The following is a 72,089-nucleotide window of genomic DNA, read 5'->3' as shown; positions in this document are numbered from 1 at the left end:
CTGCAGGGAGACAGGTGAGTTAAAAAAATCTGAGTCTCCAGTCAGTGGCAGGGGATTCGGATTTTTTCACCCCCCTGCTCTGGCGCCCTAAAACGGCCGCATGTGCCGCCTTATGGATGCGCTGGCCTTGATCATGTTAATGATGTCAAGTCCCAATATTTCACTGCCAGGATGGAACTTAGTGAATAAGATTGGAGAAAGGAAATTGCCCACAAGTTCTTGAATTAGTGGAGAAGGATCATGTGACTTTTTGAAGGTGTTTAGATGGATGTCTAAAAGGACCAACAATAAGATGGCATGCCGATTAATAGGCCAAATTGGTGAAATAGGTCTTGGATGATTCCGCAGACTACATTTATTAATTGACTTTTATTTGTTGTTTTGTAAGTAATAAATTATTTTTCTTAACCATATTTGAAGGTGGAATCATTTTCTGCTTTAGAAGGGAGCCAGGGCCACCCTAAATTGGCACCACGTACATGTCTGCCTAAGATGGATTTTTTGAGGCTCTATAATAGGTGAGCAATGTATTTTGCATATTGCATTGGCATTCTATGTATTGAAAATGCTACATTATTTGAAGTTTCTCTTGTGTTCTCCTTTTGGGTGTACATATTGAATGCGCTGGGGTGCTACCTTAAAGGCACACAAACCCCTAAATTTGCTTTAGACTCCATCAAATGTGAGTGTGCAGTTCTCACATTACATGTGTTCTATACACATAGGTTAATTCTATTACACTGTTTTTCTTTTGCCTTTCCTGTTATTGTCATTATAGAGTTTGAACTGCTTACAGATAATTGTTATATTTAAGCACTTTACACAGTTTGGTGATTCACCATTTTGTTACCGGTATATTGTTTTTTGATTTTTTATTTTATTTTATTCTTTTTTTACAATAGCATAGTGTTAAATCCTTTTCATTAAAATACTACCTCTTCGGGGCTATACTGGATGAGAAAACACATTCTCTGTTGTCTGGGCATGGTTCTAAAGGCTCTGATTATCATATGTAATTGATATACACATTAGCTGCAGAAAAAGTTTGCCTACAATCAAACGAGCTACAGTGCATTGTGGGACTTCTATACAATGAACCAGATATTTGAAATGTTTTCCCTTTTGGGACACAAAACACAAGACAAGCTTGGCCTAGTTTCTTTGTAGTGCCATTTGAATATATAAATTAAAATGCTGTTTTAATAAATTCCCACAGATAATTTATGTGATAAAGTTTGACTTGAATTTAAATATTTGATGAAATATATAATTTTGAGTGATCCATTAACCTTTCTGAAGCATCATCAGTTTACCATGATCAGCTAAGTCTTTGTGTTTATTCATTTTCCTATTCTATGCACAAAATACTTGGTTTCTCTGATTACGTATAGTTCTAAATCTAATATTTATAGCCAGTTTTAGGCAGTTAAAATTTATATGAACCCCAGATAAAATGCAATTTAAACGGCCACATATATCGGTAGCCTTGCTCACTTGTAATATGGTCTTCTTTAACTGTGCTGTTATTTTTGTTGTTTAATGATTGAGCGCCAACTGTAGTTTGCTGTGATTTCAGCTCCTTTTATGACAATCAATCAACTATAACAAAAAAGATCACTTCACTACAAATGTCTATCAATTCTTCAGAAATGGTCTCAAGTCTGGATTCACAAATCATACATCTCTACACCATCTTTCATTTGATGTATACCTTCTAAAAAAATATATACGTGATCAAAGAGTCATTCTCCTCACTTGTTGTTCTGGTTTATCTTTCCTGAGCTGTCTAAATGTTCTTTGTAACTGGATTTCTATGATTCCATCCAGGGCCGGAGTGGGACAAGAAATAGGCCCTGGCGTTTCAAAGCACAGCAACTGACTTTTAAGCCTTAGGATCTGCAAATGCAACATATCTTTCTTCTTCTATTTGAAACATCTCAAAACATTCATTCGGGAAAAAAAAAAACATATATGTATTCATAGCCATTCAGCCAGCGATTTAATCCCTTCACCCTAAAATTGCAAGAATCAGCTCATTTTATGTAATTGTCCTTTCGCCTTGTGACTCTGGCCTTTTATAATTATCTGTTCATTCAGAAAGTCTTTTGGAGATTTGATTTATACCTGACACGATCAATCTTCCTGGTGACTTTAAAGGATATTTAGGCAAATAATAAAAAACAGGGATGTGATAAAGGGGTACATTTAAATATTATTTATTCCTGTTTATTCATTATTCAACATTCTACCTTCATCAGGCAAGTTAACAAATGTCATTTTATTCAGCAGCTGTAATATTCCTTTTGGTGTTTATTTTGGAGATTTTAATTCTGTTATATCCTCCTTAATAGCGTTCACAAAAGCAGTAAACTCTCCCATGACCATTTGTCTTTGATAAAAGATTGAGCACTCTCCTTGTTGAAGTTGGTATATTAATAGTGCTATGGAACTGTTAGTGTTCTCTACGGGTTGTCCGAAGTAGTGGGTTTTTTTCAGGGATAAATCCTGCTTGTGTCCTACATCTGTGAGCACGAGAGTCCCTGTTTCACAGCCCAAGTAATTGGCTGATCAATATGAAGGCAGCAAATAATCCAATGGTGAACTGGGCACTCCACTCTCCGCTTGAGCGTATTTCTTTGGTGCTCTACGGTCCGTACAACTTCTAAAAGTTTCCATTATCGAAGAACAGATAAAATAATTAATTAAGTGAATTGAAACAAGAGATGAGTGAACCATTTTGATGGTGGAATAGATTGGCATGTCTAAAGATTATAATAGTATTGCTTGGTCCTTTTATTTGTTTTTGAATATGGTGGCAATATTTTTTAACCAAGTTGTGCTGATGACCCTGTTTTACAAAGAGTATGCAAGTTGGAGAGATGAGACTGCAATTTATCAAGTTCTTCTTCTCACTACTTATTGAATAGGGAAGGAAGAGACGAGGCCCCAGTCAACAGCCCAGCCATATAAATGCCATGCAGAGTAGAGTTCTATTATGGTGGCCCACTGGAAATTTTCATGATGTCAAAATCTGGCATCCATCACCATCAAGACTATCCATTCCTGATGTTCTTATAATAATAATAAAAAAAAAGAAACTGCAACAACTATCTAGGGGCATTGCTATGTTCCAAGATATCTTTGGCTTCAACTCAATCGATTTCTCCTAAACTAACAGAGGGGTTGGAGATATGTTTCACCATATCTTTTCCATTCTACCCATGAATGTTGTGTGGCAGATGCTGTCCAGGATCTCAATAAAAGCATAGTCATAAACAAGTACATGCTACACACACAGATATTCAATGTAACCTATCTAACTATTGCTATCTATCTTGCTATCTAACTATTAGAGGGGTGTACAACAAAATTCTGTTTTCCAGCACTCCTATGTGACAGTAAACTGGGGGTCACCAACTCCCCCCACGTAGCCTGGAGGAGCACTATACTGATGATCTCTCTTTTCAAAATAGGTTGCTGCTTTGAAAAAAAAACACTAATATCCTCCTGCTCTCTCCAACAATTTTTGGTTGTAGATTGTGGATGTATTTAATTACTTAAGAGGACCTTATGGAAATGTTATGGTACGTTTATGCATGGTATAATTATGTAAATATTTCTCACCCTTAGTAGTCCAATCCATTCTCCACATATATACTATTTTATACAACAAAATAAACAAGAATTGTGAGTCCATTAGACTGCACATCCTAATCAGTGTTTTTTCTATTTTAACGTATGGCCAATCTTGATACTATGAAGCTACTTGTTGACTTCTAGCAATTAAGTTGATGTCCTAAGCACATATTCTTTTAAATATTCAAATAGCTCTGTGCAGAGGAATCCCCTTTGATCAGTTTTCGTGTCAGTTGGAATACGCAGAGATGGCTTTAGAATAAGGTACTTCTCATGTATGACTATTTACTTAACAAGTTAAGGAAAGAACTGATCTTGTCATGTAACTCGGTCTTAATCCATGAAATTCAAAATAAGAAAATGTAGAATGCTCTGCAAAACTATGCCATGAACACCAAACAATTAGGAGTTTACTTATTAAACACATTTTCAGAAACTTCACTTAAACTAAATTAGTTTTTACGATTACCCATGTAGAATATTTCTGACCATTCTTAGGTTTCTCTGTCCTGATTGGGTGGATGTGTAGACATACACCCTCGTAACACACTTGCATCAACAGAAGTTTTTTGTAGACTACTCTGTTAGCAAATGGGGTTAAGAGTTTATCTCCTTGTAAATAAGACTTCATACATTAATTTATTAAACTTGTTGTTTTATTACAGGATATGCTGTTTTCCTTTCATCAGGAAGTGTCCCCACAGTCCGACCAGGGGCTGTTTAGCCCATAATAATTGTAACCCTGTAAATTGACACCTTTGCATCAATTTAAAAGGCTTTGCCTTCAGGTGCAACATATGGTCTCTCTTAAAGCAAATTTGATTTTCTCGTAGTTCCACAAAAAGTATTTCTGAGAACCATTAAAAAAAATTGCTGTAAGTCCTGTTTTGCAAAGATGTTGCCTATTATAGTGAGAGAGGATTGAAATCTGGTCCTGAAAAAGGTCCAGTATTTTCAGCATTTTGTGTATTATTGAAAATATCAGACTTCATCAAACAATTTTCACATTTATCTCTAAAAAATATACTCGGCTGATTTTGACCATGGTTTGATCGACAGACATTCCCATTTTAAAAAAAGCGTCATCAAATGTTGTTCTTGTGCCAATTTGTACGCCATTGTCTACATATACTGTAAGACAAAGTTAATTCATCAGTGAAGTTAGCACAAACACAATTTGGTGTGTTTGATGTATGTAGCTGTCCAATGCTATTGGCCTCAGTATATATATTTTTTAAATTCTGTATTTTTATTGTGCTTTGAATGGCATAACATACAAGCTCTTGGTGCCCCAACAGCTTTCCTCGAGCACATTTTCAAGCGTAACAATTGAAGCAGTAGGATTGTCGGCACATTTTTATATGTTAAAATAATGTAGATTATGTCAGGTTGTTAATTAAAGCGATACACAATAGCAAAAATCATGAGTACAATGAGTGAATTGACATGACTGGTAACATGTTGGGTTGGTACGTCTTCCTATCAAATTAACAGGCTAGGAGGGTACATTTTTCATTATTTATATAGCAAACTATACCACTATGTATATATATATATATATATATATATATATATACTATGTTGTCAGGGTGCATTTATACAGTCGATGTCTAACCATGCTAAAATACTTTTGCTAGGGTATCTGTTATAAGAGGCAAGTGCTTATTTGCAAAGGCATAGTACTGTCGGCATAGTACTGTTAAACAGTGGGTCTAGACGTATATTCTGAGGCTGAAACAATACGTGGGAAGATGCCTAGGGTTGCAGTATGGCTGACTAACCGTTAATACACATGTAAGCAAGACAGTAAAGGGTTGTTGGCATACTGCACAGCACATAGGAGGCAAAAAAGGGGGGGGGGGACTCCTCTGACTCCTACCTTCTGACCTTTACTCTACTCATATAAGCGAGAATTTGATTTGTTACCAGCCTTCACAATATAAAACTGTGCATAGCTAGCTAATGACATGGCAATGAATGCAACCGTATACCAGTCTACCCTGAAGACGATGTTATGGCGCACCAGGGCTACTTGTTCTCTCTGATTTTGATAACTTTTGTTACTTACCCAAGCTTGTACCACTCTGTTTACTTGAATGTTTCAAAAAAAAAAAAAAACCATGGCAATCTTTCTTTGAGGTGCATTGCACACCATCTTGATATTACTACTTCATGTTATCCCACAATGCCTCCCTCTTTTTCTTATGTACCCCATGACGTATATGCCATAATAAAAGAAAGATTTACAAAAAAAAGGGGGGGGGGGCGATCACTGAGTTCTATAGGCGCTGTGTGGCTCTCAGTGTCCAGTCCAGCCGGCGGCCCCCAAGTAAGCAGTCCGGTGTTTGATTTAGCCGATGCCCATTTCAGGTATGCTTTTGCTGCAGGCTTTTGGCTTCTCCAGGGTCGAAGTGCGGTAGCTTTTGGCTTCTCCAGGGTCTTGTTGACTGCGGGCCGGGTAAAGGACTGGCGACTTCGGGCTCCAGGCCCTATGTCCGAGAAGGTCCGAGTCCTGTTTGCCACGTGGGTGGTGGAGGGATCTGTTGCATGTTCGTCGCTTGCTGCGGATTTTTTTACACCCTCTTGATGTTCGCTGCGGGGTATGCACCCCTGTGGTCCTCGGCTTGTGTGGGCCGGTCCTGGACTTGGTGGTTTGCGCCCGTTTGGGAGCCTTCAGTGTTAGTGCTTGGGCCCCTCTGGGTTCCCCCTTGACTTGGTCGCTGTGTGAGTTGTGCTCGCTTCTCCAGCTGGGCCCAAAATCGGGCAAATAGCTTGTCAATGTGTTGGAGTGTTCGCTCCACTTGGCTCGTTGCTGTGTGCGAGGCGTGTGTGTCCGCCATCTTGGGCCCCCCGTGGGATTCTGGCTGCTGGTGGTCTGAGTCAGCCTGTTGTCCATGCGGTAGGTGTCCGCCGCCTGCGTACTCTGCACTTGCCGGGTAGGACCGGGATGACCCCCACCAGTCCAAGTGTCACCTCCAGTTAGGGCTGTGGGAGAGCGGCCGTCTCTCCTTGGCCCAGGTACTGGTAGGCCGCAAAGCCTTGAGTTGGGTTTGCCAGCGGAGGAGAGGCCCGCGAGAGGTATCCCTGAGACCGCCAGCATGTCAGGAACAAGCTGGGTAAGGTTTTGCAGCTCTGCAGGTTTTTAAATCGGTTTTGCCGTCGAGTTTGGTGTGCCAGACACAGGAGCTCATGCAGCACACGTCTGGTCTGCTCTGTAGTCAGGCTCCGCCTCCCTGGCCTCAGTATATTTAATGCTATTGGCAGTACAATTCAATGAAAAAAAACTGACATTTTTAGAGATCCTGAGCCAGTCAGCAACAACTCCTGGTAACTGACTATTAGAATAAAAAAACGGGCTTGTATCTGCATGATTCAGTATAAAAGACACTGTTTTATACTTTGCCTATATATATACGTTTATATATTTTGTTGTAAATTTAGGTTGTGTTGAGAAAAACAAATCATAAAACAAAACTAACAAGGTGTCCCCATCTGCCCGCATTCCTGCCAGCCCAGCCAGCAGCAACCCCACTGGACCCCAGGGAAGAATCCAAGCAAGCAAAAAAAGAGAAAAAGGAAGACTTGAACGAGCACTCAATGGATAGGGGGTAACCCTCAAAAACTACCAGGGTAGTTGCAGACAAAAATAGAAACAGGATGAGTGCCCTGTGTTATTAATACGTAACCTTTACTAATATATATTAAAACGATAGGTGAAAAACCACCAAAAAAGGTATGAACAAATAGAATCTGTTATAATACCGATAGGGTACAGTATCCCACACTAAAAATGGGTAATGAATATGTGGGTCTTACCGGATTATATAACAGGTATTCCAACGTATGTGTGAGGGGTTAAAACCCAATTATGTAAACCCCCACCATGTTGGAAATAAAAACTGCTTCAAAAATCAAAAAAGAGAGAGAGAGAGGGCATGGACGAAGGTAACCAATATCCCCACGGATATGCCCCTGCACGCTAGGGTGAAAGTGGTGTTAACACTGATAACAAGTTCAATGATACCAGAAAAAGCAGGTATAGCCGTGAGAACAAAGACCTAATCAATAGATCCCTGAGGCCACAGGTAAGGCTTCAAATAGTAAATTGGCAATCATGGATTTATACTCTGGTACATCATAACCCTAGAGAGAGGTCCTGTTCAAAAGTTTTCAGTGTCCTCTCTTAAATACCTATGTGCAAAAGAGCAGTAATTTTGCACATAACAAATATACAAATATAAATGAATACAAAGGTCACATGGACATATGGTGTAGGCGTAATAGGTCATAAGCTGTATGCCTAGATAGAGGGAACAGCCTTAATGGTTGGTATAGCACAAATGTTAAACAGATTAACCCCCCTCTATCTCCTAGGTTATCCCAAATAGCCTAACATATACATGCCCAAGTAGCACACTCGATAATGTGCCCTATGTAACCAGACTCCTGATAAGTCAGAGGGAGACTTCAAAATGTACCCGGGAGAAACAGGGTACAGCCCGGCCAACACAATAGTTATTGATACAAAGGTTTGTGGACTGCTGCAGCATCACAGTAAACCTTGACCACCTCTCCGGGTTTCGCCTGATGGGAGTTTGAAGTCAGCTCTGGATCCATCATATCTCATATCTCAGTTGTCATGATGGACAAAAAAAGGGAGATACATCTGGAATGTCAGCCCCTGACGCGCGCGTTTCGCCCGCAGCTCACACATACGTTGGAATACCTGTTATATAATCCGGTAAGACCCACATATTCATTACCCATTTTTAGTGTGGGATACTGTACCCTATCGGTATTATAACAGATTCTATTTGTTCATACCTTTTTTGGTGGTTTTTCACCTATCGTTTTAATATATATTAGTAAAGGTTACGTATTAATAACACAGGGCACCCAGGGAAGAATCCACTCAATCACTACAAAAGGTAGGGAGGCTGGGTGGATTTAATAAAAAAAAAAAGTGTGCTAGTGTGTGTCTGTTAGTGAGTGTTAGTGTGTCTCTGTAAGTGAGTGTGTTAGTGTGTGTCTATTAGTGAATGCGTGTGTCTGTTAGCGAGTGTGTTAGCGTGCTTCTGTTAGTGAGAGTGTTAGCGTGTGTCTGTGAGTGTGTTAGTGTGTGTCAGTTAGTGTGTGTCAGTTAGTGTGTGTGTTAGTGTGTGTCTGTTAGTTAGAATTTGTGTGTGTTAGTAAGTGTATGTCTGTCACTGAGAGTGTATATGTTTCTTGTCAGTGAGTGTGTATGTGTGTTTGTCAGTGAAAGTGTATATGTCACTGAGTGTGTGTGTCTGTCAGTGTGTGTATGCATGCGTCAGTGTGTGTATGCGTGTTTCAGCAAGTGTATCCATGTCTGTCAGTGTGTGTATGTGTCTGTAAGTGAATGGGTATGTCTGTTAGTGTGTGTCTGTTAGCTAGTGTATGTGTGTCTGTCAGTCAATGTGTGTATATGTCTGTCAGTGAGTGTTGTATATGTGTGTTTGTCAGTGTGTATCTGTCAGTGAGTATATGTGTGTCCCAGTGTGTGTGTCTGACACTGAATGAGTGTGCGTCTGTCAGTGACTGTGTATGCATTTCTGTCAGTGAGTGTGCATGTGTGTCTTGTCAGTGAGTGAGTGTGTATGTGTCTGTCGGTGAGTGCGTGTCTGTCAGTAAATGTGAGTGAGTGTAACTGTCAGTGAGTGCATATGCCTGTGAATGTGTATGTTTCAGTGAAAGTGTTTGTTTTTTTAAACAGTTTGTGACAATAGCTGTGTATCTGTAAGTGAGTGTATGTCAGTACATGCATCAGTCAGGGTGTGTGTCACGTCACCACCCGTAGTCCACGCTCCGGCTGCGACACTGTCGCCCGAGACCCGAAGTCCTCTCCCAAGGACGGTGAGGAAGGCTTATGGACAGGGGGACCTGGGTCCTGACAACACCCAGGACTGTTGTGATGCTACACGGCGCAGCAACATGGTAGGTGAAAAGTCCCTGCTGCACATACCTGCATCCAGTCTGACCTTCATGGGCATAGGCTGAGAGGACTGTTTTCGCCTGGTCTGAGAATACACCCAGGCTATTCGCTTAAATTTAATTTTGTCATTTTTGTCCTTTTAACTTGATTCTAATTTTAATTTGTATTTTCTGCATCCCCTTTTACTGGCAACCAACATAGAATCGTACACCCAATCTCAGCATAGCTTTGTGGTCTTCTATTCTGTTCTTAATCTCAAGTTTCACCCTGTTAATCTTCTACAATCCAGCAGTTGCACTGTGTGAATAATTAACATAAAATGTGCAGCCTAAGCTCTATTGTTTTGTTCTTCTATGACATGTCTATAACGCTTTATCTTGCTTAACAAAATAACCAAAAATAAATAATAATTAAAAAAAAAAAAAAACAGGCTCTCTGGAGGCAGTGCTCACAAAAATCGACTAACAGGAAGCAGCTTCATTTTTGGAGCCCCTTACACAGATCACGGTCTGGGCCCCCAAGGCCTGATCGTGAGTATGCCTACAAGGCCCACCCATAAGCCTTATGCCTACAAGGCCCACCCATGAGTTCGCTCACAGGGAGTGGAGTGTATGTGTGTAGGGGATGTGTTATGTGTTATTGCAGAGTTTGTAATGTGTGTGTTCTTATGGAATGTAGTGTATAGGGATACCAGTTTGTGTAAGGGATGTAGTGTGTGTGTGTAAGGGATGCATTGTGTGTTTCTGTGTGTGTAAGGGAAGCATGGTGTGTTTCTGTGTGAGTGTAGGATGCATTGTATGTTTCGGTGTGTCTGTATGTGAGTAGAGATGTATTGTTTCTGTGCATGTGTGTGTAGGCATGCATTGTGTGTTTCTGTGTATGTGTAAGGGTGCATTGTGTATGTGTGTAGTGTGAAAGAGAGGGTTTGTGGGGTAGGATAGGGGCTGAGAGGGGAGCAGCTCTTTATTTTTATTATTTATTTTGTTTATATTGGCGTTTTTTTATATTTTTCTTTAAGTTTTGTGTCCCCCCCTTTAGTGTATCTTTAGAAGCCCCTTGTCTCTTATCCCCACTCTTTGTATGTCTCCTACATCCTCCAAACCTCTTTGCGTGTCTTACTTTTCCCAGTTCCTTGGTTTGTGTCTTTCCCCCCCCCCAGGCCCCTCTGTGTGTCTCCCTTACAGGCCTCTCTGTGTGTCTCTGTCACTCCTACCAGCCCTTCTGTGCTTCTCTTTCACCCCTTCCTCAGCCTCTCTGTGTGTCTTACACCTCCCCCCCACCCCCATTCCTTAATGATCTCTACCACTTCCCCCATCCCTTAGTGGTCTCATCTCCACCTCTCCCCCAGGTCTCCCCTCCTGTCCCTTAGAACTCTCCCCTCCCCTCATGTCCCTTTCTGTTCTCCCCTTCCCTCCTGTCTCTTAATGTTGTCCCCTTCCCTCCTGTCCCTTAGTGTTCTCCTAACCCTTAGTGCTCTCCCATCCCCTAGTTATCTCCCTTCCCCACCTGTCCCTTAGTGATCTCTCCTGTCCCTTAGTGCTCTCCCCTCCTGCCCCTTAGTGTTCTCCCATCTCCTCCTGTCCCTTAGTGCTCTCCTATCCCATAGTGCTCTCCCATCCCTTGGTGATCTCCTATCCCCACCTGTCCCTTAGTGATCTACCCCATCCCTTAGTGCTCTCCACTGCCCTCCTGTCCCTTATTACTCTCCTCTGCCCCCCTATCCCTTAATGCACCCTTAGTGCTCTCCCTTGCATCCTGCCCCTATTCACATAGTATTCTCCCTCCCCCATCTTTCCCTTATTGGTCTCCCCCCCCATCTTTCCCTTAATGGTCTCCCCCCATCTTTTCCTTAGTGGTCTCCTCCCCCCCCCCCCCGTCTTTCCCTTATCTTTCCCCCCATCTTTCCCTTAGTAGTCTCCCCCCCATCTTTCTCCTCCTCCCATCTTTCCCTTAGTGGTCTCTCCCCCCCATCTTTCCCTTAGGGGTCTCTACTCCCCCCATCTTCCTATTAGTGGTCTTTCCTCCCCCTCCTTCCCCCCTTTCTCTTAGTGGTCTCTCCCTCCCCCATCTTTCCCTTAGTGGTTTCCCCCCCATCTTTCCCTTAGTGATGTCCCCCTCCCAGTGTCCCTTAGTGCTGTCTGCCCCCAGTGTCCCTTAGTGATGTCTCTCCCCCTCCCTTTTTCCCTTAGTGCCATCCCACCTCTCTTCCCTTTTGTGCCTCCTACCTCTTTGTAGCGTATCAGGGCGGCGCGGACCACGGTACATGAGCTTCAGTTTCCTGTACCCGGTCGGACTGACAGGAAGTGCTCACTGAGAGAGCATTTTTTTTCAGTCCGGCTGGGTACAGGAAGCTCCTGTACCACAGTCCTCGCCGCCTGGCCACGCTACACTGAGCTGTGTGCTTCCCTCCTACCGGGTCACTCAAATCTGGCGCCCCCAAGCCGGTGCACCCTAGGCAACTGCCCAAGTCGCCTATAGGACGCGCCAGCCCTAAGTGGGTATCGCTAAAGGACCAGGTCATAGTTAACCCACTTAACTCCTGCTAATAAGAATTGAAGTTTTGCTGTGGTCAAGGGCACCCACTGGGCCACAAACTTAGTTTTCTGCCAATAAACTTGAGGCTATCTAGTCTAAGAACTCATGGCCCACAGAGAGATGATAAATTCCATCCAATGAAACCAGCACTGAATATAGAATTCCTTTTCAGTATGTATGGACGAGGCCAGGTTTTTACAGCTGAAATTCTTCCTCAGCCTTCAACTTATCTAAAAGTGGTGGGTGTCTTTTTGCCTCATTAGAGGTATCAATGCCTTTTCTGTATTTAGTCATCTCAAAACCACACACAGATGCAAATCTTATCCTCATAAAGCTACAAGGCAAATCACACAAAGTCAAGGTATTCACCCTGCATGGGCTACTGATATGTCACTCACACCACTTCCTACAGCATAACTACGCAAACACACCATCACATAGCGTTGTTACCTTCCCTGCTACACCATATGCTAAAAATAAGGAAGTGTTAGGTAAACGTTATACCTTCGTTGTTTTTTACCATGTAATTTATTTCTCACAGCAAAGTCAATGGCTAAGCCATATTACCACTCAAGCACACACACTGACTTGCAACATGCTACTGTTCCTCATCTTTTAACCTTAAGAATTGTGCACAGTCCCTCATGCCATGCATCTGTAATTCTCTGTTCCTGAAAACTTTGGCAACCGCTGTTGTAGCATTGCTAGACTTAATGTCATCTATATATCTATGGACAAAAAAATAAAGAATTAAAAAAAAAAAAAAAACACACAGTTGTGCTCTTTTAAATGGAGTGGTGTGTGGTGTAGTAACATTGCTGCTGGCATGAAGGGTGATGGGTCTTCTGGCAGTTTGCAAATACATTTATGTCCATCTTACTAAAGTCTCACTACATTTAGGCGGTCCTACCAAATATGGGGCATACTCCATTAACTTTTGCGTATGTCCAGCAAACATCAGACAAAGCGGGAATCCAATCGTGGATGAGCTTTTGGGATTTGATACCAAAGAGTTAACAATTTGAATGATGATAAATGCAATGAGCTGGAGCGTGTGTGTTAATAGCATGATTTTGTCATATCGGTGGTAGGTGTGTCAGAAAGAAGAGACTGTATTTGATACATTGTATTGAGTATATCTATGATTTATTTGCCACTAGGGTTATTTGGTCATCGCAGATACAGGCCACTGGACCTTTAGAGCTCCCCAGCAAGACAGAGTTCCCATAAAGTGGAAGCATCAGGGCTGGGATCACTGGTAATGTAATGTCTTATATCAAATGTGAGCCAGACCTGTACAGTGGTAGTCACAGAAAGTGTGGGTTTCGTTACTCTAACCCTACGTGATCTGAACCATGCAAACACTGCTGAGCAGTTTCGTCTTTCAATTGTACCCAAAGTTGGTGTCTTCTCCGAGCTCCTTATTTTTCACAAGCAGGTTAACGCAAACCCTCTGTTATATTTAGGCAATGAAAGCTGTGTGTAAGCCACTTTAGGTGACTTGTTTTCCCAGATGAAACATCTGTTTTTTAGGCAAATGTCTGGGGTGTAAGGTCATGTATTATTAACAAGCTCTGAGATGTGTAAATGTAACTGTCTCTGCTGGTGCTGGTGCTAACATGTGAACATGTTTAAAGTGTAGTGTGAATAGTAACAATTAATAACAACGCTAAGTAGGTCTGCCAACTTCCCTTTCGCATGAATGAAATCTCTTTCTGTAGGGTGAATTTCCTTCCAAACAGATTAGATGGTATTTATGGGGCAAAGTGACTAGGCTTGTCTGTTGGCTGACTTGGGTTTAATCTACTAGAGGCATCCTATGAAGGATGCAGTGTAACATTAAAATCTCCTTCTATAATTAGAATTCCCTTAGTAAGTATGGCCAACGTTATGTACATCAATATATATTCGTGCATAGTGAACATAATGTTACTCCAGCCTTAGGTGCATTGTTTCTTTCACCTAATGCACATATTGTCCCTATTTAAGTTATAAGTAGTGGAGTAGCCTGTTGTCTTAGCTTGAAAACAATATTTCTTCATACATTTTGTTCCGGGATTCAACTGTTGACTTTTTGACGTAGAAATTCTGTATTTTGCTTCTCGCTTGCCGAGACCCAGCATTATTGATAAATGCAGTTACCTTGTCAAGGGTTGGTACCATACCTTTTCCCAGTGTGCCTGTCTTTAGTACTGTGATGAGTAGTGTTCCAGAACTGTAATCAAATTGTATTAATTAAATTACCAAACCTGCTGCAAACACCGTATTGCCACGCCATAACTAAAGGTAGGCTATCAAAAGCTGTATTTTCCATTTATTTAATACAGTACATTCTCTTCTATTTTTTTGCTATTGTAAGTAGATAAGATAAGGTTTCCCTTTTCTCTACAGCTATAAGCGGCTTTGTTTACATTTTTAAATGATCCAGATTTGCAGTAATGAAAAATACATCTTTTCTCAGTGCATTATTTGACTGAAAATTCATATTTTTGGACACACTTTTGGAGGTCAGTCAGTGCTTGTTGAACTTTCTCTGAGAGATATGAATGATGAATACCAAAGGGCCCATATTTTTGCAGCATTGCACTGTCAATAGATACTCTTGCTGAATTTGTAAGTGGAACTCAGCGATTCTTGGGAATTCCTTGTGATGAAGAACGTCTTTGACAGGCTGTATCGCTCTTTCACGCTTAATGGGCTCAGTAAGGGTCAGTAGCATGCAGTGAGCCACATAATGTAAAAATGGTCCCTCCACGTTTACCACAGTCCCATTATGACAAACAAGATAGTTTGTGTACATATCCCTTCATTTTTAGGACGACCCAGGGTTGATCTGTACCTGCCCCTATGGCTGTCTGGAGATTATCTCCATGAATTTGGCTAAACGTGTGATGGCCAATATGTTTTATTTATTTTATTTACAGTATAAATATTTAAGGGTGCACTTGAACACATTCACTTTTCAAATATTTTTTCTATATGTCATGAAATGACTATGTTTAAACATTGAAAGACATAATCATAGTACCTAAAACCCTTCTTAAATATTTTTATAATAAAATCATGTCGAATTCATTCATTTTAATATCAAGTCTATAGAAACTGAATTGTATTTATCAACTTTAAATAAATATATTTTACATATTAATATTACTTACACACTATAAAACAAATAATGTGTTTTAATTGTCTTCTTGGCATAGCCTCTAGATTTAGACATCAATTTTACACTAATCAGCCACAGCAATAAAACCACTGACAGGTGAAGTGAATAACATTGATCATATTGTTGCAATGGCACCTGTCAAGGGGTGGAATGTATTAGGCAACAAGTGAACAGTCAGTTCTTTAATTTCATGTGTTCTATAAGCGAAAAGCGATCTGAGTGACCTTGACAAGAGCTGAATAGGGATTGCTAGACGAATGGGTCAGAGCATCTACAAAATGGCAAGTATTGTGGGGTGTTTACAGTATCCATTGGTTAGTACCTACCAAAAGTGGTGCAAGAAAGGACAACTGGTGAACCGGCATCAGGGTCATGGACGCCCAAGACTCATTGATGCATGTGGGGAGTGAAGGCTACTCAATATGGTCCAGTTATACAGAACTGTAGCTCAAATTTCTGAAAACCTTATAGCTGTCAGAACACACAGTGCATCACAGTTTGCTGCAAATGAGGTCAGGGTGCCCATGATTACCCCTGTCCAACGCCAAAAGCACCTGCGATGGGGATGTGAGCGTCCGAACTGGAGCATAAAGCAATGGAAGAAGGTTGCCTGATGAATTAAATTTTCTTTTAGATCAGGTGGATAGTCGGGTATATGTGTGTCATTTACCTGGTTAAGAGATGGCAGCAAATGCACTATGGGAAGAAGGCGGGCCAGCGGAGGCATCGTTGTGCTCTTGGCAATGTTCAACCAAGAAACCTTGGTTCCTGACATTCATGTGGATGTTACTTTGACATGTACCATCTACATAGAGATTGATGCAGACCATGTACACTCTTTCATGGCAATGGTGTTCCCTGATTGCAGTGGTCTTTTTCAGCAGGATAATGCACAATGCCACACTGCAAAAACTGTTCAGTCAGGAATAGTTTGAGGGAACATGACAAAGAGTTCAAGGTGTTGCCTTGGCTTCCAAATTCCCCAAATCTCAATCTGGTTGACTATCTGAGAGATATGCTAGAACAACAAATCTATGGATGTCCCTTCTCGCAACATCCAGGACTTAAAGCAGGGGTGCCCAAAAATCAGATCCCCAGATGTTGTAGTATTACAATTCCCATTACTTAAAGGATCTGCTGCTAATATCTTGGTGCCAGGGGTCTTTTGGAGTCCATGCCTCGCTACTTCAAAGCTGTTTTGGCAGCACAAGGGGAACCTACATGATATTAGGCAGGCGGTTTTATTGTTGTGACTAATCAGTTTCTATATATATATATATAGATATATATATATGTATATATATATATTTGGTCTGGGACTAAAGCTGAGACTTGTGGTGTGGTGTGGTGTGCTGAAGCTGAAAGTTGCATAAACCTGTAAATAAAGAGGGCCTACCAAGTTAATGAGAGGGGAGAGGGGGCTTGGGCGATCTGAACAGCTACGGCCCCAGAGAGCAGGTAAGCTTGGTTAAATAGCTGTGTAACCCCTCCCACAATTCCAGGCTACCGCCTTAAAATTTGTGATTGGGGACAAAGGCCGCAACTTAAATAAGTCGGTTGTGGTGTGTCGAAACCTATGGTCGGGTAGACCTGTAAATAAAGAGGGCCTACCAAGTTAATGAGAGGGGAGAGGGGGCTTGGGCGATCTGAACAGCTACGGCCCCAGAGAGAAGTTAAGCTTGGTTAAATAGCTGTGTAACCTCTCCCACAATTTCAGGCTACCGCCTTAAAATTTGTGGTTAGGGACAAAGGCCGCAACTTAAATAAGTCGGTTGTGGTGTTTCGAAACCTAGACCTGTAGACCTGTAAATAAAGAGGGTAAAAGTATTTTTATAAACGCAGCTTTTTCTTAACTCTTTTTCAGGTTCAGGTATATTTGTCCTCATAGATATGCATTGATTCAATAGCCACTCAATTCTTTCCTATATGCTTTACTATGAGAAAGAATTGGATTGGCTGAGATCGTCAAATTTGATAATCACAGCCAAGGAGGCGGATCAGGGCGAGTCACCACTGGAAAACAGTTGAGTTTAATCACATTTTTTATGTAAAGAGAAGGAACCTAAACTGTTATTTTACCACTGTAGAGTCATGAATACATGTTGTTGGCACTATAGTGTTCCTTAGACTATACTAACTTGATTTCGTATCCCTGATCAATGACCTATACACAAAATTACGGGTTTACCCTATATTTGCCTAATAGCTATGCACCCCATATTTTAAATAATGCCATGCTAGTTTTGTTTAACCCCTTAAGGACACATGACATGTATGACATGTCATGATTCCCTTTTATTCCAGAAGTTTGGTCCTTAAGGGGTTAAAGAAAAATTATTAGGTTATGGGATTTCCAGGATTATTCGTATTTCAGAGACATCCTTCTTATATATGACATACTATTCCCCAGTGTACCCAATTCTCATTTAATACATACATTAATACATACATTAATACATACATTAGTATTAATATTTGACTTTTTTTGCTTAGTTGTATTGCCTGCTATCTGATTTCTAGATCTTTTATCCATGATTGTAATTTATTATTAAGCTATACTCGGCGACAGAATGCTGTTATTTTATGGTTGTTTCCAAAGATAATTTGGAAGATACTTTCACGACAAACACAATCCAAAAATGAAATAACTGTTTTCTGCTGATATTGCCCTCCTTATCAACTTTAATCTCTTGAAGGAACACTGTAGCATTAGAAATACATAATCTGTATTCCTAACGCTAAAGCCCTGATGACCCTTATCAATTAAGTCCTACCATTGTTAAATGCCTAATATGCCTTGGATCTAAATACATTTCTGGTAGTTAACGCTCACTCTAGTGCCTAACACTATACAAACCCTACCCTTAACCATGTGCTTACACTAACGCTCAAATAAACCATATACCTGCCCTAACCTTTTCCCTAACCTGAACCCTATGAGATCCCTAACCCTAAAACGTCAATAACCCTAACCAGGCATTAATCCTTACCTTACCATAAAACTAATCCTTCTTAAACTCTAACCCTACACTAACCCTATAGACAATAACAGTGCTGGTGGGTTTCTTAGTTAAAGAGAGCATTATGGGCGGCGGAGCTTGACGGTGGAACAAAGCAGTCGCACCCTAGCGAGGCTCCGAGGCCAAATAACGAAATTCCACAGTTTTAGGGGTCACCAACCTCTGAACCATCTCCCCACAATAGCAATGGGTAGAAAAACAAAGAAACTGAAACCGGACCGACCCAAAACAGGGGCCACTATAGGCGACTAATTCCAACAGGCAAAAAGCGCATATGGACCCAATATGGCTGCCGAGCTCGAGGAGTTTTCTGACTCCTCTGGGGACTTCTACCCAGAGGAAGCCTTCAACAGCTTACCCGTGGCGAAACCGCCGCACCCAAAACCACCGGCGAAACCGCCGCACCCAAACAAGAACCCGGGCGACTCGGAACCTGTAACGGCGTCCCTGCTGAAAATGATGCTGGGAGAACTACAGAAGGCCTTACAAGCGGATGTAGCACAACTACGTGCAGACCTAACGGGCCTGGTAGGCCGCATTGACGCAGTAGAACGCACCTCCGCTCAACACTCCCACGAACTAGCGGAGCTCAGGCTCGAGATAAGTGCCCTTAAACAACAAGAAGCCAAAACAGAACATCGCTTTGCGGCACTAGAAGACTCCAGGCGCCGTAATAACTTAAAAGTCCGCGGAGTAGCAGAAGAGGTCCCTGCAGAAGAACTCCCACATTTCGTCAGGAGGCTCGTGGGAACCCTAATACCCTCAAAACAAGCCAAAAATATCGGCATAGAGGCGGCTTTCCGAATTCCTAAACCCAGGAGGGCACCAGAAGCGGCACCCCGAGACCTTGTGGTGAGATTTAAGAATGCAGTGGACAAAATGGCACTCCTTGCAGCCCTGAAGGGGTCAGCCACCTACCACTTTGAGAATATGGACTTGTCTTTCTATGCCGACCTGTCGGGGGCCACCTTACAATGGCGCAAGTCCCTGCAACCATTCACCGCCCTGCTCCGGACGCACCAAATAACATACCACTGGTGTCCACAACGCGCACTACAGGTACTGCACAAGAACACAGTACACCTCGTCTCAGACCTACAGGGCGCAACGGCACTGCTGCCCACACTGGGACTGCCACCGGTGGAACTACAGGAGAGGGAAGCACCAGGAAACCCGCAGACACACAACTGGGACCCGGCCAGGATCACCCCATTTGTCCCACAGGGAAGGGGCAAAGCAAAAGCGGCAACCACCTCCACCTAAGCACAGTATGAGGAGACCAGGACCATCTCACCATACAAGCCATTCACACAAGCCCGCACCGCCCCACCTTTACTACACTGCCCCGCTACAAACTCCCCACTATCGAAGTGGTCTCTGGACCGTATAACACACCCACTCACCCCGGGACTCACATCAGCAACCGGAGGCAAACACAACCACCAAACTTGGGACATCAGGCACAACACCCAACACCCCAAGCGAGGGGCTCACCAGGCTGCCTACCTGCCAAACCTCCACCAGGCGCAACCAGGATCCATCAATGACTTCCCGAACGCTAATTGGTGACTGTACCTACGCCTGTAATCTAAGGTCACGGACTACAGTACTGTACAAAAGTTAATAGGCACAAGCTACCTGTATTCTTACCATGTGTTCCTTAAGCCTGTTTTTAAACTCCTACACTCAACATAGACACCTCTGCCCGGCAGACAGACATAGAGCCCTCAGAGGCTCCATCCACCAAGCACACTCCATAGCCGACCTGGACAGAGACTACAAAACGTGGCCCACCGAAGACATCGGCTGAATATCCGTCCCTCTGAGACAGGCGCTAACCTGCGGTTACCGAATCCACTACCATTGTCGACCACCCATACTGCTCACACGGAGGGTCACCGGACCCACAAGCCAGAGACTCAGGCTATTATTGGGACTGTCACTCACCAGGGAGATCAGGTACCAGGGCAGGGGACAGGATGTCACTACTATAACGCGCTACCTGGACATATCAGTCGCTACCATGCTTTTATACCTTTGACTGATCCGTACTAACCCTTGCCTGGACTCCATGAACTACACCGTTCACCCAGTTATCTACCCTTGTAGTCCCGATGGCACACCACCCGACCTGCACCGTGGAGCATCTTGATACTCTGATGTTATTTATTGATGTCTGTCATTGTGCTAACCTAGCCTGACTCCTGTATCGCACAGAGTAACCTATTACAACATGCCTAGTGACACCCCTAATTGTCTCCCAGCTACCCAGTGCATATATCTACCCTGTGTTCCCCATACGACTATATTAGTCTAAGCACTGATTATCCTTTCTGGTTATAGTTCCTAAAAACATGCAATGTTATCACCATAACAGAGTAATGCGATACCTTTTAACTCGTTAGTTATAGCCGTTGTTAATCTAAGTTTAATAGCAAAGTTTTGAGGGGGCGTCAGTAAAAATCTGGACTTTGGTCCTACAGTGGGACTATCGTGATGAGAGTGGGAGTAGGGTGGTCCACACATACAGGACTCTGAATACAGCATTAAGCCTAGTCCCCTCTGTGTATATACAAATTATCCAGTGTACCATTATTCCATCTCTAGCACCAAAGTGCACATATGTCTCCACAGTTTCATAGAAATGTTGCCCATGCTAACCATAAATAGCTTGACTCTATTCTGGTGCACAGCCTAAACATGTATGCATCTATCAAGGTATTAACTAGCCTTTACATATCTGGCGAATCCACATAGTTAGACACATACTCATTTGCTAGTCAGGCAAGTGGATTATGTTCCTTGATTGTTAATAAGCATGTTTTACACTTTACGTGTCTAGCGTACACCAGCTGACTTACAGGTTTACCTTACCTTTAATGTTATATTCACCTCATAATTTGCCTAGCCTGTACTAAAAGTTATGTTTAAGTTTGATTCATGACTCAATTAAGCGACTCACAAAACGGAATCAACTACACTAGTTTGCTGGTATAGTTACCATTACGCTGAACACAGTATCTTAATTTTAATCCATGAGCAGAAAGTTAAGCAACGTCATTTTAGTTTATTTTAGTTTCTTATAGTTTATTTTATGTTATGAATATGCCTAAGTAATGACAATCGATACCGGATACCGCATAACTCAACCTTATAAAAATGTACAAGATCAATCCTGTACCTCTATGTTTAAATGTTTTATAAAGCGCTGGAGGATTGCCTTTGGGGTACCTCACAAGCGATTGTTTGAAGCTTCTGCACTACAAAAATAAAGAATAAAAAAAAAAAAAAAGAGCATTATGTTTCCACCCTCTAATGCCTGTCTTCGAAATTACAGGCAAATCCCTGTAATGCAGGAAATCAGACATGCCGCTTACATTGGGATCAGTGTTGGAAAGCTGGCAAAGCCCAGCACCAACCACAAATGGCAATGGGTCGACTCATACTGGTAGACGCTGTCAGTGTTCTCAATACATTTAAAGGGCTGCATGAAGCTAGGGGCCACTAAATGTGAGGGCATTTAAATAGCTGTAGCAGCGCTCACTTTTAGCACTGCATGTAGCGCATTGTGATTCTTTCACACTTTAAAAGGCTACTGATGGCCACCTATCATCATGTGCATTTTGGGAAATCCAGATGGCCCTATCCCCCGCTTTATTATTTAAAGCCAACTTTGATGCATGTGTTATTTGCGTTGCTCACGTTCGTAATTGTTTTTAAGTATGACCATTTTGGTGGGAATTTGTTAATTTGATAGCAACAAAGTGGCTCCATTAACATGTAGATACATCTTATCCAGAGTGATTGTGATAGGTAAAAGCTGGTATAAGTATAGGACTTTTTATTCTGGACCAATAATGTCAATAAAACATTGACAACAGTGAAAATTGTGAATGCATCGACATAATAAACGGCTAATAGGTATCCATCAAAATTTCCATTATTATTAAATAATACACTGTGTGTGAATTAGAAGCATAATATTCAGCTGTCAAAATGCTTTTTAGTTTGGTGCACTTCACTCTATTTAATTGGGCTGGAATTCTTGGTATTCAATAAGGATACATTTGAGGTAAAAGAAAAACAAACAATAAAACCAAATGGCACCAGAATACTAGGCAATATCAATAGAATTTGCACTTGAATTTACCATTTTTTTAATGTATTTATTTATTTTTTATCTGGTACAATGATTATCCCAGACTTGTGAAATTGTAAAGGAGTAGATACTAGTAGCGCCTTTTTTTAAAATGATCCTGGGGCAGTCTCTTGGGTGGGACTCCATAGTTAAAAAGTCACCCTGATTTGCTGATTGAATTCAGGAGTTATTATAGAAGGAAAGGGCCTTGCCCATTACATAACCTTCCCGTCTATAGACGTTTTATTGCCATATTGAGACAGCAAACACTTGATCCTGATTTGCCTGAAATAAATACATTGGTGTAGTAATCATATTTGTTTCAAGTCCATATTTATTTTTTTATTTTTTACAAAACAAAAATGAACCATTAATGGATTAAATTACCACTATGCCTAATGTATTTTATTAAAACAAGCAAGAAGGTTTTCAATATAAAATTGATCATTTTAGAATACAAAACTGGATTGCGGGAGTTATACATGGTTTGCTTTGTTTTTTTTGTCTCTGCTATGTTGACCACACTTGTGCAGGTATCCAATAAGTCTCACCCATGTGCAGCACAAATCTGTAATGAAATTCTGTTCAATACCGGAAATGTAATCGTAAGATGAAAACTAAAAAACTAACAAGCTTAATATGATTGATTAGTTTTACTCTGATGTTTCCAGAAAGGTTGTCTTCTGCAATATCTCTTGTAAAACACAATTACTTTGAAATTAATTTATATCAAAGAAAGAAAAGAAACAGAAATAATACAATATCAACTTCCCAAACAAACTTATTAAAAGTAACCGGTAGTACACTGGAGGGTTTTTTGTTTTTCTTTATTACAGATTGATAGACTAGAAAATGTTTGTTTTACCAAAATATTCCTTTCGCCCACTATATTATGCTTTAATAATTGCCAATTTCATGTGACGCTAGATTTCAAATGAGAAGTTTTGTTTTCAATTAAAATAAAGAAACTTCAATTGCTATCCTTCTGCACTATATTCCAACACACATTTCTTTTTAGGAAAAAAAAATCCAAATGAGACATTTGCCTGAAGTACGTATGTTACTAAATATTATATATTAGATTCTACCTCTGCAGGATTCTTACAGTTGATGAGATCCAGTGCATAGAGGAACTGGTTTATGTATCTCAAATCCATGGCCAGATACATGACAATCATAACAATACAATTTATTTTCAAGTTGAAAAAAAAAATCCACAAAGATATAGTGCTGTCTGGATCCAAAGTCACGGTGGTGCTTAATCCATTGATGGCACCTACCAAAATCCCACCATTATCCTACAGTGTATCTTCCCAATCACATACATACAAACTCTCAAGCAACTTACATACAGCCATACATATTTACATAATGATTCACATCAACATACAGACTTGTACAGCCACACACACTCACAAACAGACACAGTTACACATCTGCATACCGAAGTCTTGATGTCTGCTGTGAGTGAGAGAGGGATTGTGGCATAGATTACCGGGAACTGGTGTGTGTGTATTTGGAGTGGGTACCCAGAACAGCTCCACAATCTGTCCAGTCATAGGGGAGTTTAACCCCTTAAGGACACATGACATGTGTGACATGTCATGATTCCCTTTTATTCCAGAAGTTTGGTCCTTACGGGGTTAAATTGCTGGAAGATGGTGCACCTTTTGCCACTGCCACTTAGGAGAGAATGTATTGGGAGGGGAACACATCGTAGAAGAGGTGGCATTTTGCCCCAATGGCTGCCTGGCTCAAATGAACTCACCTGGACCACTGTAGGGACGGATCTGCTCAGAACTACTCTTTCCTCAGACCACGTTATAAACTTATCTGGGACCAATTTATCTCTTTCATCCCCTTATTCGACCCCCTTGTCTTTGCCCCAATTTGGACTAAGAGACCAGATTCTCTTGAATTTTCTTCCTGACAGTCACTGTGAAAACAATGCAGCTCCAAGAGGTTTCAGCTTGAGGGAGTAAAGGTAAGTAAATCTAATCTTTTGAACCCTCATGGCAGAGGGGGTGGAAACCAAAATAGGTAGTTAAAAACTGTTCCTAACAGTATAGTGCCCCTTTAACCCCTTAAGGACCAAACTTCTGGAATAAAAGGGAATCATGACGTGTCACACACGTCGTGTGTCCTTAAGGGGTTAAGCTCCTAAGTGGTGGTCCAGAGTAAGTCTGGTAGGGTTTGCCATGTCACTGGAAGGTACTTCATAGGGTATCCACTGAAAATAAGAAAAACTATAGACATTGTATTGATATTTTATGAATGCTCACTTTGTATGCATATATTTCCCTGCAAAGGTTGGTGGTTGTCAATGTGATTTTGGTTAATGTGATTGAAAGCTGCTTTTTCATTTGAGTCTACTAGATCAGAGTCACACTGATTACAATCAGGTTCTGACAATAGTGACAATAGACATAAAGGGGAGAGTGGATAGTTAAGGTTAGAGAAAACATATAAGGGATTAGGTAATGGGAACAGATAATAGATTTAGGAGATGGAGAAAGGAATTAGAGCTTTAAAGTAAGGTGAGGGGTAAGGTGTATTAAATACCAAGGGGAGTTGGGGTAAAAAACAGATAAAAGGGGTTTAGGAAATGGACAGAGGAGCTAGGACATAGAAAGAGATTAGAGAACAAGCAGAGAGATTAGAGTTAGTAATAAAAAGGAAGGATTAGGGTTGAGAAACTGCTAACAATCTGTATACGGTTTAATGAGCAATCTGTGTTTTAAAGATCCAGAAACAATTTTGATATGTTTAATTTCAACAAAAAACAGCACTGCATCAATACTACGAACAACGCACACGGACTTAAATATTGAAAAGTCGGGTCTGTTCATTAGACATTCGTACATTGTTTAGAGGTCAATCACCCGTGTGATTCCAAATTACGTCTAAAGTGACAGATCGATTTGTTCATGGAAAAAAAACTTGTTTATTGTACAGCAAACATCAAAGAAAATGATTTGCACAAATGAATACAGCAAAGAACAAGCGTAATAAACTTCATGCATATTTTAATTCTGTTTATAGAGCCATCCCATGCATTGGTTCACACTTCCTTTAAGCCCCTATGTAATGTTTTCCTTTGACTGTCACCAACTATAAGCTAAATCTCTCATTTTTATTACCTATTTAACAAATTTGCTCATGTTAAAGCAGAAGTTTATTTTTAATGTTTTTCTCTGTCGCAATCACATGACTCTTTTGTTAACCCTACCCCAAATTGCCCAACATAATAACTGTTACAGATAAACTCACATGTGATCAGAGAATGTTTTTTTATGAGAATATCCAACTGGTTCACTATAGCCATTAAGAGTTTTTTAATGTAATTTATAAGATGAAAAGGAAGACCATTAAACATTGGTCTGGTCTAACAGGAGGACTTGTAAAAATGAATTTGGTACATGCTGAGTCCTCGTTGTAGACTTGTCTACCCAATATAAATTGTGCTGATAATGTTTATTGCAAATAAGTACAGCACTGACATACATTCTGGTACATGGGACCGACCCTTTAAGAAACAAAACAAAGAAAAGAAACAGGCACACTTATAGATATAGATATATATATATATAAAGGATGATTCACATCTTTTGAGTATACGTTTTTTTGCAGGCATGTCCTGTTGTTTTTACACTTATGGTAATGATCTACTATTGTGCTTTAATCTTGAAATTGTTAATAAATGTTTGCATCCAAAACTGTATAAGATTTGTTAATGCCAGGTTGCTCCTTTGTATATACATTTTAATGGGAGAAAAAAAAAAGGAAAAAAAAAACTTCACACACTTTTTCATCATTTTATGGACAAATCCAGATTTCATATTATGAAAATGGAATTGAAACTACAATAAACTGCTACCCTTCCCAATCTAGATTACAATGTGATAATTCTCATCTGCCAATCATACATAAGGAGAAAAAAAAAGCAAGTCTTTAACATTCCAAAAAAAAAAAAAAAAAAAGTTACATAAAAGTTTATATATATATTTTGTTTATTAATTTTTGGCTAATTTTGTCTTTGTCTTCACTGCAGTAGATTTTCCGATCAAACTTTTCCCCTTCTTTAAATACTTTAGGGAATTTTCAAACGCCGGGTTGTATGGCTGTTAAACCCCGAACATTGTTCTCCCTGAAAAAAATCATAGCAAAAAAATGTATTAAACTACAGAGCAACCTGGCACTAACGGGGTAAGCATTTTTTTTTTTTTAATTATTGATATTATTTTTCTTAGCAAACCCAGAAATCATTCCTCCACTGTTGAAGAGACCTGCGCATGACACCTTTCACCAACAAAGCAGTTAATGATTTCTGCATATGGGGCTGAATGTATCAAGGTGATGCCATTTTGCTCTGAGAGCTTGGGTAAGAATTTTCTTTTTTGCGTCACTGCGCCATAAAAAAAGGTTGTAACTTGTTATGAAGTTTCCTCCTCCTGCCACTGGTCTTATAAGTACAAAGCTTTAAATAGAACCAAGCACCTGGAAATTCCAATAAATAGTCAAGGAGATAACAGTGTCAGTGATAGAGGGAAAACTGTAGTTCATGATCAAATAAAATTGTGCTGAAGAATTTATTCAAAAACAGCTCCCAAAACGTATACCTTAATTCCATCTCAACAAATCAGTTTGCTCCTTCTCACCAACTCCTCCCTTCAACAATCGTTTAACTTTGTTATTAGCTTTCTAAGTGACTCTGTTATTGTTTTCTTATATATTTTACTTGTCAGAATTGGTCATATCAATCAAGTGCCATATTTGTACTATCAGAAAAAGTAAGTACATTTTTAGGTTTTACCTTGATAAATGTTCCCAATACATTTTTTCTTAATATTTTACTATATTTTTAATATGTATTTTTCTTGATATTTTATGCTTCACATTTTTTATATATTTTACAATTTTAAAACAGTGATTATATAAATCCTCAACAATTACTATTCTATAACTTTCCTAATTAATTCTCCATTAGTGCCTCTATAATTTTAGCTACATTAGAGACATAATGAGTATATAAGGATATAATATAATGTGTACAGGCAACACCGCATTCTTAATGGCCAAGAATAAATGTTCTATAATTTTAATATGCTTCTGAAGGTACTTAATAGAATTCTGTTTAACTATACTGAATCTTTGAAACCTTTTTTTAACCGCAATCCATCCAAATGACTTTTGATAAGATCTGTTGCTTATAACTGCAACCATAATAATTAAATTCCAACAGTTCTACTAAAATCTCCTCTACAAATCCTTTAGATATTTATATCTGGCACCTGTTAACTTTTAAGGATTTTTTTTTTTATCTTTTGTCAAAAATACTCATATTTTAAGTGTTAATTTAAGGCACCTTTAAATTATTTGATACATACCTCCCCATATTATTAATAATTTTATGTTCAAACAATAACCATGGCAAATGAAAAAATATATACCTTACAGCAGTGCAAACGAACTATAAAAAATAAATAGTTTAAAAAAATATTTTAAAAATTTTTAAATCTTGGGGAAAAAATGCAATATATAAATTGAAACTTATTAGCACTTTCAAATTAAAATTGTTTTTAAATACCTTGCGTTGTCATCAAAAAAAGACAAAATCAGGAATGGGATATCAAAATGTAACATAGGATAAAAATAAAACTCCACTGAATGCAAATTGTTTATTCACACAAATTTAATCAGAATATTTCACAAAGGTTTGGTCCATAAATATTCAAGGAATATTGATCTATACAATGCATTTCTCAATTAACAAAAAAATAAAACATGGACAAATTTTGCTCTACCACAAACTGTACTGAAACACGAAGGTGTATATATAAGATTATTGGATTTTTCCCAGACTGAACAACTTCATCAGATGCCAAATCTGTTTCTTCTAGTAGGATACAGAATTTAAAGGATTTTTTTAAAATCAGAAATGATAAACAGTACAAAACTATTGAGTTGTCAAAAGGGATTCAAACTGTTAATTTAACAAACAACACTTATTTATCCTGAATTTCACAATAGTACTCTGAAGTACAATAAGGCACTTACAAAACTGAGATATAACTCCAAAAAATGGAGTTTAATACATTTTTTATAGAGGCAGAATATACAATTTAGAAAGAAATATATTACCGGAAAAAAATATATACAATATTTTTTTTAATTTTTTTTTTATTGTGTTAAATTGATATGTCAAGGGGAACTGGCAATTTTGCATTAACGTTGTTATTTACTAAGCTAAGTGTTGAGAATAGACTTTAATATTGCAAACAGTAGCCTAAAACAGTCAGATTGAAGAACAAGAGGAGTGTAAGCTACGTTTTTCCAACCTCAGAAATTTAGACTAGATGTTTGGTAGTCTAACCCCCTTTACCTTTTAAAAGTTCAGTTTTCATTACTACCTTCTCCAATTCCCTATTGATGAATACTAAATCACAGTGGCTGCTGACTGGATCTTCTTCACCAGAGAAAAATGCATGACATTGTTTTTGTAACAAATTAATTTTGTCTTCTATTTATTAATCAGATAGGATTGTGAAAAACGTATTATGTGAGTTCCCCCTTTTGTGATGCTCTATGAAATTTATAGAAGGGTTATCAATATAATCTTATATAAAATGACAAGATGAGTTGAGTTGTACATGTCCGAGCAAGTCATTGTCTTTTCAAAAAGCCTCACTTTAACTTAAATGCAGATAATTTAGCATACCATTTATGCAATATTAGCTGAATCTCCATGATCATGATTGGAAAATCCTGAGCAAAATAGCTAGATCAAGTGCACTTTACCCAACATTGATTGAGAATGATTAAGAGTTTTGTATGCTCCAGGTGGGCTTATTTTACAAAAAGAATATTGGTTACCTGCTCTAACTATTTATATTTATGGTGTTACTGCCTGTACACAGACCAGTAGGTCTCACGCTCAATTTTCTGATATGGTCCTATTTTGAAAATTTTTGAGTATGGTGTCTTTAAAACAAATTAAATGAGGGTCTACACAGTCAAGGAGCTTTGCATGTGTAAATTCTATGACTCGTCTGATTCAACAATTCTTTTCTGATCTTAAATAATGTTCAGTGAATTTCTGTTGAGTCTGTTTTTATTCACCAGCAATGCAATTGAAACAAAACAAAATATATTTCACAAATTGTATCATAAATCCAACAGTCTCCTTGTATGCCCAAGCAATACAAAACAGAATGTTACCACCATTAGGTCATCATTTCCATCCCTAAAGTTCCCATCCCTAAATTGGAAAAATAGTGGTTGTGTATTTAAAATAGCATCCCAGCTAACACCACCACATTTTTCATAGAGTTATGTAGTGATCAGAAGAATCCATTGTGGTAAAAAAAAAAAATTTTTACCATGCAATTCTCTCAAATAAGAAATCCAGGGCTTCACCTTCAATTTACAAAACTGATTATAGGCCAAAATATTAGCAATCCTCTTGGCTATGTCATAGTATGCTGATAAAACCTCTACATGCATGGAATTTTTCTTATTTTTTTTTAAATTGCAAGGCCTAATGTTTTGAAATTTGTTTTATTTAAATACGGGAAGCTTTACCAGATAGTTACATTTCCTAAAGGTCTGTTCCACTCTAGGGCCAGAAGTGACAGTAACTCTAAGCTTGTTGACTTTGGGCCTAATTGCTGGTTATAGGCCTATTTTTGTACAAGCCTATACATAATAGCAGGCAACTGCTATTTAAGAAAAAGGTGTGTTTATAATAAGTATGTGACAAAAGTAAAATGTCTCTTTCACAGCAATATTTAGTCTCAACCTGTGGGTTTTTACTTCAGTGCTCTTTTTGTTGTCCAGAATTTTGTATGAACTTTGAGCAATGGTTGAAGATAAGGAACTGATTATATTTCATTTGTCACCTTTCTCTACAGTGCAGCACATTACTTTTATTGAGAAGGATACATTTTTTATTTATTTAAATAATCCCTCAACATAAAACACTACTTCAATGTGCAAAAGCTTTATTTTTATCAAGCAAGACGTCATTTCCGAATAAAATGGTACACAATCATTTTTATGAATAAAAAAAATTAACAATCATCAATGTCAAAGCCATTTAATCACATCACAGGAATGTGACACTAGTCTTTTTTTTCTGGAATTTCATGTTTGTTTTTTCTCGTATCCTAAATGCAATGTATTCAAAGTGAAATTCATTTTATCATCATACAATATATATCTATGTGTGTATGTATAGTTTATATAATTCAGTTGGAACTAATTGCGACCCATTGAAAATCTAGTGACTGATTTGTATGAGTTGTAAAATGCTTAAATCAATTTCTTTGTATTTTCAGATAAATAGCTATGAATTACAGCTTGCTAATTATTTGTACGGTTCTCATCTCCAGCTACTTTTTTTCCTGCATTCTAGATTTTGCTAAAACATAGATTATATAAGATGAATATATTCCAGTCAAGATACAAGAGAAAATTAACAAGAGAAATCCAGATTGTTTTGATTTTTATCTGAGTATTCTTTAAATTAGCATCCAATTTGAAAACACAAACAACATCCATTTGCACATGAGATATTTTATACAAAAGTAACAAAAATATTATATTTTAGAAATACTTAATGTTTGTATGGTACAATCTGATCTGTAACAAATTCAACACAATTTGTGGAAAAACCTCACTGCTCACACGTTTTTCACAAATCATATTTTATTTATTTCCATCTAATCTTAAAAAAAAACTAAAAAATATTAAAAGTCTTGAAATGTACAATTAGAATTGTTAAAAAAAAATTTGTGTATATTTTCCAATTATAAAGTGAATGTAACATGAAATCAATTGCTTTGTTTTAAATGGCGAGCCTACAAATTTAAATATGGAGTAAACTAAACATTAATAAAAACAAAATGTAATTTAAATTATAACCTCTGCGTTAAAAATTTTTTGACAACCATGTTTTTTTTGTTGTTTTTTTTTTTTATTAAATTAAGATTAGAAATGTATTTCCATTTATTTGATCTTAATTAAAATGGTAAGAATATACTATTGATGGAAAATAATAATTACTAAAATATACAAAAGCATATAATTAATTGAGAATGTTTATGTATACTTTAACAGAAAAAAATGTCTTTAGTCATACACATTTTCTCAATGGGACAGCTTCCTGTAAATATGTCAATTTATAAAAAAAAAAAGAAATTTGCTGCTTCAAACTGAAAAAGTTTTGTTGTGCACTTAATTTTAACTATGACATTTGATTTTTGTTCATTATTTTTTAAGTCGATGGAAATTAATAAGATATAATTGTGTAGAGGCACTTATAAGGATGTGTACATTAGATATTATTAACCCTTATCCCATTTGTTATTTTTTAACAAAACAAAATAAGATTTGGTGTAATTTTCTTTATTGTCAATTTATGTCATCTGGTTTTGTGTGTGTCTTTTCATTTCCTATTTGAAGTTAAAAGTCAGAAGAATGTAGCGAAAGAGTAAAAGAGTAGTAATCTGCATATAATCCAAAAATGTGGTATCCAAAAGGATGTGGTATCTGGAGGCTCATAATGTAACTCCTTAAGGAACAATGATATAGCATGCCGTCAACAAAATCTAGTCCATAAAGACCCACTCAATGTGGAATGTCTAATTTATTTATTGTATGCAGCTCTAAACAATCCTGCCACAATGAAATCAGAGACATTCCATTTTGATGTTGGATCGTTAATGGCTGGTTTGTTATGACAGAATTATATTTTCATTGATCCTAAATGAGTTGGAGACTCATATAATGTAGAATGGTATACAATAATTTCAGAGCTTAAAGAGACACTCCAGGTTGGATTTAGCCCATTTGTAAAACCTTAAATAAAGAGTACATAAAAAGAATGTGCAAAAACCGTAAATTGAAACTAATAACGTAATGTAAATATTCATATTTTAGGTTTTTGCATTACACAAAAAAAACCTGATTGTGTTTGCAATGAGTTGAAGCCAAAACAACAAGAGAGTGATGCTTACTATGCTATCTATAGCAGTTCTGAGTTTCTCCCATATGCAGTGTAAACTGCAATGGTTTCTGGGAGCTGTAGTTAATTTGTCGGCCTTCTGCAACAGAAAGGAAACAACTGAACTACAACTCCAAGTAGTAACTTAAGTCATGTGACAATGCTACCAGAACTTTTAAAGAAAAAAAAAAAGGTAACACTGCAGGTTGGAAGAAAGAGGTAGAGAAGGTGGTCCTATAACGCAAAATAAATTAGTGCTAATTAGTATTTTTTTTTTTTTATTTAAACTAGGGAAGATTAAGAAAAGAACACCCACCATGACCAACTGTAACTTAATCTACATATTTCTCCAGACAGGTCCCTGGAGTGCCCCTTTAAGTGCCCCATCGCAGAAATCTACTTGATGTAGTTTGGGCCAATTAAAACCAAGAATGCTCTTTTTCACATCAGTAAAACCTTATCCACAAACAGCTGGACTCACAGAAAACCAGTTAAATGGTGATATGTCTGTGACATCAGTAAATAGACAGTCACAGTGATAAGGGTAATTGGGTATTGATAATAGAGGATCACAGTGAAAAGGAAAATATTATGGAACATAGTGTGAGGATGACATCATACAAGCCGTCTAGCCACACACGACACACTGCTGCCCCGTACTCTAACATTGAATGATATGTCTCAGGAGAAAGTAATCCACAGATAGATTTCCAAACATTTATGAAGGGTTGTTCATGGCTTGTAACTCTTCATCTTTTGTCTCTCTCTATATACATCCTTTCCTTGTCACCTCATACTTTCCTGGCAATGAAGGACAACACACAAACAATGCCTATATGCTGTATATAAGTCACTGAATGGCTGTTAAACTCTTATTTCCTCCATAACAGGTTGTAGTTTTTATTTAATGAACAAAAAAACAAAACAAAAAAAAAGATAAGAAGAATGCACAGTCTGACAAAAGAAAAATGTATGTCATGAGGAATGTTGGGGAGAGGGCCACAGAAGGTGTTAAAAAAGGTTGGTGAGAGTTGTTTGAGACGGGCTCCCGGAATCATGGGTGTCCATATTTGGGGTGACAGATCCCCCAACATTTAGAGAGGGACTGGTGAGGTCTGATAATGTGGATGCTGCACCGGTTGGTGTTAATGCAGCACTGTCCGCGGATGCTGGGGCGCTGAGAGAGGGACCTTCAACTTTATCGCCTCCCCCATTTTCCTGCCGCAAAAGATTCCTCCTGAATTTCGCCCGTGCGTTTTGAAACCAAACCTGCAAACCAATCCCAGGGCATGCCTTTTACCGATTATTTTATTTACTTATTTATTTATCTTTTCTGCGTTTAAAATGCACTCCTTATTTTATTTGAAGCTGTCCTCTCACAATAAGTTTGTTAATAAACTTTACCTTCCTCTGTTGACGGAAACAGCATCATACTGGCAAAAAAATGTCAAATAAGTGCACCTGTTTTTTAAATATGACATTGTGGTAGCACTTTACAAAGCATAGCATTTAATGTATACATGATGTTAGACACATTGCTAACCAATGTATGGGTATCATTCACTCGTATTGAGATTGCAGGGAGTGTATCCCAATCTATGCACTAACAAAAGGCTGTGTACCCCTGCAGGAGTCCACACTGGTCTTGGGAGCATGTAGATGTGTTTGTAGATGATTAAAGAGGCCGGTATTCAAACATTTAAGTGTAATGGTTAATCTATATATTTTCCAGAAATAGAGCTAGAACAATGTACAGATTAAGAGGGTTATTTATTAATATATGAATTGCCGGGAATTCAAATTTCACGCTCAAAATAGTCAAACTGACCACAGAGTTTTTCTTATTTGGCCTAAATATTGAAATTAACTTTGAACTCCCATCAATTCTCACATTGGTAAATAACCCAGTAAATGTTATCAGACTTTATCATCCAACCAATTGTGAGTACAACGCTCATTTGAAATGTGTTTGCATTTAAATAAATGACAAGGAAATTACCGTACAGTACGTGACTGAAAAATGAACGTGCTTCACAGTAGGTAAGGATGGGACTGAAATTAAATCACAGATCATATGAAGGAAACCTATCATCAAAAATGTGTAGATTTTAATTCAGGAAAGTGCCCTGTAATCTACTATTATCAATTGATAGCCAATATAAGTGCCAATTGTTTGAAGAGTTAAGTTTTATTACTTGCTTATAATTATTTTTAGTTGGGGACACTCATAGAAAGCATGGTGTAGGATTGCATGTGTTATTAACTAGTTCTTCAGTATGTGTTGTTCACGTTTATATTAATTTTGGGTAAACACCTACAATTAGAGAAGCTAAAACGTTTTGACTTTTTTTCAGCAAGTGTGTAGGATGGCTGTGATAGTCTCAGCCAATGGAGGTGTGGCTAGGGCTGATTTATCCCCAAACAACAGAGCACTGAGCAGTGAGACTTACTTTAAAAGTTTTCATCTCCTGCTCTGTAAATTGAACTTTAATCACACACGGGAGGCTCCTGCAGGGTCTATCAAGCTATTATCCGAACAGGAGGTAAGAAATTCTAAATTAAACAGAATTTGCAATAAAGGAAGTATAAATATTAGATGACTCTTAACAGGATGCATTTAGGAAGGCTGTGCAAGTCACATGCAGGGAGGTGTGGCTAGGGTTCTATAAACAAAGTTATTTAAAGGGACACTATAGTCACCTGAATAACTTTAGCTTAATGCAGCAGTTTTGGTGTATAGAACATGCCCCTGCAGCCTCACTGCTCAATCCTCTGCCATTTAGGAGTTAAATCCCTTTGTTTATGAACCCTAGTCACACCTCCCTGCATGTGACTTGCACAGCCTTCCATAAACACTTCCTGTAAAGAGAGCCCTATTTAGGCTTTCTTTATTGCAAGTTCTGTTTAGTTAAGATTTTCTTATCCCCTGCCATGTTAATAGCTTGCTAGACCCTGCAAGAGCATCCTGTATGTGATTAAAGTTCAATTTAGAGATTGAGATACAATTATTTAAGGTAAATTACATCTGTTTGAAAGTGAAACCAGTTTTTATTTCATGCAGGCTCTGTCATCATAGCCAGGGGAGGTGTGGCTAGGGCTGCATAAACAAAGAAACACAGAAACAAAGTGATTTAACTCCTAAATGACAGTGAATTGAGCAGTGAAATTGCAGGGGAATGATCTATACACTAAACCTGCTTTATTTAGCTAAAGTAATTTAGGTGACTATAGTGTTCCTTTAAGTCCTAAGTGGCAGAGAATTGTGCTGCGCAACTGCAGGGACATGATATGTACACCAAAACTGCTTCATTAAGCTAAAGTTGGAAATATTGGCACTTATATGGAATTGGTAATTTAAAAAGAAATGTCTAAGGGCTCTGTTGTAATAATACTAGAAATAAATATACACATTTTTTAATAATACTACAGATAGCTTTCCATTTATATTTTATATTAAACATCCAAGGGCAACTTCTTCCTGATGTGGGCTTCTATTCACTCAACAATGAGACAGCTTTCCAGTGCTGCTCATTTTCTATTGGTTTAGACAGATAGGAAAGGTTTTCTATTAAATGCCCTGAATTAAATGTCACCAAATCATTAATGAACTATAGAATATTCTATTGATGAATAAACTATATTAAACCACACAATACCATTTGCCATAACTACACTGCTTATAAGTTCCTTTCTCTATTTAAAAGACCAAAGAACTCACATGTCACACAGGGAAAATATCTGACTATTAATTATAAAATTGCAAAATCATCTCACCTGCAACACTCGTTTAGTTAATCCAGTTTTTTGAGCCAATTGCTTCAAATCCTTTGCATCTGGGTTGTGATTTATGGCAAAATATGACTTCATGGTGCGGAGTTGGTGGTGTTTGAAAGAGGTTCGCATGCGTTTCGTCTTTTGAGATGGAGGGTATGACTGATCGCGGTCCATATCTGTGTCATTTTCATTGCAACCTGGGTAAGAATATCAACAAATTAAGAAATTATCAATGAATCTTCTACACCCAAAAACCAAACTCTGGACTACATCAAGAGGCATATTATTTTTCTTGCAAAAAGAATTCGAATTCTTAACTACAGAATAAAATAGATGTTATTGATGACCACAAGTAGGGTCCAGATGATAACAAGGAGTAAAATTAAATTATAGGCAGTTGCAGGTTATACACAGAAAAAATGTTAACACAGTAAAAATGTTCTGATGCTTACACAGACTCCTAGATAAAACATGGTATTTTGTTAAAATGTTTTATATTGTGCAAATACTTATTACTCATGAATTAAAATGAAAAAAAAAATGTTGGGAAAGGGAAAGTAATGGAAACTATTTCCAAGGAATAAGTACATTTCTTGTTTAATTTTTTGTTGTTCGGTTGACCACTGTATTTTTTGATAATCAGTTATATAATAAAAATGTAGATCATAGCATGCTGGTAAATTTAATGCTATTAAAAATATGCACAAAAAAAAACAAAAAAACATGCAGATGCTATAATGAGAAACGCAGGAGATTTTCCTATTTCTGGATTGCAAGTTAGGCTAACGCGTTTCACACACTAATGTTAATAAGTCATCAGGAGCTTTTTGTCCATTCTAGGTTCTCTATACTTTAATTGTCAGATATAGCTATATAATGGGATTGCTGTACATTTATATAGAAAGCGGATATTACTGACTATTTATTTAAACAAATAAAATATTTAATTTTCTGAGGGCAAGTTACCTTTTTTTATACTGAGTATAGTTCAGCTTTCTATGATACCTTTACTGATGATGAGCAAGTAGTTGGGTGCAAGTAAAAGGAATATAGAATATTCTATATTAAAATATGAGCACAGTAATATCCATATTTAATGTCCAAAGAGCAAACTAAATTGTAACATATATGCCTTGATATTCTTCCTAAAATGGAAAGTATTGGCAGGTATATGAGATCAGGGAAGGATATGGGATCGTTTGCCTTAATGTTTCATCTATCTCCCAAGGCACCATTAGGGGGCACTAGCACACAGTGTGATATTGTGCAGTTTCTTATTTCAGCTAAAGTATTAAAGAACTCTTACTGTCTTCCTCTAATTTGTTTCTTAGGATGTTTTTTGTTTTTTTTTAAACTATAGAATATTTTAAATTAAAATATTAAAATTAAAATATAGATTTTTTTCTTTTTTGAGTTGTTTTAAATAGTTTTATCCCTTTTTGGCGGAGGGTGATTAGATTTTAGAGAAGCCATGTAAAAGTTTAATTTAAAAATGTTTCTCCTCCTTTTTATATCTTCACGGGAATACATATATTTATGAGCCATGTTAAGCCGCTTGGGGTTGCTAGTTAAGATTAATTAAGAATTTATCAAGTATTGGTAGAACTACAAGTCCCATGATGTCTCGTTGTAAGGATCCAAGTGCAAATAGATAGAATTAAAAAAAAAAAAAAATGAGTTTATATTTTATTATTACAATGGAAATTATAGAAACAAACAAAAGTATTTAATATAATGCCTGTCACAGCAGTTCATAGTCATAAAAAAAAAATAGGAGTTATACTTTCTTAAAAGAGTAAGATTTTACACTACTGTTTAGCATTTACCCTGATAAAGTGTAGAAGTCTATGGGGAACTTTTTATTCAGTAAGCAGAGTAAATCCTTATTCTACTAAGAGAATTATATATACATATTTATATACGCTTTATAAATGGCGATAATAATAATAATAATATTTATATATATATATATATATATATATATATATATATATATATATATAAATATTATAAATATATATATATACACACACACACATATATATAATTTATTTATTTATAAAATATTTTACCAGGAAAGATACATTAAGATGTCTTTTGTTTTCCTGGGAATATATATATATATATATATTTGCCTGTAGCTCCTCAATGCAGATTTATACTGATATTGTTATATATGGTTATACAGATACATGATGATTACACAGATTTGGAGACTATTGCAATTGTTTTACATTTTTAAGGCAAATCTTTAATATTATATTCATTACGATAGGTGACATAAATACTACTTTTATTTAAATTGTCGATTTTTGTATACAGCATACATTCTGTACTCATCCATGGCAGTATATTATAAAATAAAATGAGTTGCTTTAATGAATTGAATTAACATGGAGTTAATTTTTAGTTGGTGACTCACTGCGTTAAACTATTTTAAAAACAAAACGGTATTACATCATTACATCTTCATCAGCATGATTTAGAATATATTTATTAAACAAGTAACACACACACACACACACACACACTCTCTCTCTCACATACATAAAGATATATTCACAGAAACACTGGAATAATGTACTGCTTGACAGCAAAAAAATAACACATAGGGTAATGCACTTACCTCCGAATTCTAGCAAATTAAATCAGAATTGCAAAACTGAGACTAAAATAATCAAGCTGTGACTTTAGTTTAGTTTGAGAATTTCTCCATACCAGCCACAAATCTGCCATTACGATTTAAATCACTACAATTTGGTGTTTATTTAATAAACTTCATATACAATAATATAAGCTTCAGGCTCCATTTTTGTTTTATTTATTCAATTATTTTAAAAGGATTTATTTTATTTTTCATGAGCTACTTTTTTTTTTCATGAGCTATTTTTAATGAGCCTCGAGAAGCCTTTTTTTGCCCAGAAAGAAAAGCTGCTACCCCAGCCTGCTTACTCCTGTTAAGGTACGCAAATATACATATAGATAATTAAAATATTTTTACTTTGTAGAAACAAGCACCTTTTTGTCAATCACAGCAGTTGATTTTTTCTTTCTTAGTTCACGCAGTCATGCATTTTGGCTGAGTCACCTTCTCACAGTGAAAAAGAAAATTATATAAAAAATTGAAATAGACATATTTAAGCTCAATATCCAGTATCTACTCATCCAGTACATCTATTGGCATGTGTCAACTGTTCTTTATTGCATCTAATATAAAATTAATATTAACAGCATAATATTTTATTTACATGTTACAGTCAGTTTGTAAACGTAATATAAATGTTGTCTCCTGCAATTCCTAAAAGAATATTTAACAGAACTATTTTTTATCCTACAGTATAATAAATAATTATATAATCAGGATGGCATCCTGAAATAGAATGACCACAAAATGACCCTAGATTGATTTCTTATAGATATAAAATAGTTTATTGTGTTGCTCTATTTGTTATCTATGAATCAAACAATTCTTTACAAATGGGGCCCTGACAAACCTTCTAGTGGAACCATGTGTTATAGAAGTTTGTCTTAAAGAGCTTTGTTTTTTTTGGGAAATGGGGGGGTGGGGGGGGAAGGGGAGGATGGGTCCACCTTCTTTTAACTCAATGTAGGCAATGTGCAAACGGTAAGTCCCATAAGAATAATTGGAATCTGGATAACTGCCCTATCTGTGGAATTAACAGCATAATCTCCAGAATCATTAATACATTGTACCGTTATTTTCTTCTTATTTAAAGCAAACTTGAGAGCATTAGCAACTTTTTGAGACTTCAGTCTTTTCATTTTATTTTTGTATTTTTTATGCAATGGATAGTGTAAAATCACACACACAGGCTCACAACAGATATGCAAAGGTCAGACATAATTAGTTAGAGGTGCAGGTGCATTGTACTCCCATGTGGCAATCGAAAAGTTCCTAGATATATGTGGATTATGGGTTTTGCTGGGTGATTAAATGCTGGTTGCTGGCCAAGGGATTCCAGTGTCGATTCTAATTAATAGGAAATAATTAGCACAGGAGAAGTCCTGTCACATATATTACGCATCAGAGGGCATGAGACTAGATTGCCAGAAGTTTCAAACTCCAGTATTACTTAGAAAACTTTGTATTTTCTCAAAGACAAAGAGTAAAAGTGGTAAGTTTAACCTATCAAAGGATCTGCCACATGTAAGCACACAAGGCCACGATAATGACTTGATATATTATTTAGAAAAGCATGTTTTCAGTTGCTTTGTACAGCTCAGGTTTTCCTCAAATCACATTATTATTCTGTTCTGTTTCATAGGGCCTGACCATCCAGCCTGTATTTCTAAATGATACAATGCCTATTAGCTTTGGAAGAAGGAGCCACCACTGCAGGCTCTTCCAAGATCTGGTTCCTGCTATAATAAAGTAATCTGTAAAAGGGGACTTCCCAACATGCACAAAATATCACAATAGACTATGTAATGCAAAATACAGTATGTATTCATGTGCATCATTTATATCCGTAAATGTTTCTAATGAATGATGAAATAGAAAAGTTTTTAGAAAAACGTGGCCTAGCTGTGTCTATAACCTAACCCTCAAAGATTTCTGTCTCGTACAGGTATCCATAGGAATATTGTATTAATGACTAATATACTACATATATAATATAATGACTAATCTAAGAATCTGTAATAAAATGATGATATAGAAATCTAGAATGGATTCCTTGTTCTCATTTTAATTCTCGTCCTCTAGCTTATTTTTATTGGGTTACAGTTTTGATGTAAAGCTACATCTTTGGTTATCTGACAATGGCACTCCGCATGCTCTTTGATATTGATAACGACGTACATTCATTTTTGCTTGTGTGACAAACTTAAAGGATTAAAAAATGTAAACCTGATACATGAATCCTGAATCTCACAGGACAGTAACATTTAATGCCTGACTCATAAACACAAAATATAAACCTCAGAATCTTTGGCATTGCAACAGCAATTCCTGTATGGATCCTGGCCTGTATTTTGTGATATGTATAAATATATATATATAACACTTCACCCCCAAGTACAAACATAAAAAAACTTAACATAAAATAGTGACTATATTAAAAAACATATATATCTTAAGGTATATATCCCCTCCAAAAAATCTTTTAAAATATATATATATATATTTTAGGAATAAATACCATCGATACAGGTATAGAGAATTTCCTTTTATTCAACATCCATCCTCAAGTAAACATGTAGGAAAAGTAACACAAGTAATATAGCGTAGTAGTTTATTATATTCAGACATAGATAGGAGTGCATATAATAAATGACTACACTATAGTACTTTTTTTTCAAAAGATGAAAAAGTAAAGTAAAGATGAAAAAGACACAGTGGGTAATGTTAATATTGAGTTTTAGAGGTAACCCACCTGAAGTGTAGTTGAGGATATCCACTCCTAAAGCTGGACTTTTCCTTTTTCTTGGCCTTCCCTTCTGAACTGCACCTGTCCCATTACTGAAGTATGGAAGGGTAGCCAGCCCTCCCCCCTTGGCTGATAGCTCAGTGTAGCTGAGTTGTGGATGAAAGTCCCCTTGGACCAGAAGCTCAAAGTGGGCCCGACAATAAACAAGGTTTTCCTTCATTCCAAAGTGGTCTCCGGTACTCAGGGTCTTGTTGCAGGTTGTGCAGGTAAAGCAACTAAGGTGGTAGACAGATTCTCTTGCTCTCATTACCATTTCTGAAGCTGAGATACCAAGGTGGCAACGGGCACACCTCTGCACAGAAAACCTTCTGGAGACAAGCAGAATAATCATTTACCGAGGAGCATAGACTTGTACCCAAATACAATAAGAATTATTTATATTATTTGTCAGCTTATTCCACAGCTCTTTATAATATGGTCCTTCATGATACCCATTACATCACTTACATGATGGCAAAATGTATACATTTTCAGGGAATTTGAGATAAAATATAGATAAATCAGTGCAATCATATCTCATCAGATATAAATTGATCAAATTATCCAATTTTATATTGCTTTCTTCGGTGTTAGTACCTACATCATCACTAATGTTCATAGAGATGTTTAGCGCACCAGTAATAATCATCATTCATTCCTTCTTAACTCAAGTGACTTTAAACTCATCACAATAATTACATCCCAAAAAGCCAAAATAATAATAACACTTAACAATCAGCAATGAAAACACTGGACTTCATAACTTAAAATACTATTGAAGTCCTTCACTATCAAGAATCAGTTTTAAATTAATGAATCAGACATAGTCCTCCCTGATTCAGGTGCTCCTTTCCCATTTATTTCTATGTTTATAATTTGATCCTCATCTTGTTGGCCACCTGGTATCTTCAATGATTGAAGACTATTTTTATAAAAAAATATATAATAATTTTAAAAGCTAAACTGTGAATGTGCTTCTTTTGCAGTAAATCATTGTCTCTGCTTCCATTAGCAGTGCTGTACGTATCCCGTAAAGCCCCGTGCAGCCTGGAATAATCCATTACAGGACAAAATGTGGTCTACCTGGCACATGAACCCAATGATGTTCTTCATAATTTTCGACCTTGATAAGCTACCCATTAAGAACCATTCTGTACTGCTCAGAAAGAAATACTGTTATCGGAGTGCTCTTTTTTCCACAAGGGAACTAGGGCCTGACTGGTGTACTGAGCTAGAGCCTGTTATCACCACATTCATAGGAGAATCCAGCAGATGGGCCTCATAGGAATAAATGGATGACTGCACAAAGAGGCTTAGCATTGGGACAGGAAGACTGTGTTCTGGAGGCTGTGTATTGGCCAAGGAGAGCTGTGTTCTCAGAGGGGGAAATGTTCAGAAATGGGGGAGGTGGTGTTGAGGTGACAATGTTCTTTAAGTAGGTGTATAACTGGGTATTGTGATGTGTAGGAGGGAAGGGTGCTCCTCTGAAGGTAGGCAGCTGTATGGTGAAAGGAGGATGGTTAAAGGTAGGAAAATGGTCAGGAAACTAATGGTAACAGAGCACTCTAAATGGCTAAAAGTTGGATTAAGATCAGAAACCTTGATAAGGGTGGAGTCTTGGTCTGGGATGGTTAAATAAAGAGGAAAAAAATCATGTGAAATAGATGGTGGAATACTGGTGGCTCACAAGCACCCAACAAGCAGATATATACACACATTAACATTTAGGAGCCAATGCAGCTTAAACTGGAACCCCAGTTAGTTTTCAGATCTAATATTTTGCTTATTGCTTTTTTCCCAAATATTTTGCAGTTAAATCTCTTTATCTCTTTTTTTTGTCATTGTTTATTCCAAGTAATTTTAGGTATACAAAAAAACATTGTAAATCACACAAATAATCGATGGAAAAAACGCATAACTACTATATAACAAATAAAGTGAAGAGAAAAAGGAACTCTGAATACACAACTGACAATCTAAGTTGAACTGATAGGACTACGTTTCAGTAGGATAAGTACCTATTTTGTTTTTTAAAATAGGCAACTACCCTCCACCACCCCTTCCCCCCAGGGATATTTTGCATCTCCTTGATTTGTGTGTGTCTCCATAGCAACGGTCTGATGTTAAAAGCATATAATAAAAAAAGTTAAAAGCTAGAGGATAATAAGCTTGAGTTAGGGCTAGAGAGTGTATATCTCTGGTGCCAGAATTTTTTTCATAGGCATCAATGGCTCTCATTAAAGCAGACTTTTAAAAAACAAAATATTTGCCAATTCAGTTGTTTTTCCAGCTTGGCTTGAATTCATATTTGCAATTTCTGGTTTAATAGTTAAACCCCTATAATACACAACACATTAACCCATTGTTTTATCTGACTACCTAAACCACCTCTTTTAGAATTCTTTTAGTATAATAATATGTGAAACTCGGCCTCTTTGACTATCCACGTAAATGTAGACTTAAAGTCAGGTGTTCGATTTCACTACATGTACCTTTCCTATACACAATACTCCCAGATTTTCCTTTCTTCCATGTTTTCATATTAAAATACAATGGTATAAAATGTACATGTATTTTTATAATTTAATATACAACTATGCTTACATATTGAATCTATTCTTTTGCTCTCTTAAAGGGAAACTATCCGCATTATAACTACGAAAGCTCAGTGCAGCAGTTGAGGTTTAAGAGGGCTATGGGCACCATTCCACATTTTCTTGGTCACTCTGTTTTGAAGCGGTTTTAAAAAATAAAAATGAAAAATTGGGCACCAATAGCCATGGAACAACACCCACTCACCCTGGCAATGACACAGATGAGTGGGTGTTTCCACTTGAACTTTTTATTCCATTTGTTTTATCCCTAATTCCCAAATCTCCTTAAAAGTGATGGTTTGTTTCTAACCTTTATCTACACCTGCATTGTGCAATACCTGCTACCTTCTGCCTGTGCAGCCTGTTACTTGCTAGGGCACTGCATCTCCACACTAGACGTCCGCTCCCTATGCCAAAGACTGTAGGAGCGCAAAGGCTTTGCCCAGGGGATGAAACAGATGAGTGGGTCGTCAATTGCCCATTCACTCTCCTCTTCCACTCTGTTTGTCGTTTAATCTCCCCGACAAGAGACGTTGGATAGACCTGCAATCTCTCCTCATTGGAACAGACTTCGCACAATTCTGGGTTCCAAAGGCCCAAAGGGCACTTCTACAAACACTCTACCCTCCTATAACAAACTCTATTCAAATTTGGGACACTACTGGTGTTTCAATCTTTTCTCCAATACAGAATTCCTCAATTAAAGCATAGTGTTGTATGTGTAATATAACTTGGTCTTCCTTGCAATATATGTAGATATTGTGCATGTTGTGCTTAGTGATGTTCCTCTAATATGTCACAGGGTGTTGGTCATTAAACCAAGAATCATGGGGAATTGACAAGTGAAAGCCAGGGAAATAGCTTACCTGGATCATTTTTAAAGGGACTCTCCAGGCAGAGTAGTTTACTCACCTGCTTCCAGCGCCGGGAGCCTCGTGAAGCCGCGCCCCCTATTTCGTCAAAATTACGAAATAGGCGGACGCGAGCAGGGAGCAATCAGACGCTTCCATTTGGAAGCGTCATTGCTCCCTTGTGCGCATTCGTGGCTTCGCTGCACATGCGCACATACTTCATAGGGCGGCATTCATGCCACCCTCTGAAGTCCTGAGCGCACTACCGCGCGGTCTTTGCCCGCGTACACAGTGCCTTCTCTCTCCTGCACATGTCAGACGTATCTTAATACGTCTGGCGTGTACAAGGCCTTTTTAGGGCCCTGCATGATAGGAAGTCCCTCTGGTGGCTGTCTGAGTGACGGCCACTGGAGGTATTCCTATCAATCAATGTAAACACTGTATTTTCTCTGAAAATGCAGTGTTTACATTAGATTGCCTGCAGGGAGCTATAGATCTCACCTGAACAAATACATTAAGCTGTAGTTGTTCAGGTGACTATAGTGTCCCTTTAATATTTCTCTGTTCTGGCTAAAATTTGCAATATCCATGCCTATATAACTTCTGGTTTATATACTATAAGCGGGCCTATGCATTAAACATCACATTGTAGTGAACTGTCCACTGTATTTAAAAATTCAGGTTCAAATATCCAAAGTCTGACTATAACCAACTTGGAGTTTTTTTCCAGATCAGCCTAAAATTGCAATATAGTTCTACACTTCAGTATTTAGGAGACAGACGTATAAATGAACATACACGTAGCACGATGGACACGCATGTTCACTTTCTTCAAGATTCAGAGTTCTGTCTGTGGCACAAAAAATAGAGATGACTGATGGGGAAAAAAATATATCATCAATGGTTAGGGAATAGTCACTCACTAAATGTTCATTTTATTCACAGATCAGAAAAGTGACTAATAGAGAAAAACTGGAGAAGCAGAAAAGAACATATATACACATACAACATATACGATCCAGCGCATATATATATATATAGTATATTACTTTTTATCACTTGATCTGTGAACTAAGTAGAGTGAGAATGCGCCTCACAGTGCACTGCAGAATATATCTATGACATATATTTTATGTATATATTTGCGGCACACTGATTGGCCCATTTTTGTTTGGACCTTTGCTGCAGTGTAGGTATATACTGTACATGGGATACACTGTGCTGTACCTGTAGTATACCATTGTCTTTGCTGCTGTGTAGGTATATACTGTACATGTGATACACGGTGCTGTACGTGTAGTATACCATGAACTTTGCTGCAGTATGGGTATATACTGTACATGGGATACACTGTGCTGTACCTGTAGTATACCATTGTCTTTGCTGCTGTGTAGGTATATACTGTACATGGGATACACTGTGCTGTACGTGTAGTATACCATGAACTTTGCTGCTGTGTAGGTATATACTGTACATGTGATACATGGTGCTGTACCTGTAGTATACCATGAACTTTGCTGCAGTATGGGTATATACTGTACATGTCAAACACGGTGCTGTACCTGTAATAGTCTTCCTTGCAGTATATGCTGCCATCCTTTGCAAAGCATGTCAGCTCAGATTCCAGAGCTAGTTTACATTCACAGCACTTGAGGCAGCGCAGATGCCACTGCTTGTCCACAGCCAGGAGGTAATATCTGTCTGAGATCTTCCCACCACATCCTGCGCAAAGGGCGGGCTTCTCTGGACTCAGAGGGGGCATTCGCTGTTGGAATATGATAGGAGAAAGTTACTATAATTTCTGAACAACAATCACACACCAGGCGTTAGCCAGGAACACAAGAACATCAAATATAGGAAATTATAAACCCAACTACAAAATTTATATATATATATATATATATATATATATATATATATATATATATATAAAACCTAAATTGGGCAAAACTTTACTTAAGCTGAGTTGGGGAATTTTCCAATTTGGCTTTGTTAGTTTACATTGTGCAATTCAGTTTTCAATTCATTACAATTCTTTGTTTAGTTAATAAACCCCTAATTTTGACAGGCTGTTAGGTTAAAGGGACATTATAGTCACCAAAACAACTTTAGTTTAATGAAGCAGTTTTGGTGTATAGAGCATGCCCCTGCAGTCTCACAGCTCAATTCTCTGCCATTTAGGAGTTAAATCACTTTTGTTTCGGTATATGCAGCCCTAGCCACACCTCCCCTGGCTGTGATTGACACAACCTGTATGACAAAATTGTTTCATTTTCAATCAGACATAATTTACTGACTAGGGTGCATAAACAAAGTGATTTAACTCCTAAATGGCAGAGATTTGAGCAGTGAGACTGCAGGGGTATGATCTATACAACAAAACTGCTTCATTAAGCTAACGTTGTTTTGGTGACTATAGTGTCCCTTTAAAGAAATTAAAGAAAGTTTAATATATATACAAATTAAGGAACGGAATGCATACATACATGGCTACACGTTTTTGTATAACATTAAAAGAATCATTTGTTACATTTAGAAAGGTAATTTCCTCCCTCCATCTTCTGAGAAGTGGATTTAGTTAAATGGGGCCTCCAACCAGCTGCATACATGGTAAGGCCACCTACACTGCAGTGACATCATCATCAAGGGACAGAATTAAAATGACATCATTCACATAGTGTAATTATTGTAATAAACTCCTCTTGCAGGGTGGTTGTGGGATAGCCAAACATATCACGCAAAGAAGATTCAATACAAATCAAGATCCCCACCCAGCTTCTTTGTTTGTAGCATTTCCAAGTAAGGGTGTCAGAAAATGAGGTACTGCTGCAACCGTAACCATAAGGTGAATGTAACAAGCTAGCAATCACCATACGTTGGACATCCGCTCCAAGTCACTGTGACTTTAATTACAGCAAAAAATCAAAGATTATTTTCACTTTCACAAGGCCATCAGGGAGCAGTCAAAATATGGATTTGGTTTTTTTTTTGATGGCGAAATATACATCATATTGTTATATGTTATAGTTTTACTTTTTTTTATATATGTCAACATAAACGATGACATGTTAAACCTGTCGCCATCATTATAACAACATATAACGTTGCTAGCTAAGAATCATTGAAATTAAAGTGCACAGCCATTTGATGGCAAGTACTTCCTACCTTAAGTCCCTCTTGAATTCCAAGCCCACCTAACAGTAATAATCACTACCCAGGCCTAGAACAAAACAATCATAAAATCCAAATCGTAACTTTACTTTACTGGCAGTGTTCTCCAGAGCAACACTTATTGCATACAGTAACCATGAATATATAGAGCCACCACTAACCAAAACTTCATACTGTATGTCCAGAAAAGAACGTTAACATACAAAGTATCTGTGACAGGAAAGAATGGAAAATAAAGAATAAAATAAATAAAAATTCATGAAAAGTAGAAGTACGGAAAGAAAAGGTATGGAGAAGAATAGATAATGTCAAGGATGACTGGCGGTATTTTAATGATGCTGTGATAACGCAAAATTCTTACAAATGTGCTTTTATTAAATTGTCACTCTATCAAACGACGACATTTTAAAAGCGTACAGAAATAGAATGCCTCTCATTTCCTTTTTTAAATACAGCACCGTTTATTGTGAATATAGCTTGCACTAAGAAGAAAGAGTTATTGTATTAATTTTGGATACTCTTTAACATGGTGAATTACTATACTAAGGTTTTAAAATGGGGGAAGGGGCCTCTGGCAGTAGATAATTAATGAGCTCACATTTACCTAGTGTGTTTGGAGAAGGCGGTTACTATCGTGGAGTAATACACACATGATATCATAAGGGTAAATACTTGATATAAATGTCTCTCATATCAAACAGCAGGCTTTTACAAATTGAAATATGTGTGAAAAATATGGGATTTTTCTGTTATGTATTTTCCTCCTGAATTGTAGAGAATTCTGAAGAGAAAAGTAAAGAGACCTTCAGTGAGTTAAATCACCCCCTACCGTAGCAATCACACTTGTGATTTAATAAGCATCTTCGTTTTTCGACCAATCAGAATCCAGCTTTGATTGACATTCTGATCAGTGACTAGAAACTACTTAAAAAAAAAAACCATAAACTAATGGCAGCCATTTGTCTGCTAAAAATGAAAACCTTGTGGAGTGATACAAGTAAAAATAGTGTTACATGTATATCGCAACTTTCTTAAAAATGCTCATGTATAAAATCTAAATAAAGGGCGAAATATTATTGTCTCTTTGAGGATTTGTTGCCTCATGATCAGCTCCTGTACACCAAAGGCAGTTATTTATGCTGCGACCGCTATAGGTGAAGCAAGGCAAGGTTAACTATTCCAGACAGTTCCTGTATAACTTGCATTATAAATAAAATATACATATTTATATTATTTTCATTCAGTGAAATAGCAGGTTTTGCAATGGCATCAAAAGCACCAACGTGTTATAGCTAGATTTTGTCTGTGAAGAGTACAAGCTGTGCAGAAAAATTATTCGATAATGTTCTGTAGGAACTAGTATTTCATTCTAGAGAACGCTGATGGTATTTAGATTATTTTTTAGTTGGGAAAGATTTTTCAATGCCCTAATTAGCCTAAGGCCCGTCCTAAAGGTAGGACACGTTCTTGCATATTAATATTCAGGTCAATTCATTTACGGATTTAGAGGGGAGTTAATATACTGATATTTAACATTGATATTGATGTTAAAGACAGAGAGCAGTTAAGCATCTCTTAACGTAGCCAAAAGAAATATCACACACACTGGTATTATTGCTTTGCTGTGAGCTTCTATCCTGATATCAAAGATAGTTACTATCCTACGATCATAGAAAGGGCAGATACTGAACTTATACAAGACACACAATATAATTTCTGTAATATTGTCATAGAGAAGTAAAATGACTATTACTGTAAAAACAATACATATTTTAGTGTTTGGGCATAATGTAAATATCCACATATTAAGCTATTATAATGCACATAGAATAGGAGAACTAGCAGTAAATGAATTTAGGCACCGGTACAGGAAATTACTACACTGGCATTACCAAAGGGGAAAATTAATTTATTGTACGAACACGAGAAAGTAATTGGTACAGTTGAAAAACATTAGGTAGACTGACGGCCATATCATTTAAGAAGTACAATAGGTATTTCACACACATAGCATTCAGGAAGTACAATACATACTGCAAACATACAGCATTCAAGAACTACAATAGGTACTGCACAGTCAGACCTAGCATTTAGGAAGTGTAACAGGTATGACACAAATAGCATTCAGGAAGTGAAATGCACGGACGTGGCATTCAGGAAGTATGGTGAGTGAAATAGGTACCGTACAGACAAAATTCAGGAAGCATAACTACTAGGCACTGTACAGACAAAACATAAAAACTTCAAGTGGTCGTCACTTAGTGTTTTATTACCGCTCACAAATAGTTAGTGCACCAACATTGCATTCAGAAAGTACAGTAGATAAAATATTAGGAAGCACCATATTGTACAGGAAGTAGTGCAGTTTATGTCCAGATATAACATCCAGGAAGTATGGTACTTTTTATAAAGACAAAACATTCTGGATGTACAGTAGATACTGTATAGACATAAATTTCATGAAGTATAGCCAGTACTCCAAAGGCATAACTTCAGGAAGTACAGTAGGTACTTTACAGACATCACATACAGGAAGTACAGTAGGTACTTTACAGACATCGCATACAGGAAGTACAGTAGTTACTTTACAGACAGAAAACTGAAAAGTACAAAAGCTAGTACACAGACATAACCTTCAGGAAGTACATAATGTTCACTCAGAGGTAGTTACCTCACCATCATTTAGGATACAGATACTATACTGACATTACATTGAGGAACTGGGTACTATACAAATGGAATATTTAGGAAGTAGATGGCTGAGAATAAATAAAAAAATGTTTTATTGATATCTTTATTGGCCAAAGAAAGTATATTTTGCAAGCTTTCAGGATGTCTGATAAAGGGACATTAGTATTCAGAAGGCTTACAAAATATCCCTCTTTTGTTAGTCGATAAAGGTATAATTTATACCCCTTTCTGTTAGTTTATTCTGATGTAGTTAACTGGCTAACATGATACCAATAAAACATTGCTGCAATGGAAGTAGGTAATAAATGGTCATAAGATTTAGGATGTAGGTGATGTAGCGCATAATATTTAGGATGTAGTTACTGTACTAGCGTAGCTCTCAAGATGAAGCAATGTAAAACTAAATATTTATCAAGCACATATTTTACAGATATAAGATTAAGGAAGCAGTGGGTCAGCCCAGCATCCAGGAAGTAGGTAGTGTGCCAACATAACATCCAGGAAGTAGGTAGTGTACGAACATAACATTCAGGAACTAGATAGTGTACCAATATAACATCAATAGCCTTCCAGCTGAAGTGGTAGAGGTTAACACAGTAAAGGAGTTTAAGCATGCGTGGGATAGGCATAAGGCTATCCTAACGATAAGATAAGGCTAGGGACTAATGAAAGTATTTAGAAAACTGGGCAGACTAGATGGGCCGAATGGTTCTTATCTGCCGTCACATTCTATGTTTCTATGTTTCTATCAAAGAAGTAGGTAGTGAACCAACATAACATTAATGAAGTAGGTAGTGTATTGACCTAATATTTAGGAAGTAGGTAGGCTACCAACATAACATCCAGGAACTAGGTAGTGTACCAATATAACATCAAAGAAGTAGATAGTAAATTAACATAACATTAAGGAAATAGGTAGTATACCAATATAACATTAAGGAAATAGATAGTGTACCAACATAACATTAAGGAAGTAGGTAGTGTACCAATATAACATTAAGGAAGTAGATAGTGTATCAACATAACATTCAGGAGCTAGGTAGTGTACCAACATAACATTAATGAGGTAGGTAGTGTACCAACATAACATTCAGGAACTAGATAATGTACCAATATAACATTAAGGAAGTAGGTAGTGTACCAATTTAACATCAAAGAGGTAAGTACTGTACCAACATAACATTAAAGAAGTAGGTAGTGTACTGACCTAATATTTAGGAAGTAGGTAGAGTACCAACATAACATTAAGGAAGTAGGTAGTGTACCAATGTAACATTAAGGAAGTAGATAGTGTACCAACATAACATTCAGGAACTAGATAGTGTACCAATATAACATCAAAGAAGTAGGTAGTGTACCAACATAACATTCAGGAACTATATAATGTACCAGTATAACATTAAGGAAGTAGGTAGTGTACCAACATAACATTAAGGAAGTAGGTAGGGTACCAAAATAACATCAAAGAAGTAGGTAATGTACCAACATAACATTAAGGAAGTAGGTAGTTTACTGACCTAATATTTAGGAAGTGGGTAGGGCACCAGCATAGCATTAAGGAAGTAGGTAGTGTACCAATATAACATCAAATAAGTAGGTAGTGTACCAACATAACATTAATGAGGTAGGTAGTGTACTGACCTAATATTTAGGAAGTGGGTAGGGCACCAGCATAACATTAAGGAAGTAGGTAGTATACCAATATAACCTCAAAGAAGTAGGTAGTGTACCAACATAACATTAAGGAATTAGATAGTGTACTGACCTAATATTTAGGAAGTAGTTAGGGTACCAACATTTAGGAAGAGGGTAAAGTATAAAAAAAGATAGTAGTATAAAACCATTCAGGAAATACTGTATATATGTGAAATTTAGGATATAAAAGCTTTCTATACTGTTCAAAGGTAGTTACTGCATCAGTATAAGATTGAGGTAGCAATTGAAGAACCAATATTAATTTCATCATGTAGTATACTCCCTGGCGTGACTTTCTGGATATAGTTACTGTTCTCACGGAACATTTACTAAGTTGTTGTGTACACCAAAACATATAACGAGATTTACTGTAAGATACTCATGATGTAGTTATATCCACCAACATGGCTTTTAAGGGGAGTTAAGAGTGCCTTCAAGACTTGTTACATGGTAGTGGCTGTATTGGGATCCTAAATTCATCGTACACAATGTTTTAGATTGTAATTTCTATAGAACAGATACTCTACTGTCTGTATATCTATTAGACCTCCTATTACAATGTCTCTAAATCTTAAGGTACTTATCACTACTATATGATAATGCCAAGTCGGCATCACTGAGGGCACCTGTTGGCACTATATAAATAAATATACATATACTGTACTAAACACTGAGTCATACACGTGGACCGTTTCTCTACTCATAACCTAAGTGGACTTTGGAAAATGCTTGATAGAGAAAATCTAAAATACAATACAATAGGTATCACAGAGCTAATAGGCCAATAAACTAAAATACTAGAAATCAATTTTAATATAATGCTATGCTTCAAAAATTACACTACTCTTGTTTGGTTTTCTATATGTATTTGTAAATAAATATATAGATGCATAGTTGGACATTGCCTTACTAATATGAATGCACAATAATTTCTATAAAGTACAATTCAAAGCAAGGGGTTAATAACTATTATCCATTAAGAGGGGGCTACCATAGTAATCAGAGATATAATATAGGATTATATGATGTTGAACAAGATGTATATGATCTAATATGCAGACACACTACAGGACAGGAAGCATTCTACTTCAACAAATAACAATGACAATAAATGGCATCAATGGCTAATTTGCTATTAAGTTACATTAAAATAGTATCAATATATCCCACATTACCATGGGCTCTATGATTACAGGTAAAGAATTACAAAAATACTAAAGGCCCTTTTTTGACCATTTCAAATCTAAAGGGTCAAATGATATGTGGGTGAAAAAAGAAAACAATCTACATAGTATCAGTGATAATAAGATATTTTGCAGCACTTATAATTATAACTAAAATTTGAACATTTCCAAATTAGCATAATCAAATTATAACACTAGCAAAGTAGTCACAACAAATTGAATTAAATAATCACCAACAAAATAACAAGCATCAGCGTAATAATAATTATATTAATATATATTATTATATTATTATATATTATTTTTATTAGTGTTGTTATTAAACGGATATATATATATATATATATATATATATATATATATATATACAGTTAATAATTATTTTAAAATGATAACCTATTTATGCTTTACATTTATTATCCCAGTTAAACCTGCTTTGAATTTACTTAATGGAAATATAATCCCATTTTTATTTATTTTTTTTTATATTAATATTTTATATAACTTATTTATAGTACACCATAGACACTTCTCTTTTAAAACAGTCTATGGCTTGTAAAATATAAATTTCAAAATATAATAAACCTGTACACAGCCTATTTCATAAGGGGCTCTCCTCTTTACTTTGCATTGCAGACCCTATTGCAATATAAAGGTTCTTTAAATAAATCTTGCTTTAAATATTTAATGCTGGAATTGATAGATTCGTCCCTATTATCCTCAGTGCTACTTATTTTAACACCTTGCAAATATATATAAATATATGTATACATACATATGTTTATATTTAGATTTAAATTATAGATCTAATGTTTTATAATCTAAATAATAGAAATATATATTTTAAAATATAAAGGACATTGTAATGTAGTTGAACTTAACTTATACACAATGTATTTTAATATAATGTTTAATGTAATTTACCTTATTTTATTTTACATTTATTTATTTATTTTATTTTATTTTTTTATTTATTTTTTTGCTTGCATCAGACACGGCTCAAGTCCAGCAGAGATTCTAAATATTCAGCGGTATTAACACATTAGTATCTGTCTGTATATCTCCCCAGAGACCTTATTAAAGTAGGGGAAAATACCCCTTATCCGTTAATGAGGCTTGATCTCTGTCTAATCTGTGTTCTATACTCACCCCAATTAGCATCGCCTTACTTATTCTTGCTGTTTTTTTGTAGAATGTATATAAAATAATATATGTAGAAAAAAAGGTGGAAACGTGGGCTATTTGCTAATGTGTAAAATACATTTTGTATTTATATTTAAGTTATCTGTTAACAAAATCCTAGTGTATATGGTAGTTTTATTATATAGCCTAATATAGCCTAGCCCTAGCTTTTATCAACACATCAATATATATCTCACTAAATTAAATATAATAAAACTTTGATAGATATTAAACTATCAGTGCATGTGTCTCAGTGATGCTAATTCTAAACTGACAAAGTACACATTGTATAAAAATGATACAAGCGTATTTAAATGTATAGAAAACATATCTTAATAAATAATAATGTGCTTTAGTAACGAGTAAAACCTAAAGTACAATATAAATATGAGAAAGTCATTTAGAGAGTTACTGAATTCACAACAAAAATCTGTGAATTGCTTTTAAGGAATATGTTATCGTTTGCATATTTGTATATTTATCATGTTCAACCTAGTAATGAATTTAATGAAAATCATTAAAATTTAGTTTTATGCAATGGAGAAATGATTTCAATAAAAAAAAAACTAAATTTATTTATTATGAAAAATAGCATCAATAATACACAATAATGCAATCAGTACAATCAAATGGATGATGGTTATATACAACTGTCAACGTGTTTTTATTGCAATATATATTAATTTAAAAAATATTATATTATTTGCTTTTCAACAATAATTCAAATGACAGAAGTGGTTGTTTTTTTTTTTTTCCATGCCTTGTTTAACTTGTTTGATGTTAATATTTAGCTGCAATAATATTAACTAATTGGCAAACCGTTATTTTAAGCAAAACCTATTTTATTTTTATTTGAAAATGTTAATTAGCTATTTTTATGTATCTAATTATACAGTCATCAAAATACAATTGTTATCTGTGTAGTCTATTTGTCTGTCAGTCTATTTGTTTATATGTGAATCACAGGACTTTATATTATTTAGGGGCTTAGTTACATGTGTATTGACTTTAAACTCCTTAAAAATAAACATTTAGTATTTAGAAATAAATACAGCGAATCTGTTACTTAATAACTGTTTTACATTTACGCTATAATTCAATCAATATAAATATGTTTAGTTAAAAAGTATTTTTCTATTAATACACTTTGAAAACGTGAAATAAAAAATGCCTTTAAATATTGTTTTTAATTTATTTTATTTTATTTTTTTTCTTAATAATTGAGGAAAGTTGTTTTTCTTCACGATATTTAAAATGATAATTGGTCGATGTGAAGACTATTGCTATAGGGATAATAGGATTCTTATGTATTCTGACACAGTAAAATCGCTTTATATTGCTTAAAGACCAACAATTCAGTTGTCTGCTAACATTTTGAGATATTCATTCATTGCAAATAGACGTGTTTAATATGTATTTAAAGGGAGTTTGGAAATTGTGTTTAACTGTCCCTAGCCTTTTTTTTTTTTATCTCAAACGCACATATATTAAATAACAACAGTTTTTCTTAACTAATAACAGTTTTGTTCCTTTTTGTTTTCTAAGTTAAGGGACCCTCATCCCACCCTCTCCCCATCCGAATTCATGTATTTTAGATGCAAACAGTTCAATGACACACTGAATATAAATCATATACTTAAAGTTTAAGCAGAACTTACTGTCTCTCTGCCATTGACCTGAATAGCTTTGCCCAGGCGGCTATCTGCTGATTTGGACCTTCTCTCCATTTCTTCCATGATGCCTTGAATGTGCCCCCCAGTGATCCCATGGAAGAGCATTGCTGCTGGTCTGAAAGGGTAGGCACTTTCTTCTGAACGACACCCCACAATTTCCATATACAGAGCCCCAAAGTTCTTCCAGCATCCAAGCTCCAGCAAACAACAAATGTGTTGATGTGTGATTGACCTCCAGACACTCAGCCTTGGTCTACCTGAAGATACACCAACAGGAGACCATCAGTTACAAAGTATCAGAGCAGATGGGACATGGGACAACTTGCAGAATGTGCTCTCTGGATGTAACAATGCAGGGCAACAGAAGAAGAAGAAGAATTATTTTAAGTAATGATCATCACCCCTTGTTCCAGCAGAAGCTCCCAAAGCTTGGACAGCAGATCTGCATGGGGAGCAGAACAATTTGTGATAGAGCACAAACCAACCCATTTTCTGATCATTGGGTGGGAGGGGCTGGGATTTTTTTTAGGCAAAACAAAAGGCTGTCATGCATTACTGAAGACCCCAGTGAAGAACGAGTTGTGACAGGTGGGGGTGGGGGTCACCTATCCCCCTTCCCATTCAGCTATTTACTTCAGCCTGAAGAAAGAGAGTGAGTTGTGAGCTGAGATCAGCAGGTGAGGAGAAGAAGTTAAGGAGTGTGAAGGATATTATACCCAGAAACCTGCATTAAAACAGTCACAGGGAGAGAGACAGGATTCTAGCCCCCTTCAGTCTCTGCATGCAGTCTCACACACAGCTCATAGAACTTCCATGCTTGGAGAGTTAGGGGACATTCTGGATTGCATCATTAGAATGCTTACGCCAGAATAGTGCTTTGGCTTTGCAATTTATATTATTCCAGGACTAGCGGTATTGTAATGGTTATAAATACAGATATTGAAAATAAATATACATTTACCAGGTACTATACAATGCATTTCATATATGTAAATAATCAGCTGTCTTATAAAGGTATTTTATGATTTATCATTAAATTGTCTTGTCTGTTTATTCATCATGCAATTCGAATCGCCCTTTAATTTATTGGGCAGGATTTAAAACTTAAAATGCCATTTAACGTTGGGTTTTACACTACAAATCTAGGGTTGAATTTATAGGCACTTATTTGATTAATTCTAATATTTGTATCTGTCGATCATTATCTGTTCGTCTGCCATCTATCTATCTATCTATCTATCTATCTATCTATCTATCTATCTATCTATCTATCTATCTATCTATCTATCTGTCTGTCTGTCTGTCTGTCTGTCTGTCTATCTATCTATCTATCTATCTATCTATCTATCTTTCTATCTATCTATCCTGAACATCTATCTATCTAATACTGTATATAAGTCATTATATTTACAGGTGAAGCTGTTCACTCTCATTACAGCACAATACTTTAATACCATAACAACATTTCACACTGCATTACATTGGGTTACAGTTCAATACGTTCTGTTACATAAACCAAGGTCGTTTCATAATATAACAGGTCTCCTGTTAAAATGATGCTTGTCAAAATTTATGTATCTACATGGTACACATTCCAACATAAAAATAATTGTATTATTTATATAGTGCCAACATAATCCGTAGCGCTGCTGTAAAAGTAAAAATGTTTTTTAGTAAAGGTGATATAATATTTTTGTAGTGTTCGTTGCCGTTCGTATATTTTGTATTTTTATTTTCAGTTTTATCTCCCACTCCCCCTATCTTTGTTATGCAGGCTAAGTCCAGCTGTTGAATGCTATGTGACTCTCCAATCCCCAGCACACTGCTGATGTGCCCCCCCCCCCCCCCTGCTATACATGATATATATATAGACTCCCATGATGCAATGCTAGGGATAGCACAGGTCACTGCTCCCCCTGACCATCACCTGGACCACTCTCTCAGCTTCCAGTCTAACCTGCAATGACTGACAGGCAGTGAGGCAGTGCAGGGCTGGGATTAGCTCTGTCCATTCAGCCGGCTGCCAGGACTCAGAGCCTGGGTGCATTGCTGTGGATGAGGAGCTGTGAGGACAATCACTGGAGCCAAGTACACATCATGATCCGAACAGTATGGTGTCTGCACTTGGCTGGGTGATAAGGGAAGTCCACAGACATTCGGAATGCATAGAGGAAAGGAGGAAGAAATAAAGGGAGGGAGAGGAGAGAGAAAAGGGAGAGACATCGGGACAGAGAGAAAGGATAGAGAGGGACAAATAAAGGGGAAAGTAGGGAGAGAAGGAAGATCAAGAGAGAGAATAAAAGAGGAAGAATAGAGAAAGAGAGAACAAGTGGAGGGAGGAAATGAGAAAATGGAAACAGAGAGATACCCTGGGGAAAGAGAGAGAGAGAGAGAGAGAGAGAGAGAGAGGGGTGGGTATCACCTTACTTTACTTTGTCCATGGGGTGTATACATGTTACATGTAATATATACAATACACAATTACTAAGGGATGCGGTACATACAATGACCCTGTGTATTGTGTTACAGTAACAATATAACTCTGTAATACGGAGATACAGTGATCCTGTGTTTTGTGTTACAGTACCAGTAACAATATAACTCTGTAATACAGAGATACAGGGATCCTGCTGTGATACAGTAACAATATAACTCTGTAATACAGAGATACTGTGACCCTGTATATTGTGTTACAGTAACAATATAACTCTGTAATACAGAGAAACAGGGATCCTGTGTATTGTGTTACAGTAACAATATAACACTGTAATACAGAGATACAGGGATCCTGTGTATTGTGTTACAGTAACAATATAACTCTGTAATACAGAGATACTGTGACCCTGTATATTGTGTTACAGTAACAATATAACTCTGTAATACAGAGATACAGGGATCCTGTGTATTGTGTTACAGTAACAATATAACACTGTAATACAGAGATACGGTGATCCTGTGTGTTGTGTTACAGTAGCAATATAACTCTGCAAACAGAGATACAGGGACCCTGTGTGTTGTTACAGTAACATTATAACTCTGTAATACAGATATACAGTGATCCTTTGTGTTGTGTTACAGTAACAATATAACTTTGCAAAACAGAGATACGGTGATCCTGTGTGTTGTGTTACAGTAGCAATATAACTCTGCAAACAGAGATACAGGGACCCTGTGTGTTGTTACAGTAACATTATAACTCTGTAATACAGATATACAGTGATCCTTTGTGTTGTGTTACAGTAACAATATAACACTGTAATACAGAGATACAAGGATCCTGTGTGTTGTGTTACAGTCACAATATAACTCTGTAATACAGAGATACAGTGATCCTGTGTGTTGTGTTACAGTCACAATATAACTCTGTAATACAGAGATACATTGACCCTGTGTGTTGTGTTACAGTAACAATATAACACTGTAATACAGAGATACAGTGAACCTGTGTGTTGTGTTACAGTAACAATATAACTCTGTAATACAGAGATACATTGACCCTGTGTGTTGTGTTACAGTAACAATATAACTCTGTAATACAGAGATACAGTGATCCTGTGTGTTGTGTTACAGTCACAATATAACTCTGTAATACAGAGATACGGTGAACCTGTGTGTTGTGTTACAGTAACAATATAACTCTGTAATACAGAGATACATTGACCCTGTGTGTTGTGTTACAGTAACAATATAACACTGTAATACAGAGCTACAGGGATCCTGTGTGTTGTGTTACAGTAGCAATATAACTCTGTAATACAGAGATACAGGGATCCTGTGTGTTGTGTTACAGTAGCAATATAACTCTGTAATACAGAGATACAGGGATCCTGTGCTGTGATACAGTAACAATATAACTCTGTAATACAGAGATACAGGGATCCTGTGTATTGTGTTACAGTAACAATATAACTCTGTAATACAGAGATACAGTGACCCTGTGTATTGTGTTACAGTAACAATATAACACTGTAAGACAGAGATACAGGGATCCTGTGTGCTGTGATACAGTAACAATATAACTCTGTAATACACAGATACTGTGATCCTGTGTATTGTGTTACAGTAACAATATAACTTTGCAAAACAGAGATACGGTGATCCTGTGTGTTGTGTTACAGTAGCAATATAACTCTGCAATACAGAGATACAGGGACCCTGTTTGTTGTTACAGTAACAATATAAATCTGTAATACAGAGATACAGGGATCCTGTGTGTTGTGTTACAGTAGCAATATAACTCTGCACCAATACAGAGATACAGTGATCCTGTGTGTTGTGTTACAGTAACAATATAACACTGTATTACAGAGATACAGTGATCTTGTGTATTGTGCTACAGTAATAATATAACACTGTAATACAGAGATACAGCAAGTACAGTGATCCTGTGTGTTGTGTTAAAGTAACAATATAACTCTGTAATACAGAGATACAGGGATCCTGTGTGTTGTGTTACAGTAGCAATATAACTCTGTAATACAGAGATACAGTGATCCTGTGTGTTGTGTTACAGTAACAACATAACACTGTAATACAGAGATACAGTGACCCTGTGTGTTGTGTTACAGCAGCAATATAACTCTGTAATACAGAGATACAGTGATCCTGTGTGTTGTGTTACAGTAGCAATATAACTCTGTAATACAGAGATACAGTGATCCTGTGTGTTGTGTTACAGTAACAACATAACACTGTAATACAGAGATACAGTGACCCTGTGTGTTGTGTTACAGCAACAATATAACTCTGTAATACAGAGATACAGTGATCCTGTGTGTTGTGTTACAGCAGCAATATAACTCTGTAATACAGAGATACAGTGATCCTGTGTGTTGTGTTACAGTAGCAATATAACACTGTAATACAGAGATATAGGGACCCTGTGTGTTGTGTTACAGTAACAATATAACTCTGTAATACAGAGATACAGGGACCCTGTGTGTTGTGTTACAGTAACAATATAACACTGTAAGACAGAGATACAGGGATCCTGTGTGCTGTGATACAGTAACAATATAACTCTGTAATACACAGATACTGTGATCCTGTGTATTGTGTTACAGTAACAATATAACTTTGCAAAACAGAGATACGGTGATCCTGTGTGTTGTGTTACAGTAGCAATATAACTCTGCAATACAGAGATACAGGGACCCTGTTTGTTGTTACAGTAACAATATAAATCTGTAATACAGAGATACAGGGATCCTGTGTGTTGTGTTACAGTAGCAATATAACTCTGCACCAATACAGAGATACAGTGATCCTGTGTGTTGTGTTACAGTAACAATATAACACTGTATTACAGAGATACAGTGATCTTGTGTATTGTGCTACAGTAATAATATAACACTGTAATACAGAGATACAGCAAGTACAGTGATCCTGTGTGTTGTGTTAAAGTAACAATATAACTCTGTAATACAGAGATACAGGGATCCTGTGTGTTGTGTTACAGTAGCAATATAACTCTGTAATACAGAGATACAGTGATCCTGTGTGTTGTGTTACAGTAACAACATAACACTGTAATACAGAGATACAGTGACCCTGTGTGTTGTGTTACAGCAGCAATATAACTCTGTAATACAGAGATACAGTGATCCTGTGTGTTGTGTTACAGTAGCAATATAACTCTGTAATACAGAGATACAGTGATCCTGTGTGTTGTGTTACAGTAACAACATAACACTGTAATACAGAGATACAGTGACCCTGTGTGTTGTGTTACAGCAGCAATATAACTCTGTAATACAGAGATACAGTGATCCTGTGTGTTGTGTTACAGTAACAATATAACTCTGCACCAATACAGAAATACAGTGACCCTGTGTGTTGTGTTATAGTAACAATATAACTCTGTAATACAGAGATACAGGGATCCTGTGTGTTGTGTTACAGTAACAATATAACACTGTAATACAGAGATACAGTGATCCTGTGTATTGTGTTACAGTAACATTATAACTCTGTAATACCGAGATACAGTCATCCTGTGTGTTGTGTTACAGTAACATTATAACACTGTAATACAGAGATACAGTGACCCTGTGTGTTGTGTTACAGTAACAATATAACACTGTAATACAGAGATACAGTGACCATGTGTGTTGTGTTACAGTAGCAATATAACTCTGTAATACAGAGATACGGTTATCCTGTGTGTTGTGTTACAGTAGCAATATAACACTGTAATACAGAGATACAGGGATCCTGTGTGTTGTGTTACAGTAACAATATAACTCTGTAATACAGAGATACAGTCATCCTGTGTTGTGTTACAGTAACAATATAACACTGTAATACAGAGATACAGGGATCCTGTGTGCTGTGATACAGTAACAATATAACTCTGTAATACAGAGATACTGTGATCCTGTGTGTTGTGTTACAGTAACAATATAACACTGTAATACAGAGATACAGGGATCCTGTGTGCTGTGTTACAGTAACAATATAACTCTGTAATACAGAGATACTGTGATCCTGTGTATTGTGTTACAGTAACAATATAACACTGTAATACAGAGATACAGTGACCCTGTGTATTGTGTTACAGTAGCAATATAACTCTGCACCAATACAGAGATACAGTGATCCTGTGTGTTGTGTTACAGTAACAATATAACACTGTAATACAGAGATACATTGACCCTGTGTATTGTGTTACAGTAACAATATAACACTGTAATACAGAGATACTGTGATCCTGTGTATTGTGTTACAGTAACAATATAACACTGTAATACAGAGATACAGTGACCCTGTGTATTGTGTTACAGTAGCAATATAACTCTGCACCAATACAGAGATACAGTGATCCTGTGTGTTGTGTTACAGTAACAATATAACACTGTAATACAGAGATACATGGACCATGTGTGTTGTTACAGTAACATTATAACTCTGTAATACAGAGATACAGTGATCCTGTGTGTTGTGTTACAGTAACAATATAACTCTGTAATACAGAGATACGGTGATCCTGTGTGTTGTGTTACAGTAACAATATAACTCTGTAATACAGAGATACGGTGATCCTGTGTGTTGTGTTACAGTAGCAATATAACTCTGTAATACAGAGATACGGTGATCCTGTGTGTTGTGTGACAATAACAATATAACTCTGTAATACAGAGATATAGTGACCCTGTGTGTTGTGTTACAGCAGCAATATAACTCTGTAATACAGAGATATAGTGATCCTGTGTGTTGTGTTACAGTAACAATATAACCCTGTAATAAAGAGATACGGTGATCCTGTGTGTTGTGTTACAGTAACAATATAACTCTGTAATACAGAGATACGGTGATCCTGTGTGTTGTGTTACAGTAACAATATAACTCTGTAATACAGAGATACGGTGATCCTGTGTGTTGTGTTACAGTAGCAATATAACTCTGTAATACAGAGATACGGTGATCCTGTGTGTTGTGTGACAATAACAATATAACTCTGTAATACAGAGATATAGTGACCCTGTGTGTTGTGTTACAGCAGCAATATAACTCTGTAATACAGAGATACAGTGATCCTGTGTGTTGTGTTACAGTAACAATTAATCTCGGTAATACAGAGATACAGGGACCCTGTGTGTTGTGTTACAGTAGCAATATAACTCTGCACCAATACAGAGATACAGTGACCCTGTGTGTTGTGTTACAGTAACAATATAACTCTATAATACAGAGATACAGGGATCCTGTGTGTTGTTACAGTAACATTATAACTCAGTAATACAGAGATACAGTGACCCTGTGTGTTGTGTTACAGTAGCAATATAACTCTGCACCAATACAGAGATACAGGGATCCTGTGTGATGTGTTACAGTAACAATATAACTCTGTAATACAGAGACACAGGGATCCTGTGTGTTGTGTTACAGTAGCAATATAACACTGTAATACAGAGATACAGGGACCCTGTGTGTTGTTACAGTAACATTATAACTCTGTAATACAGAGATACAGTGATCCTGTGTGTTGTGTTACAGTAGCAATATAACACTGAAATACAGAGATATAGTGACCCTGTGTGTTGTGTTACAGCAGCAATATAACTCCGTAATACAGAGATACAGTGATCCTGTGTGTTGTTTTACAGTAACAATATAACTCTGTAATACAGAGATACAGGGATCCTGTGTGTTGTGTTACAGTAGCAATATAACACTGTAATACAGAGATACAGGGACCCTGTGTGTTGTTACAGTAACATTATAACTCTGTAATACAGAGATACAGTGATCCTTTGTGTTGTGTGACAATAACAATATAACTCTGTAATACAGAGATATAGTGACCCTGTGTGTTGTGTTACAGTAACAATATAACTCTGTAATACAGAGATACAGGGATCCTGTGTGTTGTGTTACAGTAACAATATAACTCTGTAATACAGAGATACTGTGATCCTGTGTGTTGTGTTACAGTAGCAATATAACACTGTAATACAGAGATACAGGGACCCTGTGTGTTGTTACAGTAACATTATAACTCTGTAATACAGAGATACAGTGATCCTTTGTGTTGTGTGACAATAACAATATAACTCTGTAATACAGAGATATAGTGACCCTGTGTGTTGTGTTACAGCAGCAATATAACTCTGTAATACAGAGATACAGTGATCCTGTGTGTTGTGTTACAGTAACAATATAACTCTGTAATACAGAGATACAGGGATCCTGTGTGTTGTGTTACAGTAGCAATATAACACTGTAATACAGAGATACAGGGACCCTGTGTGTTGTTACAGTAACATTATAACTCTGTAATACAGAGATACAGTGATCCTTTGTGTTGTGTGACAATAACAATATAACTCTGTAATACAGAGATATAGTGACCCTGTGTGTTGTGTTGTGTTGTGTTACAGCAGCAATATAACTCTGTAATACAGAGATACAGTGATCCTGTGTGTTGTGTTACAGTAGCAATATAACACTGTAATACAGAGATATAGGGACCCTGTGTGTTGTGTTACAGTAACAATATAACTCTGTAATACAGAGATACAGGGACCCTGTGTGTTGTGTTACAGTAACAATATAACACTGTAATACAGAGATACAGAGATCCTGTGTGTTGTGTTACAGTAGCAATATAACTCTGCACCAATACAGAGATACAGTGATCCTGTGTGTTGTGTTACAGTAGCAATATAACTCTGCACCAATACAGAGATACAGCAAGTACAGTGATCCTGTGTAAAATAAGTTTTTAAAGATTTATTTTGAATCCTGAGGGATTTGAAGCGAGAAATGCATTTATTCTCATGAGCATCTCTGGTACAGACTGTGATCTCTGGCTGCTGTGAAAGCACTCCCTTCATGAACCCCTGAATGCAGTTTGTAGGAAGATTTGGCTGGATTGTGGCTGTCAGTGTTTATTGTACCTTTCAGGGATGCTAAAACATATGTCAGGTTTAATAAGTTGTTATTAATGTGGAAACACACATTCTGTGATAATTCTCACCTGTGTCAGTTTATGAGAGAGAGAGAGAGAGAGAGAGAGAGAGAGAGAGAGAGAGAGTGAGAGTGAGAGTGAGAGAAATGGAGTTAATTTAAAATGGGTTAAATAAATGATAGACATAAAATAGTGAAGGGAGAGAGAGAAAAGGAGGAATCAGACTCAGACAGGAAGAGATAGATAGATAGATAGATAGATAGATAGATAGATAGATAGATAGATAGATAGATAGATAGATAGGTAGGTAGATAGATAGATAGATAGATAGATAGATAGATAGATAGATAGATAGATAGATAGTCAGACAGACAGATGATAGACAGACAGACAGATGAAAATGTATCTCATAACATTTACATATATTCTATAATCCTAATACCCTCTAATGGAACGATGGGATAATGCAATCTATGAATATAGAATAATTAATATACTGAATTTTCCAGTAAACACCAGCATTACATTGTATTCTGTCTGTCTGTCTATACTGTGTATATTCACAAAGATATTGCGAGTTGTGGTGAGTTTTAAACCATTTGATCAACATTTGAATAAAAGTTTGTCAATACTAGAAGTTAGTAAAGTCGTGTCAAGATGAAGAATTTCTGATTCCCTACCGTTGTTTTCGCTGTTTAGTGAATAAGGCTCTTACATTATAGGCCATGCTTATCTTTACACATAAATACAACAAATATTCTTCTTCTAGAAAATGTAATAACAGTACCGAAAAATATCACAATAGCTAAATATTAGGGATTTGTATTAAATGTGTGTCACAGTTTTAAATCCTCATAATACTGCTTTGTATTAAAACGTTCTAATGTGTACAGCAGCTCTGATACAAGTTTATTGTAAAAGACAGACAGACAGACAGACAGACAGACAGACAGACAGACAGACAGAAAGATAGATAGATAGATAGATAGATAGATAGATAGATAGATAGATAGATAGATAGATAGATAGATAGATAGATAGATAGATAGATGTGCGGATAGTTGTAATGCTTGTTTATGTTAGAAAGGGAAAGGCGTCATAATAATATTTTAACACAATCTATGTTATTGCACAACACATATAGTTAGATTTATCTGTTAAATCTAGTCCAGTTCTATGTCTGATCTGCTGATCTGTTCTTATACACAATATATGCCAACAGTACAGAAAGCAGTTATATTTTATATTTCTAATCCCATCTACCGCTCTTAGTTTTCATAGTAAAATAAATATCCCTAATGAAATAAAATGTAAGTCTTTCCCTTCAGTCCGTACTATTAAAAATGATACATTTATAATATAAAGCCCAATGTTGCCCTACCCAGACATCTAATCCCAGATAATTCTATTCTCCCATCACTGACAATCTGCAGGTGTCATTATTTAGTGTCTAGACCTTCCTATGACTTTTCAGACCTTCTTTTTAATTCGTTAGAATGAAACAAAAAACACTGCCTTTATCACCAAAATATCATTTGTTTTAGACAAATCTGTCCAATTTATCATAAATCATTTTATACACTAGAACTATAAACCTTATACACCACAAACCTAGCACTTACTATAACAATGTATATCCCTTCTGCTATTTTCTAAGTATCTATCTATCTATCTATCTATCTATCTATCTATCTATCTATCTATCATCTATCTATCTATCTATCTATCTGTCTGTCTGTCTGTCTGTCTATCTATCTATCTGTCTGTCTATCTATCTGTCTGTCTCTCTCTCTCTCTATCTATCTATCTATCTATCTGTCTGTCTGTCTGTCTGTCTATCTATCTATCTGTCTGTCTATCTATCTATCTGTCTGTCTCTCTCTCTCTCTATCTATCTATCTATCTATCTATCTGTCTGTCTGTCTGTCTGTCTATCTATCTGTCTGTCTATCTATCTGTCTGTCTCTCTCTCTCTCTCTCTATCTATCTATCTATCTATGTCAATACGAGATCCTGTAAATTAAACATGGTTTATGTCAGTCAGAGAGGGTAATAAATGCTACATTATTTAATTAACCAACGACTGTTGGAAAATGATTTCGAATTTGGTTTGGTAGTCTATAATCATAAACACAGAAAATAAAAATGTGTGTGTATCTATATATATATTAGAAATAAGAGATACTAAGTAAAATCTCACCATACCTCTAGGTAAGAATCCCAGATTGAATTATAATATTTATTCCCAAATAACAATATAACACAATATAACAATACATCACACAGACACACAATTAGTGCCTCAGTAACAGCGTGTACAGCCTTTATCCCGAACCATCTAGTTCATTATAATAATTACATTTTGGGTCTTATTTGTCAGCGTATGAAAAAAGCCCCCCCCCCCCCCCCCCCCTGGTCCCCCCACTGAACTGACCCTGTCTTTCCCACTGTCCAATTCCTATCACCAGGACCATAAATACCTTGTTAGCGGTGGCCAGAGGCGAGAGACTAAAGCCCATTGTAGCGTGAAGGCTGGGTATTTAGGGATATAGAGAGTATGTGGTGGGTTTGGAATGAGCAGACAGGATGGTGATCCCAGGGTGCTACCAAGTGTTTCTGGCAGAGCAGAGATGGGCATTACAGAGGAGTAAATATCAGCCCCCCCTTCCCCTGCCCCCCAGGGCAGACTGACTGGAGGGGTATCAGGAGAACAGCTTAGGACAAACTCACAGATAGACAACTCACCCTGGGTCAAACATGTATGTATCTGTCTGTCTATGTTACCAAGACAAATATACATAGTAAATCATGTGATAAGATAGAGATATAGATAGATAGTGGGGAGAAAGGAATATCGAAGATGGATAGAGATAGAATAGATAGATAGATAGATAGATAGATAGATAGATAGATAGATAGATAGATAATTAGATTAGATACACACAATGCATAGTTAGATCTACATGTCTCTAGTGATTGATAAAAAATAATGGTAAAATATTAATGGTGGTTTCTCTGAATTTAAAATCAAGCAGCGTTGAGGAATATATTGGCAGTTTATAAATAATACAAATTATAATTGTTATATATATATATATATATAAAAAGTGCAACGAAATTGTGGACAAAAAATTATACAAACGGCGCAAAAGATTGAAGATCGGTTTTATAACTGTTATATAATGCAGACAATGTGACACGGGGAATATGATATACAGAAAATAGCAGATACAAATGAATACATTTATATAAATTTAGGCGTGTGTATATTAATTAATAATAATTCATGTAACGGGCAGAAATACAATGCACAAACCAAATATTGTAAATCACATGTACCGGAAAAAAACCCGAAATTATATATAATAAGCGATTTTCTGAAAATAGTATTTTAGCAAAATCTAAATTCAAATTATATAAATATATATACATATTCTAAAGTATTTACAAAAAATGCACTCAAAGTGTGACATGGTGTTGTAAACTGGGTTAAGTAAGGGGGAGGTAAATAAATACGAGGAGTGGGATTTTGGAATATTTTCGCTCAATTCGTGTGCTTGTTCCAGATATTTATTGTAACCGCTATTATTGTAAAACACTTATTAATGAAGTGTTTGAGGAAAATATAAGTTCACATGAACCGCTTAGTTATGATTCGATGCAAAAACAATGAATGACAAGAATCACATTCCTGATTTTTAGAACAGCTGTCCTTAATAAATGGCAGGTTAGGATGAAATGGGTATGAAGAATCAAAATAGCAAAAATACATTGATTGGTTTATATATATATTTATAGCACTGAAGCAGAACCCGCACATTAAAGTACTCGAATGATAAAAAAATAAATAGATTGTTCCCGGTGGTGCCTGCCGTGGCAGTGGCGCAGTACCTGCGGTAGGAGTAATGGGAGAAGAGATAGTTTCAATGAATGAGTCTACTTACCCTGTGCGCTGCTGCCAGTCCGGCTGATGCCTCTCCAGTGTCAGTGAGATGAGCTCTCAGACCTGCTAAGATGTTGGGTTCAGGCAGGATCTGGGGGCTGGTCCCTCTCACTGGCAGACAGTCCCTCAGCTAATTAAAACAAACAACATGCTTGGCTAAAGAGAGACTGTCTCTCTGCCAGCTTGTAGGCGCTCTCTCCCCCCACTGCAATCTCTGTCCCTACCTATTTATTGCTACTTTTTAATAAATCCCTGTTCTCCACTAATGTCATCTCCTTCTTTCTGCTTCCCCACCTCTCTCTGTCCCTCTCAGTCTCTTCCTCTCTGTCTGTCTCACTCTCTCCAAACCCATGTGTCTGCTTAGCCCTTCTCCCTCTCATTTATTTGCCAGCATCGCTTGATATCCAATCACCTCGGTGCCGAACCCAAATAGGTAACAAAGGTTCAAGTGAAGTGGGTAGTCCCAGTTTAGCAATATGCCCTACAAGGTTATTAATATTACAGAGCCCGGCTTAACCAGTTACTGTTCCAATTCGTCCTCTAGAAAGTCTCCAATTAATGCTAAACACGAGTCTCTCTTTTTTCTGTCTGTCTACCTACCTAACGTCCTACTTATTCCCCATTATAATAATTAACAATACACCCAGGCAGATACTGGGGTCCAGCGTGGGGGATAGATAACTTTACAAAGGGGTGTTAAATCTATCTATCTATCATCTATCTATCTATCTATCTATCTATCTATCTATCTATCTATCTATCTATCTATCATCTATCTATCTATCTATCTATCTATCTATCTGTCTGTCTGTCTGTCTGTCTGTCTGTCTGTCTGTCTGTCTGTCTGTCTGTCTATCTATCTATCTATCTGTCTATCTATCGATTTATCTATCAATCTATCTATTTGTCAATCAATCTATACATCATCTATCTATTATTATTATTATCGCCACTTATATAGAGCCAGCAGATTCCGTAGCGCTTTACAATATTATAAGAGAGGGGATATAACTATAAATGGGATAATTACAAGAAAACTTACAGGAACAATAGATTGAAGAGGACCCTGCTCAAACGAGCTTGCAGTCGTATCTATCTATCTATCTATCTATCTATCTATCTATCTATCTATCTATCTATCTATCTATCTATCTATCTATCTATCTATCCATCTATCTATCTATCCATCTATCTATCTATTACAATTCTAATTCTTATTATTTATAAACGACCAATATATTCCTCAATGCTGCTTTATATGATTTTAAATCCCCAAAATCCACCATTATTAATTTACTATTACCAACTATAACTTGTGTTGGTGACTGAAAATATGATGATACTGCTCTCACCAATAGTATTAACGTTAAACATAGCAACATATAAATGTGAAATTTAAAAAGTCGCCATTATTAAGGGTAATCCTACAATGTCACCACCAATGACATGCTTCATAAAGTGCCAAGTGCAGTGTATGTGTGTTGCGTTAACAGTGGGTACATCAATGTATTCTATAATGGGTTATGGTGTCTTCAGAGTTCTTAGAACTTGGCTGAGAATCATGAGAATCACAGTCTACAGTACCTCGAATACAGATTTAACCTAACCGTAAAGACTCCTAACCCTAAACCATGGTTCTTATGAACACAGCAAGGTTACTGTGTCAATGTAAACAGTTTCTGTTGCCTACATTTAACAGTTGTCATATTAGCTGCGTGTACAAGGTATATAGCATTTACTCACTGAGAATCAAATAAAATAAATCCACATTGCAATCACACTACAATACCATTTTGCAATAGGCAGACTACAGTGTGCCACGATGGTGTAATTTGATAAATTATCAGATTTAAACATGTATATATCTGAATGCTTTACATGGTGTTCAAACCGTTTCTATGCTCATTTTTTATCAGACACCTGTTTGCTCACAATACTATGAGTTAACCCCACACAATGTGTTTAGTAAGCATTTGAATTGCATTTCCGGGGAATTTTGGGAAATATATTACAATATTTTGCAAATATGAAATTTATTCAAA

The 72,089-nt window shown here is 36.7% G+C and overlaps 1 protein-coding gene across 5 annotated transcripts; it reads right to left on the bottom strand.

Annotated features, from left to right (window-relative positions):
• Positions 1 to 26,415: 26,415 nt before the first annotated feature.
• On the bottom strand, positions 26,416 to 70,449 carry LHX9 (LIM homeobox 9). 5 transcript variants are annotated; one of them, XM_063426104.1, is made up of 6 exons: positions 70,049 to 70,440; positions 56,681 to 56,952; positions 46,662 to 46,864; positions 41,622 to 41,980; positions 36,226 to 36,422; positions 26,416 to 26,595 (listed from the first exon to the last, which is right to left on the bottom strand). In XM_063426104.1, the coding sequence occupies exons 2-6, from the start codon at positions 56,855 to 56,857 to the stop codon at positions 26,539 to 26,541; spliced, it is 993 nt and encodes a 330-aa protein (XP_063282174.1). In that variant the 5' UTR covers positions 56,858 to 56,952; positions 70,049 to 70,440; the 3' UTR covers positions 26,416 to 26,538. The 5 variants fall into 5 exon arrangements, with proteins under 5 accessions (XP_063282174.1, XP_063282172.1, XP_063282171.1 ...); XM_063426102.1 differs by having other exon boundaries at positions 41,622 to 41,983; positions 70,049 to 70,439; XM_063426101.1 differs by lacking the exon at positions 26,416 to 26,595 and adding an exon at positions 31,638 to 33,720 and having other exon boundaries at positions 70,049 to 70,449.
• Between the last annotated feature and the right edge of the window lie 1,640 nt (positions 70,450 to 72,089).

Source organism: Pelobates fuscus, chromosome 7 (assembly GCF_036172605.1).
Source record: "Pelobates fuscus isolate aPelFus1 chromosome 7, aPelFus1.pri, whole genome shotgun sequence".
Classification (NCBI taxonomy): domain Eukaryota; kingdom Metazoa; phylum Chordata; class Amphibia; order Anura; family Pelobatidae; genus Pelobates; species Pelobates fuscus.
Note: the sequence above shows the minus strand (reverse complement) of the source record. Positions and strands in the feature narration are given on the sequence as shown.

Bases quoted from the DNA above. Each gene is read 5' to 3' on its own strand.
- LHX9 (XM_063426099.1), bottom strand. From the start codon at position 56,857: ATGGAAATTGTGGGGTGTCGTTCAGAAGAAAGTGCCTACCCTTTCAGA. The intron at 46,865-56,680 runs GTAAGTTCTGCT...ATATTCCAACAG, and splicing joins AGGTCAATGGCAGAGAGACA to CGAATGCCCCCTCTGAGTCC. The intron at 36,423-41,621 runs GTGGGTTACCTC...ATTCTTACCCAG, and splicing joins TATCCTCAACTACACTTCAG to GTTGCAATGAAAATGACACA.